Source organism: Mustela nigripes, chromosome X (assembly GCF_022355385.1).
Source record: "Mustela nigripes isolate SB6536 chromosome X, MUSNIG.SB6536, whole genome shotgun sequence".
Lineage (NCBI taxonomy): Eukaryota > Metazoa > Chordata > Mammalia > Carnivora > Mustelidae > Mustela > Mustela nigripes.
This window is the reverse complement of record NC_081575.1, coordinates 16,017,538-16,084,093: the sequence shown is the minus strand read 5'-3', so window position 1 is coordinate 16,084,093 and position 66,556 is coordinate 16,017,538. Positions and strand designations below refer to the sequence as shown.

Below are 66,556 nucleotides of genomic sequence, written 5' to 3'. Positions count from 1 at the left end.
GATCGAGCCCCACATCGGGCTCTCTGCTTGGCGAGGAGCCTGCTTCCCCCTCTCTCTCTGCCTGCCTCTCTGCCTACTTGTGATCTCTGTCTGTCAAATAAATAAATAAAAACTTTAAAAAAAAAAAAATAACCTTCATATGTAACCGCCCACAAACGTGAAGCCCACATTCACATTCACCAAGAAATCCTAAGCAGGAGATTTGGTCTAAAGTGATTCTGAAATGGTTCTGTAGAGGATATAAGGTTAAGGTTAAGCAATATGAGGGTGGCTCAGTTGATCAAGCATCTGCCTTTGGCTCCAGTAATGATCCCAGTGTTCTGGGATCGAGCCCCACATCGGGCTCCCTGCTCTCCCTCTTCTGCCTGCTGCTCCCCCTGCTTGAGCTCATTCTCTCTCATTCTTTCTCTCTAAAGTAAATAAAAATCTTTAAAAATTAAAAAAAAAAGTTGGGGCACCTAGATGGCTCAGATGGTTAAATGCCTGCCTTTGGCTCAGGTCATGATCCCAGGGTCCTGAGATCAAGCCCCATGTTGGGCTCCCGGATCAGTGGGGAGTCTGCTTCTTCCTCTCCCTCTGCCTCTCTCCCTGCTCATACTCTCTCTCTATCTCTCTGTATCAAATGAATAACTTAAAAAAAAACTTAAAAAAATAAATAAATGAAGATTAAGGGATAGGAACATTCAAATTGACTTTCCATGTCAAGGATTATCTATAATCCTCTGCTCTGGTTTGTTCTGTTTTCACAGAATCACACATATGGCCTGTTTTGGGAGCCAAAGTCGGGTACAGGTAACACCTTGACTGCTTCCATCCTTCTCAGCTCTTTCTTGTACTATCATTACTTGTATGGGAGTATCACTCCGGCTGGACCCAGAGTCCATCTCACCTCAACCACCAAGTTGTTTCCCAAGTGAGTTTAATGGATCTTCTGTGTATGTCCAGTTAGACCACTGGGTTCATCAAGGAGGATGCTCTTTGGCAACCCTAGAACCCCAGAGCACTATGGGCCATTTAAACCCACTACTGAGGGTACCTGGGTGGCTCAGTTGGTTAAGGAACTGCCTTCAGCTCAGGTCATGATCCTGGAGTCCCAGGATCGAGTCCCACAACAGGCTCCCTGCTCAGTGGGGAGTCTGCTTCTTCCTCTGACCTCTCCCCTCTCATGTTCTTTCTCTCTCATTCCTGTCTCTCTCCCAGATAAATAAATAAAATCTTCTAAAAATAAAATTAAATAAATTCATTCACTATTGAATGAATTGACATCCATACAATTTGTGTGATCAAGGCTATAAAGATGAGGAGCAAAGAATTTGCTGTGTGAGTAGCCCTAGGATCAGGACCAGCCCCATCCACTGCGCCTACAAGAAACCATGCTGATCTCTAGTACTTACAAGTACTGAGGACTCGCATGTATTGAGCTTCTACTGTGTATAAAGAAATGTTAGATGTGCCTTGTGCACTTGACTTTATTTCATTATCAACTTAAGAGGAAGTCCATGTTTCTGTATACTCTTTTAGAATAGCGAAGCTAGAAGGAGAAACAGGGATTGACAAACAAAAGAATATACTCCAGGGGTGCCTGGGTGGCTCAGTGAGTTAAGCCTCCGCCTTCGGCTCAGGTCATGATCTCAGGGTCCTGGGATCGAGCCCCACATTGAGCTCTCTGCTCAGCAGGGAGCCTGCTTCTCTCTCTCTCTCTCTCTCTCTCTCTGTGTGTGTGTGTGTGTGTGTGTGTGCACGCCTGCCTCTCTGCCTACCAGTGATTTCTCTGTCACATAAATAAATAAAATCTTTAAAAAAAAAAAGAATATACTGCACGTATTTTAAGCAGGTGTATTTGAGTACTTAGAGCAAAAAACTACAGGAAGGGCTGGAAAGCTATAGGAAGAGCTGTCATATTATTTGTCATGTATTAAGAGCATGTCATATTATTTGTCATGTATTAAGAGTATTAAAACTAGGGCCCACTGAAGCAGATGCTATTAACGTTCTGTCTCTCTCCCACTTCGAACTCTTGACCACATTCGTGTGCATCAGCTTCTCTTGTGCTTTTCCACCCAATAGCCTGTATTTGTGGCTCCTCGTCTGCCACAGGCTACCAGCATCCCCTTTGTTAGCAAGCATAGAGAGCTGGGGGCTAAGGATTTCAGTTCTCCAGAGTGCAGCCTTTAGCTAATGACCAATAGATGTGTAGTTATAAAAAACCTGAGCTCTCAATGGGCCTGAGGTGTGACCCACATGGTCTGCAGAGTTCCTCTGTTGGATTTTGTCAAGTGACCCCCTGTGGGACTTTGCTTGATACCAAGATACTGCTTTGCTTTCTTCCCTTACTCCCCATCAGTGTATTTTTTGGGGGGGACCACTTATTGATGTATCACTTTTGCATGAATTCTTGGTCAAAGTCAGCTTACAGGGAATCCAATTTAAAGGCACTGCCAAGTTGTTTCCCAAAATATTTCTTGGGGCACCTGGGAGGCTCAGTTGGTTAAGTGTCTGTCTTCGGCTTAGGTCATGATCCCAGAGTCCTGGGACCAAGCCCGGCATCAGGCTCCCTGCTCAGTGGGGACCCTGCTTTTCCCTCTGCCTCTGTCCCCACCATTAGCGCTCTCTCTATTGCACTCACTCTTACCCTTGGCCTATCTCAAATAAATAAATAAAATCTTAACAAAAATAAAGTCATCTCTACCCCCAACATGGGGCTCAATCTCACAACCCCAAGATCAAGAGTGGTGTGCCCTACCACCTGAGTCAGCCAGGCACCCCCATCTATTGTTTTTAATCTTTAAATTAAATATGTGTACTATTCCTTGTGTATATTTTGTCACATATTTACCTCTTTAAAATTTTTTAAGACTTTTTAAAAAAGATTTTATCAATTTATTTTACAGACAGAAATCACAAGTAGGCAGAGAGGCAGACAGAGAGGGGGAGGAAGCAGGCTCCCCGCTGAGCAGAGAGCCCGATGCGGGGCTCAATCCCAGGACCCTGAGATCATGACCTGAGCCAAAGGCAGCAGCTTTAACCCACTGAGCCACCCAGGTGCCCCTAAAAATTATTTTTTTAAGATTTATTTTTTTATGTTGAGAGAGAGACAGAGAGAGCACAGGTTGGGGAAGGGGTGGAGAGATGGAGGGACATGGAGAAAGAATTTCAAGCAGGCTCCACACCCGGTGCAGAGCCCGATGTAGGGCTTGATCTCATGACCCTGAGATCCTGACCAGAGCCGAAATCAACAGTTGGAGTCTTAACTGACTGAGCCAGCCAGGTGCCCCAAAAGTCATTTTTGAGTCTCTCATTTATAGAATTGCCGAGATCTTTGATTTTCCACACAGTAATCCTCTACGTGCCCAAGATGGTAGTGATACAATGGTTCTTAGGAAACTATTCTAGTTTCATTTTCTGAGACTTTTTTTCTTCGTTCGTGGGTATCAGTTCTGCAAGTTCTGATATAGGTGCTTGAGCTCTGCACACGAGCTGGCAGTGAGTCTGTCACAATGGCCACCTGGCCAGTGACAATTTATAAGACTATGACTTATTGGGGTGCCTGGGTGGCTCATTGGGTTAAGCCTCTGCGTTCAGCTTAGGTCATGATCTCAGGGTCCTGGGATTGAACCCTGCATCAGGCTCTCTGCTCAGTGGGGAGCCTGCTTCCCGCTCCCCCTCTCTCTGCCCCCGCTGCTCTGCCTACTTGTGATCTCTGTCAAATAAATAAATAAAATATTTTTTTAAAAAAAACTATGATATATTGTAATTGTAAGAAACACCCAGCTATCAGAGAGGTCAAAATGTGAAAAATTTGAGTCATAGAATTGATGAAAACAGTATTATTCTGTGGTCTTCCAGCTTCCATTTTGACTGTTCATAAATCAGCTATTGGCCTAATTTTGTGTTTCTTTGTTGGTTGTTTTGAAGATATTCTCTTTGTATTTGATGTTCTGTTTCTCTTCTGTTTATCTAAATGGGCATTCCTTTTCTCATATTTAAAAAAATTGAGATATAAATTACATCCAGTAAAGGATGAAAATTTCAAGTGTACAGCTAGATGAATTTTTACATTTGTACACATCAGGGTAACCACTGCCCACATCAATGTATACACTATTTCCGACATTCAAAAATGGTTTCTCATGCCCCCTTTCAGATGATGCCCCTCAAGGGTAAACTGTCTTCTGACTCCTATCACCAATGGTAAGTTTTACCCGTTTTCAAACTCCTCATATATAGTGTGTATTCTGTGTGTCTATGAGATTTATCTGTGCTGTGTATTTCAAGGATCTATTATTTATCAAAGTGTAGGCTGATGGTTCTATAGTGATATCTCATTGAATTTTTTATTTGCATTTATATTATTACTAATGATATTGAGTACCTCTTTTTTTAAGATTTTATTTATTTATTTGGGGGGGCACAAGCACGGGGAGCAGCAGGCAGAGGGAGAAGCAGGCTCCCTGCTGAGCAAGGAGTGCGACGGGGGACTCGATCCCAGGACTTTGGGATCATGACCTGAGCCAAAGGCAGATGCTTAACCAACTAAGCCACCCAGGCGTCCCGAAGACCTTTTTAAAAAAAAAAAAAAAAAAGATTTTAGGGCACCTGGGTGGCTCAGTTGTTAAGCGCCTGCCTTTGGCTCAGGTCATGATTTCAGAGTCCTGGGATCAAGTCCCCCATTGGACTCCTTGCTCAGCAGGGAGCCTGCTTCTCCCTCTCCCTGCTTATGCCCTCTTGCTCTCTCTCTCTATGTAAAATAAATAAATAAAATCTTAAAGAATAAAATAAAAAAATTCAAAGATTTTTTCTTATTTTTTTTTAAGGAATTCTACACCCAGTGTGGGACTCAAACTCAAAACTCGAGATCAAGAGTCACTCGCTCTACTGACTGAACCAGCCAGGTACCCCTCGAGTACCTCTTTCTATGTTTATGGGACACTTTGTTACCCTCTTTTATGAAATGTCCGTTCAAAAATTTCACCTGTTCTTTAAATTGGTTTATCTTCTCAGTGATTGATGGCAGTTCTTCATATATTTTTGAGGTTAATACTCTAGCCAAAGACCATAAGGAACACACATAATTGAACAATTTGGGTGTGTTACTCATTGCAGCAAGGGAGAACAGAAACCATAAAGAACCATGGGCTATTTCAGTAGGAAACTTACTGAATGAATTATTTTGGCTTGTGTTAAGTGATTTGGGAGAGGGTTTTTAAAAAGTGGGGGTTTGTTCTGGATTGGATGCTATCGGGAAGTGGGGGAAATTCTATGATTGAGCGTCTTAATAAATTTTTTTTTTAGATTTTATTTATTTATTTGACAGAGAGAGATCACAAGTAGGCAGAGAGGCAGGCAGAGAGAGAGAGAGGAGGAAGCAGGCTCCCTGCTGAGCAGAGAGCCCGATGCGGAACTCGATCCCAGGACCCTGAGATCATGACATGAGCCGAAGGCAGCGGCTTAACCCACTGAGCCACCCAGGCGCCCCGAGCGTCTTAATAAATTTTATCACTAGGGAGGATAGACTTGGAATTTGTGCTTTTTACATCTTATTTAAGAAATCTTTGTCAAACCTAATATCATAAAGATATTCTCCTGTATTTTCTTCTAAAACCTTAATCGTTTTAACTTTCACTTTCATATTTTGTTTATAATCCATACTGAATTAATTTTTATATGTTGGGAGGTGGGGGCCAATGATTATTTCTATAATATGGATATCTAATTGACCTAGTAACATTTCATGAGAAGACCATTCTTTCCCTACTTAATTGAGGTGGTGTCTTTGTCATAAATCTGGTGATCATTTAAGTGTGGATTTCTCTTTTTTAAATTATTTTTATTTTTGAAGATTTTATTTTTAAGTAACCCCTATACCCACCATGTGACTCGAACTCACAACCCCAAGATCAATAATCACCTGCTCCACACACTGAGCCAGCCCGGAACCCAACTTTTGTGAATTTTAAAATTATCATCTACACTTTAAAACGAAGACAAGAGGGGGGAGAAGGACCAGTGGAAATGTATATATCTGTGCATATGCGGATTCATTTAACTACTGGTAATACGTTGTTTCCAGTGTTTGGTTACTACAAACAGGGCTACTGCTTAGGGTCCTGTAGTTACTCACTTCTGCCGTGCCTCTTACCGAGCCAGTGACTGACGCTGCAGTCTAGCCCCCAACTCCGCCCATCAAGCCAAAGAATGGGACTGCGTCCGTCCGCACTCACTGAGGGCGACTCCTTTTTTTAAGCATAAAAATATTATGCGTTTGCCCCGCGGTGCACGCATGAGGCTGCTTCCACCACCAGGGGGCACCTTTTATTATTGTCCACCAAGGAGCCATGCGGCTTAGCAGAGGCCTCAATTATATACACATTTTTTTTTTTTTAATACTGCAGTCAACATCGTACTGAATTGCTGGTCACTCGGGCCTGTATGTCATAAACTTTACAAGAGATTGCCACGTTCATCGCCAATTTCGTTGCACACCGCCACAGGCATTTTATGAGAATTCTCATTGCCTCATATCCCTTCCACACTTGATGTCATTATGTTTACTTCTGCCAATCTAATAGTTTTGAAGTCGGACCCCATTTTCCCCCATTTCAGATCTGTCTGGGAGCGTCCTGGTTGGCGACCACGTGGCGATTTGGTGAGAATGGTGCGCTCTGAGAGGGCCCCTTCCCACACACCTTGCCCTCTGCGTCTCTTCCCTCTGGCTGTCCCTGAGTTATAACGTTTGACAATAAACCCGTGATGTCATGCTCAGAAAAGGCCATGTGAGAACACAGCAAGATGGTGACCCTATAGAAATCAGAGAGAGAGCCCTCAGGAGAAACTGAATCTGCCCTCCCCATGATCTGGAACTTTCAACCTCCACAACCGTGAGAAAGAAATATCTGTTGTTTAAGTTAAAACACACACACACACACACAGACACACACACACACCCTGATTACCAATGCGATTGTGCATCTTTTCAAATGTGCCTCATTTAGAACTGATTGTCCATGAATCTTTTGGCTATCCTTCCATTTGCCCTTGTCTAACTCCTCTCCCCCACCCTGCTCTGTGTCCAGTAGGCTGACCTTCTGCGACTGCATGAATGACTCCCTTGTCCTCTGGCTTCTGTTGAGGTTGTTGAGTTGTTAAATTGTTGAGGTCCTTGGGTTCTGGTTGAGTCTGGCCAACGAGAGAGCTTCGTGTCTATCAGATGGAGAGTGGGCTGTGGCTGAGTTTCTTAACCAAAGACCACAAATGCTCTCCAGCAATTCTCTTTATTTTCAAAGTATTATTTATTGTATTGAAGGACGGTTGATACACAACGTTACATTAGTTCCAGGTGTACAACATAGTGACTGGACGAGTCTATACGTTCTGCTGTGCTCCCCACAATCTGTCCCCTACAGCGCCATTACAATACCACTGACTCTGTTTCCTATGTCGTGCCTCTTGTCCCCATGACTTATTCATTCCCAGATTGGAAGCCTGTACCTCCCACTCCCCTTCACCCATGTTACCCATCCCCCACCCCTCTCTCCTCTGGCAACCATCAGTTTGATCTCTGGATTTAGGGATTTCTGCCCTTTTTTTGTTTCTTTGTTCGTTTTTTGGATTCCGCATATATGGGGGATCGTATGGTATTTGTCTTTCTCTGTCTGACTTATTTCACTCAGCATAATACCCTCCGGGTCCATCCACGTGGAGGCAGGGGTTCTCTCTAATAGTATTGTGTTCCAGTAACTACTCCTGGCACTTACTCCTTCATGCTTTGCTGGGAGGTCCCAGCTCCCCACCATTGCTAGCCCCGGGGCATCTCAAAATGTCTTGTTGGTGTCAGTTTTCGGCAGCCCATGCTCCTATAATGGTGTAATAGTCACCTGTTCTCCTTGCTCCTGTGCTCTGGGCTGTCTGGGGAGTTAGGGGGTGTGCTTGGCTCTGGGCTGCAAATTGTGTGCACATTTGCTCCCCGTGAATCACTGTGTAGTGCAGCGGGAGGGATCAGCGACTACCTGGGGTCAGGTTGTCTCGCGGCAATCGCAGGAGGGCAAGAGGACCAGCCAAACCACACAAACATGTTGATATCCTCTGTTTCGCTCAGGTCTGCTCACATCGCACTGATAAAAACAAGTGCCTGGCAAAGCCTAGGTTTGGAGGAACAGGTAGGCACACTCCTTCTGGAGAGTCGGGGCGGGGGGTAGTGCAAATTTGCAGAACAATGATACAATCACAATTTCCTCCAGCCATACCCACTGCCATCTCCCAGTCCCCTCATTTACTTCTCCGCTCTGATCCACTTGCATGTACCATGTTTCTCATTGGGACCTGGATTAACTCCCTTTCATCCTTGGAAGTTTCTGTAGGTTTTTCCAGTTTTCAGGGACATGCAATACCTCTCTCCCATTTTAGTTCAGCCTTTTTGCTTTCCTTTTTTGGGTGGGTCCTTCTCCCCTACCCTAGGCCCTACCCTATCTTTGGCACCAACCCTTTCCCACTTCTTGTGACTCACGCTAACAACTTAGCATGTTTATTGCTATAGTTTTCTTCATACCTAGCGAACTGTGTGTGTGTGTGTGCACGCGCGTGTGCATGCATATTCCAGCTTTTTTAACATACAAAAACGTTTTGCAATTTTAACAAAAGAATAATGCAATTTTCCACCTATTCTGTTCCTTACTTAAAACCTTGCAATATCTCCCCATATCAGCTGGCATAGATCTTTCCTATTCTTTAAAATGCTGAATTATGGGGCAGCTGGGTGGCTCAGTGGGTTAAAGCCTCTGCCTTTGGCTCAGGTCATGGTCCCAGGGTCCTGGGATCAAGCCCTGCATTGGGCTCTCTGCTCAGCAGAGAGCCTGCTTCCCCCCCACCTCTCTCTGCCTACTGGTGATCTCTGTCAAATAAATAAATAAATAAAATCTTTAAATAAATGCTGAATTATGCTCCATCATGCTGGCCCCATTCCCCTATTGAGGAGTGAAGTCAGTGTTACTAAGCACTGCCCAGACCGCACCTTCAAGACCAAGGTTCTCCTTCCCCCAGCTGCTAGGGACCCAGGCTGCTGAGAGCCATAGCTCAATCACTTCCCAGGAATTACTGTGGGTTGAAGGGAGCTGCCTTGCCCAGGGGTACCCTGTGGCCTTTAAGTGAGACCATATCTAATGACTAGACAGTGTGGGCATACCAAGGCCTCGGCCTCAACTACTCAACCCGTAACTTTTCTGAATGGCTCTTCCAACTTTAGATATATCCGCATAGAATCAGCCGTATCTTCTGTTTTAACAGCGGTGTCTCTTTAAATTCTCTCTCTGCTCAATCCTGCTTCCCTCCCTTCCTCACAAGTGCTATGAGATCTGTTTTTGAGGGAACTTCAAGTGTGTTTGGAGCTGGAAGTGGTCCGAAGAGCAGATTATGAAATCGGATTTGGGAGCTCGGTTACCTGCCCGCTAGGTCGGAGGCTCCATCACTGTCTATAGGTGAAGTGCTGCAAACCCACGATGTCAAAGTGATGCCACTGTCAAAAAACTGTCACTAGTGGTGACCACAGATGGGACACAGATGGAAGGAAATTAACTGGCAGGTGCAATGTCTCTCAGGGGTTGACCGATTCAGAGGAAGTAGTAACTGTTCACAATTGTGCAAAAACATGGTTGTAACAAGAGGCCGCTACAGCACTGGAGAAAGACAAGGAAGTGCTGGGGTGGTTAACACCAGTCTAATCTTGGCTCCAAAGCCAAGGGTCCCACCTGTGGGCAGAAAGCAGTCTGAGGACTGATCCTCTGTGCAATGCTGCCCGGAATCCAGTTTGTTTTCTACAAGTCAGGCCAATGCATGCACAAGCGAAGCACAGCTCTTTCCCGCTCCCTTCCCACGTTCTGGAAAAATGACCCAAGTCAGAAATAAGAGGGTTGATTCTATAAACCTTTAACATCATACCAGAGTGTGGCCTTGTAAGCCCACCTTTTCTCAGACTCTAACGGGATGCCTAACTTTTCCAGCCACAGACAAGCTAGCCGAGGCTTTTCTCAGGACTGCAGATTTCAGAGGTTAGTAGGCAGACAACAGTAGGAGGTAACCATTTTCCTTTTCTGCAGCAAAAGAGAACTTGCAGTTCTGTTGTCCTGTAGTTCATCAACCAGGTTTGTGCTAAATTAACAATCACACTTCTGCATTCCCTTCTCCTCTACTCACACAATCAAGGCTTTATAAATGTAAATGCTTTTTCTAAAGAACCTGTCATTCTGCTGAGTCCCTGAATAATGCATTAAATAAAATTTGAGGGGTGTTCAGCAACATATGTGTGGGATTCCAGATTTGTCACAGAAAGGTGTTGCGCCTTCAAGCAGCTTTTTGGAAAGGAGGAAATGTTTTCCAGAAGCCTCCCAGCTGCCTTTTCCTGATACCCCCTTGGCCAAACTCAGAGGGAGGTCCACTTCTTGAGGGGCATGGGGCTGACTGGATTGGAAGGGTCAGCACGTGGGCCCGAAAGACGGCGGATGGGGTGTGCGTCCCCAGGACCACCACACGACCCCCTGCTGTGTTTCACCACGTCAGAGTCAACCTCAGCCACAGAGCGGCAGGGGACACGCCTGCTCAACGACACCCACGGACCCCGCGCACCAGCCCGGGGAGGCAGGGGTGCCCCATTCACCGAGACTCAAATTCTTTTTAATAGCGTCTGACATTTATTGAAAAGAAGGAAAAGACGTTTGTCCAGGTAGTGTAGAAGAGCTGGGCAGAGTGCAGGGCTTAACTACTGTGTGGAACAAAAGGCACACCTCAGAGAGACAGCTGCGAACTGAGAAGAGAACTGGGTTCTGGGCAAAACGAACAGGTCCACGGGAGAAAGAAAACGAGCGGCTGGATCTGGCTGCCAGGCACCCCTGGGACCTGGCCGCCATCTGGCAGGAGCAGAAGAGGTCTCTGGGAGGAGGGGGCGACGGGTCCCGCCGCAGGTGAGAGGCCGGCCCGCCCCTCGGGGGCGGGGGACGCGGTGGGTGGCGAGCTGCTGGAGTCACTGTCCAGGGGCCGCGGCCGGCTCAGACACTTCTTGGCTGAGCCCACATCGCTGGCGCCCCAGGCCGTCGAGGGCGCGCGGTGGACCGCGGTGGATGGCGGTGGCAGCGCGGTGTCTGGGTGGCGCGCTGCAGGCCTGGCGGTCAGTCTGGCGGAGGCGGCCCGCGGCGGCCGGGCGGTGGGTGGTCTGGCGGGTGTGTAACGGGAGCCCGGCCCGCAGCTGGAGCGCGGGCCCCAGTCCAAGTGCGCACGGGAGGGGCCCGGCTGGCCGCACAGGGCGGCGGCGCGCTCCGGAGGCAGGCCCAGAGGCAGCGGCGGGGACCTGGAGCGCTATTCCTGGAACAAAGGCAAGCACTACGCGGGAGGGGACAGCAGCGCGGGGGAGAGCGCGGCCACTCGAGCGCGGCGAAGGTGGGGGGGCGGGAGGCGCGGCGGGGCGACGCCCGCGGCCATCTGGGCTGCCGCGGCGGCGGCGGCGGCGGCGGGCGCGGCGGACCCTCCCCCGAGCACCCGCCCCCAGGCCCGAGGGGCTCCCGGCCTAGAAGTCCTCGTCCTCCACCCAGCCAAACACCCGCTTCATCTCGGCCAGGAAGCCCCGGTAATCATTGAGGAGGGGGCTCTCCTTCCTGATGTAGGGGATCACCCACTGCAGGGCCGGCCCGGTCAGGCGGGTGATGAGGAACGTCACCTTCAGGGCGTCGCTGGAGAACAGGGTCTCGTCCACCAACATGTAGGCGCCCGTCTGCACGATGAACTCCGGCAGCCGGTCGGTGTCGCCGTCAAACGTCTCGGGGAAGGGAATCGGGTTCCTCCACCGCCGGGTCTGGGGCCGCAGGGGCAGGGCCAGGAGGGCCTTGATCAGCTGCACCCTGCCGTCCATCGCGCCGCGCTCGCGCTGGCTGGGCACTGCTGGGAAGGACTGGGTTGAGGTGGGCGGGGAGGCGTGGCGGGAAGTGCGTATGCGCGGAGGCGGACCCGGGATAGGGGCGTGGCCCGCGCGGTCCCCGCCCACTTGTCCTGGTGGTCGCTAGGGCGCAGGCGCAACACAGGGTGGGCGCCCCAGGTCAGCCGTGGACCGGCGAGGGTCAGATCCAATGGTTGCTCGAGGAGGCGGGGTTAGAGCCGCGGGGCGGGGCCGACAGTCCCCAGGCGGGCCAGGGGCCTGGCCTGGGGCACAGCCCAAGACGTCTGGCTCTATCTAGCTCAATCTGGATGTCTGTCCCTATTTGGTATAGGAAAGTCCTTAGGCATGTGGGCCTCAGTGGGGCCCTGTTTTGGGGGTTGAGAAGTCCTTCCTTCTCACGTTTACTGACCCTCAGGCTTAGCGTATGTTTGTGGACTCCTGCATCTGGACACTGCTTGAGGGAGGTTCCTCCAGCACAATTTCCTGCTTAACCATGCATTTCTCAGCTAGAGAGATTTTGCACAAGAGGTTGTAGATGTGGTTGCCTTGCAGTGTAATGGGAAAGCCCCAAATATTAGCAAACATCATCCAGAGCTCCGTATTCAGAGAATAATGCTCTAGGACCAGTTAATGTAAAGAGGGTTTAATGTAAAAGGGGCGCCTGGGTGGCTCAGTGGGTTACATCCTCTGCCTTCGGCTCAGGTCATGATCCTGGGGTCCTAGCATTGAGCCCCGCATGGGGCTCTCTGCTCAGCGGGGAGCCTGCTTCTTCTTCTTTCTCTGCCTGCCTCTCTGCCTACTTGAGATTTCTGTCTGTCAAATAAATAAATAAAATCTTTTTTTTAAAAAAAAGAAATCTCTTAATTTGGTGTGCTTGGATTGCTCAGTCAGTTAAGCTTCTGCCTTCGGCTCAGGTCATGATCTCAGGGTCCTGGGATTGAGCCGGAAGTCATCCTCCCTGCTCAGTGGGGAGCCTGCTTCTCCTGCTGCTCCACTTGTGCTCTCTCTATCTGCTTGTGCTCTTTCTCGCTATCTCTGTTGCTATCTCAGTCTCTCTCTCAAATAAATAAATAAAATCCTTAAAAAAACAGAAATAAGGAAATCTCTTAATTTGGTATATAGGAGATCAAAAGAGTATTATCACTATAGAAACCAAGAGACAAAACTAAGAGGTATTGAATACTTTCCAAGCATGATGTTGTACATTTCCACACTGAAAAATAAAGGAAAGGAATAACAGAGATTAATCTATTTTTAAAATTACTTTATTCATTTGAGAGAGAGAGAACAGGAGCAGGGGTGGGGAGAGGAGCCCCATGCGGGACTTGATCCCCAGACCCTGAGATCCTGACCTGAGCCAAAGGTGGCCACTCAACCATTTGAGCCACCCAGGTGCCCCAAGATTAACCTATTGAAGGAGGGGAAACTATTACAGCTTAAATCTGAATTCCTTTGTATGGCTGAGTACAAATTAATATAAATGCATCACAAGCTTTCATATATGGAGAAAATTTCAGTTAGGTAGTGTTGTGTTGATGACTCAGTTCAGAAAAAGCAATTAAAAAGAAACAGTGCTTTGGAATATGCTTGAATAATTATAAAAGCCACTTAAAGAACATTTCTAAATGCTAAGAGGTCTACAAAAGAATATTCAAGCTAAAAAGCAGGCCCAGGTCTGATGCAGAATAGTACAGCATCTTAAAGATGTTGATTTTCTCTGCATGATGAAATTTGGACTGAGGTGGCCCCCCAAGAGGTATAATTGTGGCCTCAGGAGTGTTCGAGAAGGCGGAAGAATTGACCCAGCTGGAACTAGATGAACTATAGGCCCCACTGCTGCCCCATACCAAGAAGGGGACAGCCAATTTGCCTCCATCTGCTTGAGCTGCAACAGTGCCTAGAGCCCCCATGACCTTTCAAGGGCAACATATCTGTTATGGACCTAGCTAAGCCTGAATTACCCACAAGTTTAAAAAAAAAAGCCTTTAAAATATATAAAATGACAGTTTTCTGACATTGGATGGCAAGCAGCCAGGGTAGTGTTCCCTAAGAGTGAAACACCTTGGATGAACCCTTGAATGAACCTTGGCTTCCTGTCGGGAGCAAACACCCAGGCTGCCTGTTTTATCTGTTTGTTTGTGTGTATACGTGTGTGTCTGAGGGGGACTGTTTGTTTATACCTGCTGATCCCAAATGGAAAGCAGATGTGAGAAATCCCCACGTCTCCCATAGTTTTCTCTGGCTTATTTCCCTGCAGATCTTATCTTTCTATCCAAGTCATTTAATAACACACTCCCTCCCCACTACCCCTGAGATAGGGTCTCTTTCCCCAGGCCAAGACCCGCCCATCCCCATCCAGGCCAGGACCTCTTCTAGGCACCTAGAATCTCTCTGGGGGAGTAACGGCAGGGGGATCCAATGCCAAGCACTCCCTGGTGTGTGGATTGGGACAGCTCAGAGAATCTCTAACAGCTGAGAGAAGACACTTGGCGTATGTCCACGCAAAATGAACAAACCTTCTGCAAAATTTTTAAAGAGAAACGAAAAGAATTTTATTTTAGGGGCACCTGGGTGGCTCAGTGGGTTAAAGCCTCTGCCTTCGGCTCAGGTCATGATCCCGGGGTTCTGGGATCGAGCCCCACATTGGGCTCTCTGTTCCGTGGGGAGCCTGCTTCCTCCTCTCTCTCTCTGCCTGCCTCCCTGCCTACTTGTGATCTCTGTCTGTCAAATAAATAAATAAAATCTTAAAAAAAGAATTTTATTCAAGCCCAAGTTTTAGGACACCAGCCCTTCTTCACAAAGGAAAGAGTGCTCCAGGGAAGGAACATTTGGTGCAGGGTTATATGTGTTGTTTACATAAAGAGTTACAAGTCATCAAGAGGAAGGACACGCCAGAAACTTACAGACTTTATCTTAAGGTTTTCAGTGTGCACAAGGCTGTTTGATGGAATAGCTTATGGGACCCAGGGAGGGATATTTTTGTTGTTGTTTTTCTTATCTTTATGTTTGGGGTATACTTTTTTTTTTTTTGGGGTTTTTTTGTTTTTGTTTTTTTTTTTTTTTGCTTTGTTTTTAAATGAGGCAGGCATACGATGTGTGTTCTGGGCAGAAATAGATTTTCTGAGGTTTTGCCAAGTCATTTTGACCTTGGTAAATGTTTAAGTACAGCTTCCCTGGGAGCCCAGGAGCAGGACGTGCAAACATTAAAAGTTGCAAATTTCTTTTATCACTGGACAGCCGGTGGAGCCAGGCATCCAAACCACAACTGAGTTGTGACAAAGGGTCATTACAGGATCGCCCATCACTAGCTTGGAAGGGCCATCTGTTGCCACCTGTGGCTGTGTCAGACACAAAATGGAGTCTTGTTGGTATTAATACCCTCTATGTCACTGGCCATCTGCTCACGTAACCCCTAAGTCCCTTACAAACTGCTCACCACCCGGAAGAGGCTTCCTGAGACTCTCTGGGGGAGGGGGCGCACACTATGGGGACAGGGTACTGTCAGCAGTGAGGGTGAGCGTAGCTGGGGAGGAGTGGCTCCCACGCCATGGACAACCCATTCCATGACACAGAGAGGGTAACAATGGGGATATTTATCAATCCGGTTCCAGCTGCCATGGGAGACTGGGAAGGGAGGTGCCGCTGCCCTCTGCACGCTGAGGAACCCCTCCCGCAGCACAGGAGACACTGCAGCTGGGGCCCCTCTTGATTGGACGCAAGAACACAGCTGCTCACGCCCACAGCCTGAGATCCTTATGAAATCCCAGGGAGAGCCCCGTGCCCCACTGCCCCCTGGGGGTGGGGGTGCATCTTCAGGCAGAACAGATGGCCACAGTCTTGCTCTCCCTTCCCCTGGGTGTGTGTGTGTGTGTGTGTGCACGCAGGGGGGGGGCGGGGGGCGGGAGTGAGGGTGGGATTTTAATGACAAAAGTGATAAGGCTATTTGACAAATGTTTGAATCACAGTAAGCTGCACAGAGGACATGCAATTTTAAGTTCATCGGAAATGTTATACAAGTAGTGGGGAATGTACTAATCTTTTTGAGGGACAATGCCACAGATAATTGTCACTGACCTGCCTCTCCAGATTCTGCCCTCACTAAGGCTTTCTAAGACCAGGTTGTGTAGCACAATGAGAAATATTTCATATTTTTAAGGGACCAAGATTCTAATAGAGTCTTGAGCAGGAATTAACTGCAGGCTTGCTGCCTCCAGTTTTGACTCTCATGACTTCGGGACGGTGCTTGGGCAGAGCCAGGCTAGTCACACTGCCCCTGCCTTGTTCCAGCATGAACAGAAGATGCTCCATCGCCCCACAATATCTGAACACGTACTTGCAATTTTCATCAAGTGGCCACTTTTCATAGGAACTAGGTGTCAGATTATCTACTACCTTTCTTGCCTTAAAAGGGGAGAACTTCAGGTCTGGCCTGGAGCCCCTCACCCTGCCACCAACATCCCACCACCCGGCCCCCGAGACATTAGTGTCTCAAATTACAGAGCTCAGAGCTCTGCCTGGCCTGGTATACACACTTGATGGCAGAACCACACGCTTCCTTGATCACGGTTGCGTACATTGCAAATAGTAAAAACCTACAGGTGGGAGCTTCTTCACAACAACAACAAATTTGATCAGAAGAACGCAAATGTTTTACAAAATTCAAGAAACCAAAGCAACGAACAAGTGTCACAGGACGGTGACAAGGGTAGCTTGGAAGAAATCAACCGTAGGACAGCTAGGTAAAATTCTCAAAAGAAATTGCATTGAAGAGGAACACCTGTGTGGCTCAGTGGGTTGAGCATCTGCCTTTGGCTCAGGTCATGGTCCCAGGACCCTGGAATTGAGTCCTGCATCCAGCTCCTTGCTTGGCAGGGGAGCTGCTTCTCCCTCTCCCTCTCCCTCTGCTGCTCCCCCTGCTTGTGCTCCCTTTCACTCTCTCTCTTTCTTCCTGACAAATAAATAAAAATCTTTTTAAAAACATTGTTAAAAAAAAGAAATGACATTAAAGAGACTTAGCAGGAAATCATTCAGTCTTGGGGGTCTAGTTCAATACTTTAAGATTCCGGGATGCCTGGGTGGCTCAGTGGGTTAAGCATTTGCCTTCAGCTCGGGTCATGATCCCAGGGTCCTGGATCAAGTCCCACATTGGGGGGTGGGGGTGGGCTCCTTGCTCAGCGGGGAGCCTGCTTCTCCCTCTGTCTGCTCTGCCTGTTCTGACTGCAGCTCTCCATGCTTCTGCTCTCTCTCTTTGACAAATAAACAAATAGGAATCTTTTAAAAATATTTTTTAAAATATTAATAAAATAATCTAAGATTCATGGGACAAAGACTCTGATTGCCTCAACTAGGGTGAGGCAACCAGGATCAAACCAAGTCACCCTGGTCAGGGGACACTGTCACACAACCAAGAGAAGGGTGTATTTGCAGTGGACGCCCCTCAAAGAAAAGGTGCCTGCCAGATAGTCCCATCAGCCTATGGCCATTGCCTTCACCCTATAGGATACAAATACAGGACAGATAAGTTTTGACATCTTTCCATACATAAAATTCCAAGATCTTTTGTGTAAGCACAAATGCACATATTGGTGTTTTTTTTTTTAAGATTTTATTTATTTGACAAATAGAGATAGCAAGAGAATGAGCACAAGCAGGGGGAGTGGCAGGCAGAGGGAGAGGGAGAAGCAGGTTCCCCGTGGAGCAAAGAGCCCGATGTGGGTCTTGATTTCAGGACCCAGGGATCATGACCTGAGCCAAAGGCAAATGCTTAACCCATTGAGCCACCCAGGCACCCTGAGGGTGAGATTATTTTAAGTATAATTAACATACAACTTTATATTAATTTTAGATATTTTCTTTTTCCAAGAATGTGGAGAACAAAGAGAAAAACCAAGGTAGATTTGACCATGAACTGAATCCAAGTAATGGATGTGAATATGTTCGTGTGTGTGTGTGTATGTGTGTAATGGTCCTAAGAATGGCTATATAAAAATACAAGAAAAATAAATTAAGACATTAGAAGATTAATGATAAATAATGTTTCTTTTTGTTTTTTTTTTCAATATTTTATTTATTTATTTGACAGAGACAGAGACAGCAAGAGAGGGAACACAAGCAGGGGGGGTGGGAGAGAGAGAAGCAGACTCCCCTCTGAGCAGGGAGCTTGATGCGGGGCTCCATCCCAAGACCCCAGGATCATGACCTGAGCGGAAGACAGATGCTTAACCAACTGAGCAACCGAGGCTCCGCTAACTGTGTTTCTCAAGGAGCAGTTTGTAAATTTTCAGGAAGCAAGAAGAGAGTCTTTCAGGCAGAAGAGAGTCTGCCTGAAAATTGTCGTGATGCCAGCCACTCTGCCTGATTCATCCGGCCCCGCGTATACTTGCTCATGTAATATTAGTCCCAACTATGCCATGGGAGCTGCCAATTTGGATGATTTTATATACAGCCTCAAAAACAAACTCCACGGCTGCCAAACGCAAGGGCAAACCACAGTTGTGTCTACATGACAAGTTAGAGTTCAGAAAATATCAGTAGATTCAATTTTCCAAGGCTCGTCTATGCGAGCAGAAGCAGGAATCGAAGAGGCCTCACTGGTCGGAGGGCTCTCTGGACCGGGTGGTGAACTGCGCTGCGGCGAATCAGTAGACATGACGACCTTAAGAGAGACCCAGAAAAAGGCTGCTTTGCATCAATTCAAGACAGAGAATAAAGAGATACCTGAAATCCAGGAATTTGTTGTAAAATTTAATAATGATAATAATGATACAAGTTTTAGCCATTCCAATATACACTGCTAATAATCATCTGAAGTCAAGGGTCGCCAGGGTGGCTCAGTGGGTTAAATGTCTGTTGATTTCAGCTCAGGTCATGATCTCAGGGATTGAGCCGTGCATACGGCTCATGCTGGTGGGTGTGGAGCCTGCTTAAGATTCTCTATCTTCCCTCGCCTGGATGGCTCAGTGGGTTAAAAGATTCTCTCTCTTCCACTATCCCTACTCCCCCCTTCTCTAAATAATAATAATAATAATTCAAATTTAATTTCCTCAAGATAATTAATCTCATTATGGCATTTCTAAGATTTTCTTTCTTTTTTTTTAAGATTTTTTATTTATTCATTTGACAGAGAGAGAGATCACAAGTAGGCAGAGAGGCAGGCAGAGAGAGAGACGGGGAAGTAGGCTCCCCACTGAGCAGAGAGCCCAACGTGGGGCTCCAATCCCAGCACCCTGAGAGCATGACCTGAGCCAAAAGCAGAGGCCCAGCCCACCGAGCCACCCAGGCACCCCAGATTTTTTTCTTTCTAAAGAGAATTATCTAAACTCATACTTTCATGTTCATCAGCGCAGTCTTGTATTTAATATTTTGCTCCTGGTTTATGGGTTTTTTTTTTTTAAGATTTTTACTTTTAAGTTATCTCTACACACAACCTGGGGCCCAATGTAATATTAGTTTCAAATGTACAACATATGGGTTTGACAATTCTATACATTACTTAAGGCTCATCACAAGTATAGCTACCATGTGTCATCACAAAATATGATATGATATGAAAATATGATTGACTATCCCCTATGCTGTACTTTTCACCTCTGTGACTTATTTGTTTTATAACTGGAAGTTTGTGCCTCTTAATCCCCTTCTCCACATTTGCCCATCAGCAGTTTATTCTCTGTGTTTGAGCCTGTTTGTTTGGAATGCGCTGATCTGTACGATTACTTCTCATTTACATGGTATTTAGTGCTGAGCAATGCTGGAAAGAACTGTGTTCATCTACATTGTAGGCTGCATCAACCGACAAATCAAAGTATTTGTTTAACTTTATCTGAACTTGACAATTATGTCCACACCTCAGGAAGCTCCTCTGATAATATAGCTGATAATATAATAGATAATATTATATATAATATTAATAATAATATAATATATAATAATATATATAATATATAACATATATTATATATTACATTATATATATAATATATATATAATATAGCTGATAATATAATATATACCTATCAACAATGCAACTAATTAAGAGGGGAAATAAAAACAGATGGAGTTCCCCTATGGTAACTACTGAAATTCAAATGGTGCCCTCCCCCCCACCCCCCGGCTCACTAAATATGGGGGTAAAGAAAAATATATATGCTTAGGTCTTTTAAAAAAAAGCCCTCTCATTCTCTTTTGTTTTCTTTTATTAACACAATGTTCATTTTACATTTTTTAAAGATTTTATTTATTTATTTGACAGAGATCACAAGTAGGCAGAGAGGCAGAGAGAGAGTAGGAAGCAGACTCCCTGCCAAACAGAAAGCCCAATGCTGGGCTCGATCTCAGGACCCTGGGATCATGACCTGAGTCGAAGGCTGAGGCTTAACCCACTGAGACACCCAGGCGCCCCTCATTTTACATTTAAGACCTTAGATTTATTTATAAAAGCAACTTTGTGACGAATTCTCATCAATGAGGAATCTAAGACAACTATCTAGAAGAGAGTGCGTGAGCCTGGAGGCCCCAAGAGGTGGCACTGATGTGCATGCGACCTTCTGACACTCTCCTTTAAATTGTCACTGCTAAGTTATTGCATTCTTTTCTCTTCTTTTCAAGATTTTGTTTAGTCATTCATTCATTCATTTGTTTATTTAGAGTTTGTGTGATCAGAGGGGGAGGGCAGAGGGAGAGGGAAAGAGAATCTCAAGCAGACTCCCTGCTGAGCACAGAGCCCAGATATTTATTTATTAATTTAAGAGAGAGAGAGAGAGAGGGATATCAATTGCAGGGGAGGGGCAGAGACAGAATCCTAAGCAGACTCCCTACCTAAGGCAGAGCCCAGTGTGGGGCTCGATCTCATGACCCTGAGATCACGACCTGAGCCAAAATCAAGAGTTGGTCACTCAACGAACTGAGCCATCCAGGTAGCCCTTAAGTTATTACATTTCTAAATACCTATTGCTTCCTTTTTTTTCAGTTTGTGCTAACTAAAAAATAACCCCAAAACAACTGACCCATTTCTCCCACCCCAGTCCCTTACTTCTAACAACTACAAATCTGTTCACTGTATCAATGTGTTAAGTTTTGTGTGTATGCATATACAAATATATATACAACTATATATGTTATATATGTGTATATATATGTTATATATGTTTATACATATATATGTTTAGATTCTGCATGTAAGAGAAATCACATGGTACTCGTCTTTTGCTCTTTAACTTTTTTCAGTCACCACAAAGCCCTGGATGTAGGTTCACCCATGTCGTTGCAAATGGCAGGATTTCCTTCCTTTTTATGGTTGCATAATATTTGTGTGTGTGTGTGATGATTTCTTTATCCATTCATCTGTCAGTGAACACTTAGGTTGTTTCCATATCTTGTCTATTTTATTTTATTTTTTTAATTTTTTTTTAAAGATTTTATTTATTTATTTGACAGAGAGAAATCACAAGTAGATGGAGAGGCAGGCAGAGAGAGAGAGAGAGAGGGGGAAGCAGGCTCCCTGCTGAGCAGAGAGCCCGATGCGGGACTCGATCCCAGGACCCTGAGATCATGACCTGAGCCGAAGGCAGCGGCTTAACCCACTGAGCCACCCAGGCACCCATTGTCTATTTTAAATAATGGTGCAATGAACACGGGGTTGCATATACTTTTTTCGAAGTAGTGTTTTGTTTTCCCAGAAGTGGAATTGCTAGATCATATGGTCATTCTATTTTTAATTTTTTGAGGAACCTCCGTACTGTTTTCCATAGTGGTTGCAATCTACATTCCAACTGACAGTGTGCAAGGGTTCCCTTTCTCCACATCCTAGCCAACACTTGTTATTTCTAGGCTTTTTGATGCTAGCCCTTCTAACAGGTATAAAGTTATATCTAATTGTGGTTTTGGTTTCCATTTCCCTGATGATTATATGATGGATGGTATCTTTTCATGTACCTGTTGGCGACCTATACACCTTCTTTGCAAAAACATCTATTCAGATCATCTGCCAATTTTTAAATCAGATTGTGGGGTGTTTTGTTTTGTTTTTTGCTATCGAGTTGTTTGAATTCTTTATATATATTTGGATATTCATCCCTTATGAGCCATATGATTTACAAATATTTTCTCCCATTTAGTAGGTTGCCTTTTCATTTCACTGATGGTTTCCTTTACTGTGCAGATGCTTTTTAGTTTGATGTGGTCCCACTTGTTTACTTTTGCTTTTGTTGCTTTTACTTTTGGTGTTAGATACTCCTGTCTTCTTACATGACCTCCTCTAGGACCATACTAGTCTTCCTCTTAGCAGGGTCAGTATTTAAAGACTGAGCCTCCCGCCCCCGCCTCCCTATTGAGGAGATATGGCCACAGTGGGTGGCTTTATCTGCCTTAAGCTCTGCCTTAGGCTCGGGTCATGATCTCCCGGTCCTGGGATCAAGCCCCGCATCGGGCTCCCTGCTCAGTGGAGATTCTAATTTTCCCTCTCCCTCTGCCTGCTTCTCCCCCTCGTTGTGCTCTATCTCTCTGTCAAATAAATAAATAAAATCTTAAAAAAATTAAAGATAAAAATAATCCTGTGGTAGGAGGAAAGGGAAAGGGGCATAGATCAAGCCTCATCGACTAGGGGGTGATACTTACTATACAGAAATGATGGCAAGGTGCCGTTTCTGGTATTATTTTTCAACTTTCCCATGTTTGGTCATTTCCATGACGTTTGTGCAATGCAGTCTGCCATGGAGAGCCACTGAAAATCTAGGTCCTCTTGAACGTCAAGTGCTTTACTAAGCTTGTCATTCTCTGGAGAGCAGGAAAACAAACTGAAGTGTACACTCTGTGCATTGGAAATTGGGCTCAGAGAAAAGGGATCAGAGACTCCTAAATGCTGAGATTTATTTTTTTTTTAAGATTTTATTTATCTGGGGTGTCTGGGTGGCTCAGTGGGTTAAGCCTCTGCCTTTGGCTTAGGTCATGATCCCAGGGTCCTGGGATCGAGCCCCGCATCGGGCTCCCTGCTCAGTGGGGAGCCTGCTTCCCTTCCTCTCTCTCTGCCTGCCTCTCTGCCTACTTGTGATCTCTGGCCTGTCAAATAAATAAATAAAAGATTTAAAAAAAGATTTTATTTATCTATTTGACAGAGAGAGAAAGAGAGAGAGAGATCACAAGTAGGCAGAGAGGCAGGCAGAGAGAGGAGGAAGCAGGCTCTCCGCTGAGCAGGGGCTCTGAGCCTGATGCGGGGCTCTATCCCAGGACCCTGAGATTACGACCTGAGATGAAGGCAGAGGCTTTACCCACTGAGCCCCCTAAATGCTGAGATTTCTTGAAATGTGTTTGAGAGGAGAGTGGCAAGGCCATATTTATGTTTTCCATGAATCATATTATTGGGAATGGGAATGGATTTGGCACTGGCACAGGGTGGGGCTAAAAACCTGGGAAGACATAGACAGTGACCAGAAACTTGCAGAGAAGCAACAGAAAAATAATCTGTATCTAAACCAAGGCAGGCATGATGGGGATTGGAAAGTGGGGATGGATTCCTGAAGCCACGGGGAGTCGAGTCTTGCTACCTGGATACTTGAGGTAGAAGGATATAGTTGACTCAGATCAGACATGACTCCTGATTTCTGGGTGGATAGCTGGTGATCTAGGGAGCCAAGGAAGAAAAGAAGGGCATTTTTTGAAAATACAATTGTCACTGGGAGCATTTTGAATTGGAACTTTTGAGTGTGCCATTAGCAGTTAGATCTGTGGTCCCTCCCCCCCCCCCAAAAGGTCTGTGGTCCCAGCCTGCTTGGTTACCACAACTTCAGCCTGGTCCTCGGCATTCCAGGGTAATGATCTCATTTTTACAAGAGTTAGGAGTTGAAGTAAACTGATCAGAGATTGATCTACAAACTAGCATGTCAATCGCCTTTCATGATGGAGAACTACAATGGTCGCAATAAACTACTAGCATGCATTTAGAAAGCAGAAGTTATTCTTAAAGGAAGGGGTTCCCAGGACAGGTGTATTTTAACTGAATAGTCAGGACATAAGGACCTCAGGAGCTCCAGGTCAGTCATATAGTCCTCTAAAGATATATGAGGGTGTGGGGCACCGGGGGCGGGGGCAGGGGGCTCAGTCTTTAAGCAGCTGCCTTGGGCTTGGGTAATGATCCCAGCATCCTAGGATCCAGCCCCCTATCAGGCTCCCTGATCAGCAGGGAGCCTGCTTCTTCCTCTCCCACTTCCCTTGCTTGTGTTCTCTCTCTTTCACCATCTCTGTCTGTCACAAATAAAATCTTTAAAGAAATAGTTATGTGAGGGTCCCAGAGAAAGGAATGTGGCTGACTTTGCAATTTTAATCCTATCTGCTGAAGAATTTGTTGTGCTCCTTGGAAGTCCTCCTGATGGAAAAGCATGGAGAGGGATGAGTGGAGGCTGGAGGGCAGATCAGAACAGGGAGGGATATGGCCAGGCTCTTGTGCTTCAGAGCTCCCAGAGGCACTGCTGAGAGAGACAGACAGACGGACAGCACCCAGAGTCTTGCTGCGTGGCTGCTGGGGGCCAAGCGGTCAGGCACGCTAGGACGCAGGACGTTTCCAGCAAGGCCGGGCCCAGAGGAGACCTGGGAGCTTCGGGGCCCTCCCTGCAGACGGGAGCTGCAGGACAGCCATCAGAGTCACAGGCGGCTGTCTTTCCCAGAGGGGGACCCGTGTGGACAGAGGGAGTGCCCTCTGCTTCAGGTTCTCCTTCTCTCCTTTTCCATCCCTGTTGTCCCTCCCAGTCCTCCACCCCGCAGCGCAGGGCTGGCCGAGGAGAGGGGCCAGCCGAGGTGCGGACACCGCCAAGGAAAGCCAGATTGAAAGATCGAGGGACCAGAGCGCTAGGGACGGTGCTCCCGGTGTGCAGGGCGCCCCAGCGGCTGTGACCTCCGCGGCCCGTCCCCTGCGCCCGGCACCCCCGCAGCATGGCGACATCCGGACCCCGAGACAGCCTGCCTGGAGGATGTGGCCCGTGCTCCTCTCGCCGGCCACGAAGCTGGGGCTCAGGGAGCCGCCGGGCTCTTCCCACGGCCACTGGGAAGCTGTCCCGCTGCTGGACCCAGCGACGGAGTCCATGGCCTTGACACCGACACTGGGCTTCCTTTTGGCTTCCCGGAGAAGGAGCAGCCTGTATGACCGGCTACGAGGAAGGCTCCTAGCCAATAGAGACCAGTCCTCCTTCCCCAAGACCGCTCCCACGCGCCGGGCTCCGTGCCCAGGGCTGACTCCCTGACCTGCCTGACTTCCCCGATTGCTCACAGGACCTCGGAATTACCAATCCGTGTGCCCAGGAAGAACGTGAAGGGCGGAGAGTACGAACGAGGGGCCTGGCACCCGCCTCATAGCCCGAAGAGCCGGGGTTCCAGCCCGGCGGCTCTCCGCTCCCAAGCCGGCTGGAACCGCAAGGCGCCTCCTTTCTAGACGGGACTGGCCGTCTCCGGGTGTTAATGGAGTTCTGAACAGACCTGGGGACACCGGGGGCCCCGGCTCCCCATGCTGGGTCGGAAAATCACAGTGGTAGCATGCATGTCATCGGAAGCACATGGTCCTTCCTGGGTCTTCTTCGCTCGAGATCTTGCGTCTCGGGTAACTCGAAAACCTACAAATGTCAGCCTCGTGTTTTACCCATTTACAGGAAGCGAATGCTGCCCAAGCGGGATGACCGGCTCTTTGCTCCCGGCCCGGTCTGGCTTGTGCTACGAGAGCGCCGCCACCTGCTGGCGACTCCCTTGAACTACAGCAGACAGCCTGGACGGGGCGGGTCGGCGGGCAGGGGCCCAGCCCCGCAGAGCAGGTTTGGATAAGGGGAAGGGAAGGAGGTCTTGGGGCGACTAAAGGAGGTCGGGGATGTGGGTCTCAAGGGGAGCCTGCAGGGCATCTGCTTTAGCCGGTTCACTGTGATGCCCGGGGTGATCGGGCCTGACTTTTTCTGAAATTTGACGTCAGGGAGAAGCCGCCCCGCGGTTCAGCTGAGCACCGCAGTCCCTGCAGGGGCATAAGGGGTGGTTTCCTCTCTGACACGCACGGCACGGCTTTGAGGTAAGTGCTCTCTGTGATGTGAGCTTAGGGTCAAGTTGCATTTTTACGGGCGTGTTTTTCCAGGGATGCCAGGACTTTCTTGAAAATAGGATCGTCTCTCTATTGGACTGCCTGGGTGCTTCTGTCAAAAGCCCGTCCTCCGCGCAGTTCTGAGCATATTCTGAGCTCTCGGTTCTGTCCACTGATCTCTATCTTTCCGCAGTAGCACAAGGCCTGGATGAAGGCTGTGAGTCTTGAAATCAGGTACTGAAAATCCCGAAACTCGGTTCACTTTCCAAATTGTTTGGCTCTCCTCAGCCCTCTGCATTTATGTGCAAACGTTGGAATCACCTCGGTCATCTCTTTAAGAAGCCCTGATATCACTTTTCCTTTCCAATCAGAATGCTTGTATTTGGTGGTAGTGGGGGGGGGGGGAATGAGGAACTTAGTGCACTGGCTAGGATCTCCCCTATAATGTAGAATAGAAATGGCAAAAGGGCACAGCCTGCATTGTTCCCGAGGGCAGAGAAAATATTCATTCTCTCACCATTAAGTGCTATGCGCACGGTAAGATTGGGTAGACCCTCCTTACTGGGCTGAGAAAATGCCTTTCTATATACCAATTTCGCTGAAAATGATGCTCGTGGACGGGTGTTGGATTTTGTCAAATCTTCCGGCACCTACTGTAAGGGTCAGGTTTTCCCCCTTCTTATATTAATATGGAGTAAACCGTGAATTGACTTTAAGATGAAATCAACGTTGCATTCCGGGAGAAATCCCACTTGGTCCCGGTACGTATCTCCAGGGTGTTTGGACCCAGCCTTGCCTGGTCTCTCCACCATTCACACAGCATGTGGTCCCAGTGGCTGAGAAAAGAGAATTGCATGGTTGGGGGTGAAGAGCCACCAGCATGTTCTAGGGCCGCAGCCCTGCTCGAAAGCCTTCCAGGACAGGCTCTCATCTTCCCAAGGCCCCCACCGAGGAGCCCCCCGGCCCCCTCAAGCGCACACAGGGGCACCGGCCCCAGCCCATTTCTCTACGGCCAGCATATTGGCTGTCTCAGCAGGAGCGGAGGAGACAGACCCTCCTTGCCCTCCACCTCTCAGTGGCCACGAGAGCCGGTCTGCTGCCTCGCCACTGCCTGGATGGTGGCAGGGGCGGGCCCTACAGGAGGCAGGCTTAGAGGTCTGGAGCTTGGGGCCCCTGCGACGGCAGCAGTGATCCTTGTGGGTACAGAGGCTGAGGCACAGAAGCAGGAGGCACGGGCCCTGACAGGCTGCTGTGACCACAGAACATGCACAAGGCGGAGACTGTGAGAGAGGCAGGCCTTCTGCTTTGTTTCGTGTGGCGGGCCACGCGGGTGCTGGTGACCTTGGGACCTTGCTCGGCCTTGGGACCAGGGCTGTGGCCTTCCTCCACGGGAAGGTGGACCCTCAGAGGGCGACAGCCTAAGGCAGCTCGGTGCCCTGCCATGGACTATCTCCGTCCTTCTGCGCCCACTCAAGGATCTTCTCCAGAGGGGCTCCCCTAACTCGGTCCCGGTCCCGGCTACAAGGGTGGCTCCATCTCGTGGTTATGGGGGAGGCGTGTGCCCCAGTCCCCGACAGCTGGGTCTGCATTCCCCTAAGCCTCTGATTTTCCTGTCCCACCCCAGTGCTGACAATGCTGGCAGAGAAGCCTGTGGGGGGGAGGGCTTCCCCTCCCCTGCATGTCCCCAGCATTTCCAGCAGACTCCTTCCTGAGTCCCCACATGCTGGGTCTCCCTGATTGGAGGGTGCATTTGACTTTGTTTCCCAAACACACGTGTCTTTGACGCCAAGTGGTCAAGTCCTAGGTCAGTTGCTGGAAGCAGGCTTGGGGCCACGTGGAAGGGGCTGCGCTTTGTATCCTGAAATCCTGCCCCAGAGTTGGGAACTGAAGGGGGCTGACTCAGGGGACACCAGGGCAGGCATCACTATGTCAGGGGCACCCACGAACACCGAGAAGTTTTGCTGGGGTAGACGGCAGTCCTACCCTGACACATGGATCTGATGAGCCGAGCCCGTGTCTTTGCCAAGCACCGGACTCAGGGCCGTCCAAGCATTATTGCCACACGGCCCTCAGAAAACCCTGCAGGGAGGTGGCAGTGTCATCATGTCCCCGTTACAGCCGGGAGCAGGGGACACATGCCCAGGGGTGAGGGGGCACCAAGTAGAGTCACCCAGACCCCGAGGCCCAGCAGCTGTGTGACCCTTGGACTGGGTTGGGGCCAACAGGGACTGAACAGAACCATCTGGACTAAGCAGAGGGAAGCTCAGGGTGCTGGCAGGGACCGGGCTCTGATCCTCCTGTGGTGGCAGGTGTCCCAAGGCTCTGCCTTGTCAGGGTGCTTTGGCTCCTGGTAGTTCCCAGCGGGCAGAGCACCCCCAAGGCCCTTACCCCAGGCTGTGAACCTCCGGGGACCATGACTCTGCACCCTCAGGAGCCCTCCCCCATGGGGACGGGTCGGGGGGCTTCCCTTCTTCTAGCTCAGCCCCTGGGCACCCCCTGGGGACCCTCCCCATGGCCAGGCTTCTCTGGGGACTCACTAGGCTGGGGCTCAGAAGGCACAGTTTGGGTCTCAGCCGGGGGGAAGGGCAGCAGGCTTCTGGTCCCCAAGGTTTTATCTTTTCCAAAACTGGGCACCCACCTTGCCGTTAGGGAGGCCAGGGGCACCTCGCCACCTGCTATGGCAGACGGACCCCGGGTGACCCAAAATGATGTGCAAGGAGCTTCCTTCACCCCATCACCCCAAGCCCATCCTCAAGTTTCCACTGTAGTAAGCACTTTCTGAGGCCGGGCTCTGAAACAGAGAGAACACCTAGGTCTCCGGTTATTCAAATAAAGGTTGAGAACGAGACAAATTGCCACCATCTGGCCAGGCCTGTGCAGCAGCCTTCTCCTCTGGGGCCCCTGGCCTGCAGGCGGTCCCCCAGCATCACTGGGCAGGCCCCCACCCTGCAGCCCTCCCTGGCTCTCCCTCCCCTGCTCCCAACCCTCCAGGGGACCCCACACCAGGAGAGGAGGCCTCCAATTTGACTGGATTTTATTGAACTCAGGGAGGGGTGTATCTTTTTAACTTAGAGGGACAAGATTCGACAACAGCAGGAACACGAGCGTTTCTCTGAGCAGCCCGTGCTGACCAGGACAGTGAATCACACACAGGAAAGGGACAGTCATCTTCTTCAGCCCGTGTCTCGGATTTTGCAGAAGCTCTGCTGTCTGGAACACAGACTGCAAATAAATAAAGTGCATGGAGAGCCTGTCAGGCAGCCAGGGCCCAGTGCGGGTGGGGGCGGGGGAGGGCAGCTCGATAACTACTCAAGGCCAAACCCTACTCAAGGCCAATCCTGTCCGAAGAGCAGGGGCAGGACCACAGGCCAAAGAAGTACAGCCCCTGCTGGGGCCGTGCTGAGACTTCCCGGACCCCCAGGGCAGACTGGCATGGGCTGGGGTGCCCTGCGGGGCAGGCGTCTTGTGTCAGGGCCCTGGGGCTTCCCACTCTCTCTGTGAGGAAGAGGATTCCCAGGCCCCAGGCAGCTCCAGCTGAGCCTCAAGGCCCCGGCCAGGGAGCGGATCACCCCGAGGGTGAGATGGGGCCTTGCAAGGGGGCATATCTGTGGATCGGCCCTAGAGAGGCCCTGCGGGGCTCTCACACGCTGTCCCCAGACATCTGTGGATGGAGTCGGCAGGCCGGCAGGCTCCTAGACGTGATCCTGGGTGGAGAGGATTGGGGTACAGGAGGTGCCACCTGGACCCGGGACCGCAGAACCCTTGGCACGAGGTGAGAGCCATCACACCCTGTCTGTGGGAAGCTGCAGGGCACACATGGTGGCCTCATTGGGCCTCGGTCCCCAGGGTGAGGCAGGCAGAGCTCTTCGCTCAGGACCCGTCCTCTAGAGGGCGACTAAGGAGGGCAGAAGGGTGACACAGGGCCACTCTGTCCCTGGGGCTGGACAGACTGCTTCGGTTTTCAGTCCCAGGAATTTGGAGCCTGGGGACCGAGAGCAACTGGGGACAGAGTGGCTGGGGGACTGGGGTCTTTCCTGGCCCCCTTGAGGCCATAGCTGGCCATCCCGGTGGGCCAAGGAGCCGCACATCTGGGGCCTCAGGGCCAATCCAAGCCCATCCAGAGGACGTTCTCTGGCCCAATCCCAGACTGGGGGGTGACGAGCCCGGGGACCCATCTCAGGTTTATCCCTTCACCCTCCTGGTTCCAGCCTGTGCCCAGGGGCCCTGCCACCACCCCACCCCCACTCTGCCACCCAAACCGAGAGGCCCGTGCCACCCAGCTGCCGAGGAGCTCTTGGTCCAGCCTGGCGTGGGGTGGCAGGGGAGGCCAGGCTCTGTGGGTAGAGCCCTCCGCTCTGCAAGGCATTCTAGGACTCTCCCCTGTGTCCATCTCAGCTCTGACGGTCTTCCCTGGGGCCTCCCACACCACCCCAAGAAGAGCCGGTTCCCCACATTCCCTACCCTGGACCTCGTTCTCTCCCCCTACGTCCCCCAGGGGGGCCTTGAACTCCCCTTCCCCACAGAGCCAGATTTTCTCAAAGACAGGGCGCAGATTCAGCCCCACTCCTTTGTATCTGTAGGACAAGGACACATCTCTCCCAGTCCCAGAGCCAGCTCTTCCAGTCATCAGGTGGGGAGCGCAGAACGCCCTCAAAGTGTCGTCGCTAGGAGATGCAGCGCTGAGGTGACAGGGTCACGTCCTTCCCCATGCCAGAACGGGACCACCGGCTACCCCAGCAGCCGGTGCCTCTGCCTGGAAGGTCCTTTCTCTCCTCCCGGGCTAGGCCCTTTGCCCAGCAGCTCCCCAGGCAGCACTGGGCCCAGGGGCCGCCTCTGGGCAGGGATTGCAGTCTCTCGACAAGGCCACGGAAGGGGTGGGTCACCACCTACAAACACTGGTTCCTGAAAGACAGAGAGATGGAGACTCCACAGTGGTCCCACAGAGTGTGGGGCGCCTTCCCCCAAGGGCTGCCTCCTCGCAAGCCGCTGCTCCACCCGCTCTCCGCTCCCCAGCCTGCGAGCTGCCCTGGGCTCAAGGAGACCCCCATTTCCCTGGCTCCTCTGGGCGCACAGGGACTGCTGGATGCGGCCTTCAGTGGCACCAGGAGGGCAGACCTAGGGGCAGACCTAGGGGCCGGTGGGAGGGTGGCGGCAGGGATAGGGTCGAGCGGCCTTCCCACTCCTCTGGGTCTCCAAATGGCCAAGTGCCCAGCGCCAGAGGACGCCCCCAGGACGGGAGGGGAGCCCCAGGCACAGAAGGAGCAGGCCCCCAACACAGGGCTAGAGGCAGCTGCCCAGACCCCAGGGGCCTGAGGGTTTAGAAGAGGCACCCACCAGGGCTTTGGCCAAGAACACAACCCCCCTCCCTGTCTGGCTCCCCAAGGGGCTGAAAGGTGGCAACATCTTTTCCTTCTGGAGCCTTCCCCGGCGCCTCCCCCAGCCCATTCCTCTCCATTCCCTGGGGTTCAGGTGGCAGCACCAGGGCCTCTGGGGAGAGCAGGGCGGGATGGGCTGACGCTCCGAGATGCCCTCGCCGCCCCCGCCCCACCCGTCCGGGAATGAGGACCAGAGAGTATGGGGTGCCTGTGGCCTCCCGCCTGGGCAGCTCAGGGGCTGGCTTCCTGGGGTCCCGTCCACAGTGCCCCCTGCCACCGAGACGTCATGGCAAGCGCCGCCGCCAGCCCGCGGGTCCAGCCTCTGGCCTCCTACCTTGTGGATCGGGGCCAGTCAAGTCCCTGCTGCAGAATTTTTCCTTGCGGCTTCCCGGGCTCTGGCCAACGTGAGGCAACAGGTCGGCCGCCCTCGAATCGTTTTTTGGTTTGTTTGGTTTTTTCCCCTCGAGCCCGACAGTAAGGGCCCGTTTGCAGAGTTTCTGTGCAATAGGTCACCGGCCACGCCGCGGGCGGGCGGCCGGTCGTGGCCGGGGCCCGGCCGGGTGGCTGGGCGGCCGGGTGGCCGGCGCCCCCCCGCGGAGGTCTAGGGCCCGCGGGCCCGGGCGGCCCCGCCTCCTGCCCCCGCCGCGTCCCGCCGGCCGTCCTCCATGCCGGCGCCCCTGCCCGGCGCGGCCCGGTGCGCGGGACCCTCCGGCGGGGGCTGCGGCGGCGCCCGCTCACTCGATCCGCACCTGCAGGCGGACGTTGAGCATCACCGAGGCCACCACGTAGAAGTAGGGGAAGTTCATGCGCAGCCGCCAGGCCAGGTCGAAGAAGGTGATCAGCGTGCGCGTCAGCCCCTTGCAGAAGGCGCCGTACGAGCCGCGGGCCGCCGCCGAGCGCGACAGCCGCACCGCCAGGCCCGACAGGGCCGCCGCCGCCGCCGCCGCCGACAGAGCCGCCGACGCCGCCATGGGTCCCGGCCGGCGCAGGCCCCGCCGACCCAGGGGAGAGCGTGCGGCCGGACAGGTGGACGCGAGGCCTGAGGCGCCCCGCCGGCCGCCGGTGCCCTCCCGCCCCGCCCCGCCCCCGTCACTCCTTCCCTGGCTGGGTCCGGGATGCAGCCTCCGCGGCCGCCTCCACGCCTCCGCCGCCGCCCCTCCCGAGCAGCCTAGGGCGAGCCCCGCCCCTCGCCGGCTGCCGGGGCGGCCGCCGCCAGCGTAACCCCGCCCCTCGTGTGGCCACGCCCCTTCCCGGGCTCCGCGGAGCGGCCGCCGCCGGCCCGGGACCGCCCACAGGACCTCCCCGCCAGCGAGCCCCGCCTCCTCCTGGGCGCCCAAGGGCAGAGCTCGAGGGCAGGAAGGGGTTGGAAGGTGGTATCCCCGGGGATCGCTTTTGGGGCGTGTCCTTGAGAGTAGCGGTCGGAGCCGGTGTGTGCGGCGGAGTGTCTGTACTGCCAGGCTCCTTCCTTGCAGATGGCCTCCTGTTTACTGTATCCCCCTTCCCCACTGTCTCCGCACAAAACCCGGCCAGGCAACCCATTGTACCTTTCTTTAATCCGCGTATCTCTGCTAATTCAGCGGCACTGAAGAGTTTCAGGAAAGCACGGGCGCGTTTTTTTCTTTTTGCTGGTCATGTATATAATTATCCCATTGTTCTTCTTTTACCTGTTAAGGAGGAAAACTTTCCCTGTATACTCTTGATTCTATTTGTACACACATCCTAGGTGTGTCTTTTTTTATGATTTTATTTATTTATTTGACAGAGGGAGAGCGATCTTAAGTAGGCAGAGCAGCAGACAGAGAGGGGAAGCAGGCTCCCCGCTGAGCTGAGAACCCGATATGGGGCTGGATCCCAGGATCCTGAGATCATGACCCCAGTAGAAGGCAGAAGCTTAACCCACTGAGCCACCCAGGTGCCCCCACATCCTAGGTTTTGAAAGAAATCAACAACAGGCAGATTAACTGCAGAAAAGATATACACATCTATTAATTTTTGATATTAACTGCATGGAGACATCACAGGGAAAAAATAGTGAGCACCTAGGCAGTGAGATCTGAAAGCTTATATACCATCTTAATAGGGGAAGGGGAACAGAGATGTAGGCAATTTAGGGGAGACTAAATGCCTTTAGGAAACACTAGTGGGTTTTTAGTTAGAATAGATAGGAGATATGATAGTTTGTGACAGAATCTGGATGTGGTGTGGAATTCTCATTTCCCCGCTGTGGTCAGAATCAGTTTCCCCGGTTGATGAAATTTCTAAGGAGGGGTTTTAGGACAATTGAGTTCCTTTTGGAGGATCTATCTTTAGGCCCATAAGGGGATGTTAATCTTAAAATAGTCAGTGTTTACCAGCAAAAATATGTTTATGTGGGAATAGGAGAGAATTACAACGAAGGTCAAGGAAACAAGGACTTAATTGCAGGGAAATCTGGAGAACAAAAGAAAGGAAGGTTTTTTTAAAAAAATATTTTATTTATTTATTTGAGAGATGTGAGCAAGAGAGCACAGGAGCAGGGTCAGAGGGAGAGGGAGTAGCTGACTCCCCTGCTGAACAAGGAGCTGGACTTGGGGCTGTATCCCAAGATCCTGGGATCATGACCTGAGCCGAAGGCAGATGCTTAACTCATCAAGCCTCCCAGGTGCCCCAAGAAGGCCCTTTTATAGAGGAAAGGGGGAGACTGGGATTGCTGTTGGAAAGAAAAAGTCCGTTAGAGTAAGCTCGGAGTTCCCAGTATAGTAGCTTTTCATTGCCTTAAGTTATGACTGCCTCCCATTGGCTGGGCTGCTGGGGGAGAGGGAAGGGAAGACACCTTTATTTTTTCCGCTGGGATAGTAATAGCTAATGCAGTGTCTTATTTGCAAAGTATGTCTTTTCTGTTGGCGTCTGCAATGCACAAGGAATGGTAGGACCGAAGAGCTCCCCTTTTCTGGTCTCCTGACTCTACTTAATTTTTATTTATTTCTTTATTTTTAAGATTTTATTTATGCGTTTGAGAGGGAGAGACAGAGCACCAGCAGGAAGAGCAGCAGAGGGAGAGGGAAAAGCAGGCTCCCGGCTGAGCAGGGTGTCTGACATGGGACTCAATCCCAGGACCCCAGGATCATGACCCAAGCCAAAGGTGGAGACCCAGCCACCTGAGCCACTCAGGCACCCTTCCTGACTCCACTTCAGATGAGGTTATTAATTTTCACAGGGGTTTCAGAGAAAGCCTCTCCCTGCGTTTGTTGTTTTTCAAGTGATTTTTTGGCTCGAAATAATATACCAAAGTGGCATATTTTGGCGTGGCATATCCTGAACTCCTTCAAACCACATAGTCATTTCTAAGAACTCCTCTTAACCCATTGTTGGCCCTGGACACTGTAAGGAGTCTTCTCATGTTTTCTTCGGCCTTTGTTCAAAGCATTTCTTGCTGGTGTGCTTAGAAGCACTTCTTTGGTTTCATCTAATCTTTATTCTAAGCCAAATCCAGCTCAAGTTTGATCATTTTTTAAAAAATTTTATTTATTTGACAGAGAAAGAGAGAGCACAAGCAGAAGGAGCAGCAGGCAGAAGGAGAGGGAGAAGCAGGCTCCCCACTGAGCCGGAAGCCCAGTGTGATGTGGGGCTCATTCCCAGGACCCTGGGATCATGACCCGAGTCGAAGGCAGACACTTAACCCGCTGAGCCACCCAGGGGCCCCAAGCTTGATCATTTTTAAGACCATTTAATAAATTGTGGAAATATGCAGATTTGCTTATACATACAACTTTTAAAAAGCTGTCTGCAAGAAATAGATTCCTTTAACAAGGAGAGCTGGCTTGAGTATTTAGACTCTGAAAATACCTGTTCACCACTGCACTTGAACATCTCGGGGACCTCTCTAGAACTGTTTAAGGAACTCGGCAAAGTCATGTATACTGATCTGGCAATTCCTTCCTACTCGCTCAAGGGGAAAAAGGCAAACCGGAAGCATCAAAGAAACGGAAGGAGGTGGTGATGAGCAGTACTAATCAGTGGTTCACTTTACCACCTGAACACAAATTCCATCTCTGTGCATACATCCTTCTGAAATGAAGTAGAAATAAAGCCATTCTCAGACGAAGGAAAATTAAGAGAAATTTTGACCAGTAGACATACCGTGAAAGAGTGGCTAAGAGGGGGTGCCTGGGTGGCTCAGTCAGTTGAGCGACTGACTCTTGTTTTGGCTCAGGTCAGAGTCTCGGGGTCAAGAGACCAGGAGCTGCGGATCAGGCTCCACGCTTATCAGCTAGAGATTGTTTCCCTCACCCTCTGCCTCCTGACGCTCCCCCGCTGTGGGTGCACACACTCTCTCTCAAAATAAATGCAAAAATCTTAAAAAAAAATAACAGCTGGGGCGCCTGGGTGGTTCAGTGGGTGAAGCCTCTGCCCTTGGCTCAGGTCATGGTCTCAGGGTCCTGGAATCGAGCCCTGCATCGGGCTCTCTGCTCAGCAAGGAGCCTGCTTCCTCCCCCCCCGCCCCCCCCGCCTGCCTCTCTCCCTACTTGTGATCTCTCTCTGTCAAATAAGTAAATAAAAAAAAAAATAACAGTTAAGAGGAGTTTCCTAAACAGAACGGAAGTGATCACCCAAGGAGGATGGCACTAATTTAGGAAGGAAAAAGAGTAATTGGAATGCGTAAAAATAGGAGAAAATATAATAAACCATCTTCCTCTTGAGTTTTTATAATTATTTTGATGGTTGAAGCAAAATTATGTTATCTGATGTGGATGAAGTACTTGACATTTATATTTAAAAGTTTAAAGATTGGGGTGTGTGGGTGGCTCAGTGAGTTAAGCAACGGGCTTTTTGTTTGGGCTCAGGTCATGAGATCTGGCCTTGCATTGGGCTCTGTCCTTGGCATGGAGCCTGCTTAGGATCTCTCTCTGCCACTCCCCTGTGAACGCTCTTCCAAATAAGCAAATAAATAAAATATTTTTAAAATGTGCACAGGGTCCATTTTTAATTTTTATTTTTTTAAAAGATTTTATTTATTTATTTGACAGAGAGAGAAAGATCACAAGTAGGCAGAGAGGCAGGCAGAGAGAGAAGGGGAAGCAGGCTCCCTGCTGAGCAGAGAGCCCCATGTGGGGCAGGATCCCAGGACCCTGGGATCATGACCTGAGCCGAAGGCAGAGGCTTAACCCACTGAGCCACCCAGGCGCCCCTATTTTTTATTTTTTTTAAAGATTTTATTTGACAGAGATCACAAGTTGGCAGAGAGGCAAGCAGAGAGAGAGGGGGTTAAGCAGGCTCCCCACTGAGCAAAGAGTCCAGTGTGGGGCTCAATCCCATGACCCTGGGACCATGACCTGAGCTGAAGGCAGAGGCTTTAACCCAATGAGCCACCCAGGCAACCCTGTGCACAGGTTTTTTTTAAAAAGTGAAAAGATTCAATAGACCTAAATGAAAGCAAGATTTCTATACTTCACTGGAAGTGGTTTAAATTGTCAGTGTCAGTGAGCTATGATCAGGTATTATGTGTAAAACATACCATTTTCTTACTGCTGCTTTTTACCTTATTTTCACCCTCTCATTCTTGGGAAAATAACACTCTTATCCAATCTATTGTAAAAACGGGAAAGCTTTCAGACTACTGGATCTGTTCATGGTGTCGGAGACCCCTTGGTCTTACCCATCACCAATGTGTCCTTAGTCCTAAATGCCACTTCCAATTATACCCACAGGCTTATGGATGTGACCTATCAAGTTACACTATCATGGCCTACTGTCCCCATACCTTGTCTCCATCTTTCTTCAGCCATAACTGTCCTGGTTCAGTTAAATCCCTCCATCTTTGCCAATTGTATAATCTTCACCATGTCATGCATGCCCTTTTCCTTATCTAAATGTGTCCTGTATCCCTGCAGCCAGAGGAAAAACAAATCAGCTAGTTCCTCTTTGCAGGATTTTTTGAAAGGACTCTTTGAGGATGCGACGGCCTTTCATGGGACGTCATCCCAACTCCTCTGATTCTCAGCTTGAAAGTGTCAATCAGGAAATTCTGACTCATGGATCTATCAATAACCAGACCCCAGACCCCAGCTAGAGTACTCTGAGCTCTGCCTGGTTTCATTTTTTCTGGCGGTGGATAGCATACCCCATGGGCATATAACTAGATAGTTGGGAACTGGAGGTCAATGTTTATTGGGTTGGTTAGCCATCCCTGTCCACAGCCATAATAAAGCAGAAGCTTCCCATTGGCCCATCCCATTAAACCTCCACACTTGCCTTAAGTGGACGCTTCCAAGAGATGTATGTGACTCTGGGTTCGCCTCTGTAGGGAGGGCCTTAGCTCCTTGGGTCAGAGTATGTGCCCATGAACACATGGTCAGAAATCTCTCCCTTACATTAGGAGAGGTTGTTGACTCCACAGCCAAAGCAGTAGCAGCCCAGTGACAATCACTTGACTCACTGGCTAAAGCCCTTGACCATCTACTTGTTGAACAAAGAGGTGCTTGTGCCATAGCCAATACCACCTGCTACCCTTGCAGAAATCCCTCTGCAGAAGCACAAACCCAATTGTGTAAAACGAGAGAGGAAGAATATTGGCTACAGTGAATTTCACCTTAAAATCCATGGTCCTTTGATCCCTTCAGCTGGCTACCCTCAGGCTGGGGCTCTAGGTTTAGAACCATTGCTCAATCTAGATTTGTCAAGGTGATTTAATTTTGCTCTATTTTTAAGCTTTGTATGTGAGCCTGATAAACCTTTGTAGAAACAACATGCCTAACAGGATGATGCTAGCCCAACACATTGAGACAATCTCCAATGCCTAGAAACCTGATAAAATACACACTTTAGTTTATTATTTTTTAAGATTTTATTTATTTATGTGAGAGAGAGACAGAGATATCAACAGAAAGCACAAGACAGGGAGAAGAGGGAGAAGTAGGCTTGCAGGCTTCCAGCTGAGCAGGGAGTCTTACGTGGGGCTTGATCCCAGGACCCCAAGATCATGACCTGAGCCCAAGGCAGCCACCTAACTGACTGAACTACCCAAGCTCCCCATGATAAACACTTTAGACATGAATGCCTGAGAGCTCTACCTCCTGCCCTTCCTTGTTACTAAGTGTGATCTCAATGGTTGCCCTCTGATGTTAGATATGGCAATGAAGGAAGGTCCTCCTTGTTACTGAGGGACAAAACCACTAAACGTGGCAAACCTGACTCTTGATCAGTGATGCTTTTGAGGGAAGATCTTGATCAAAGGGGAAATATAAAAATGAATAAAGGCAACCTCATTTAAGAAGAAATGGGGAAGCCCTAAACAGGGAGCCTTCACTTACTACCACTTCTCAGCAGAATTTTCGGCCACCAACAGGCAGGAGCCTGCTTTACTACCACAGCAGGAAGAAGTAAGCAGGAGGAAGCAGGAGGAGGAAGCAGGAGCAGCAGGAGGAGGGACGATTTCCTCCGGGCTCACCTACTGCCCCACCAATGAGAAACTGCCACCACTCAGCCAACCAAAGGCCATCACAACCTGGGATTCTCACTCTCCCCTAATGAGTTTCTTTCAAAACCACCCATCCCAACTTCCTCTCCTCTATCAAAGAAAGCTTTTTGTTGTACTCTGTACTGGCTTAAAGTTTGCCATGGTTCATGTGCCCTGAATTGCAACTGGTCTGCTGTTCCCAAATAAACTCATTTTGCTGTTACAGTATTTATTTTTTTTTCAACTAATATTCTTAATGTAATGTCCGCCTGGTCCCCTGCCTCGTGCTCCATCACCCGGCCCTCCTGACCCAGCCATCCTCATCTCCATATTGTACTTAAAAGTGGCTGTCAGCCCCATAGTGAGTGTTTTGGCACCGTTGGCTCCCTTCCAAGGAGAGCAAGACACAGCCTATGGCTTGAGACCCATGCAGACATGCAAGTTCGGCTTTTCCACCGTATCTGTGGTATCACTGAACACTGAACTGAAAGCCGTAGCTTAGAGTTGACCACTGACCTTCCCGTGGAATGGGTGCAGGGGTGAGGAGGTAGGGCTGATGGGGGCTGGTGGTGCAGGGGGCTTAGAGGCCAAGGAAGAGAAAATCATTCACGCAGTGAGGAATGGGGGTCCCACACCCGGGAGCCAGAGTCTGGGGGCCTGCCTCCAACTTTGGGGCAAGTTGCCTGGCCACCTTCCAAGACAGGAATCAGGCCCTCCCCGCGGCAGTGCACAGAGACCCTCTATTTTAAGAAGTGATACCTGGTGGGCCACCACATTTCCGCCCTCGCCTGTGGTGGGAGGAGCCACGAAGTCCCGCCCATCAGCTCACAGCCTCTGGGTGGCTTCCACTGAGCGCACTACGCCCCCATTGGCTGGGCGGTGGGCACGCGGCAGGTTGAGGCCCTCGGGTCTCTGCCCTCATCAAGGTTCTCGTAGACCCTCGGCTAGACGTATGGTGGTGCGGAGGGCTGGGCGCGGCGTCTGACTAGCAGCTGCGATCAAAGTGCGACCGGTGGCAGAGACTCACACAGAAGAGAGCTTGGCGCTGTCTCTGAGGGGCCTGGGCTGCCCTGACGAAGCGACCATGCTTCGGTTTATTTCCAGAGTTCTTGCCTTCTTCCGGAGGAGGGTGGACTCGTCGGAGGCCGAGAGGGAGCAGCATATGAGGCTTTTGGAAGGTATTCATTTTCGTCTTCTCCCTCTCAGAGGCCTGCACCTAAGGGTGCTCCCCTCCCCTGATTCAGAGCCTCAGGCGCTCAGAAGGGGGCTGCATGGGCGTGGCAGCGCCTCCTTGTGGGAAGAGGCATCCCGGAGTCCCTGAGCATACCCAGAACCCTCCCGTCCAAAGTGATCCATGGTGGTGTAGACAGAGAAGGCCCCTGGGGAGCCATGCCCCACCCTTGCACTCTCCGCCCCCGTGCCTTTGGAACTTAACGTTGTGCATATGTTATGTAAGGTACAACGGATTCCTTCTCATATTTCCACTAGCAGTGGATCACCCAGATTAGCGGGTGCATTCGATTTTGTTTCTTAAACACGCGCGTATTTGAAGCCAAGTGATCAAGTCCTAGGTCAGTCGCTGGAAGCAGGCCTGGGGCCACATGGAAGGGGCTGCCCTTTATATCCTGAAATCCTGCCCCAGAGTCGGGGACTGAGGGGGTGGTGACTCAGGGGACGCCAGGGCAGGCATTTCTGTGTCGGGGGGCACCCGTGAACACCGAGAATTTCGCCGGGGTTGGCGGCAGTCCTGCTCTGAAGCATGAATCCGATGGGCCGAGCCCGCGTCTCTGTCAAGCCTCAGGGCCGTCCGAGCATTACTGCCACGTGGCCCTCGGAAAACCCCGCAGGGAAGTGGGAGCATCCTCACGTCCCGGTTACAGCGGGGGGCAGGGGACACACGCCCAGGGGAGAGCGGGCACCCGGCTGGAGTCACCCAGACCCCGAGGCCCAGCAGCCATTTCCTCCTGTGGCTCCCCTCGCCCCCCGCCTCCTTCTGCAGGATGAGCACGGCGGGCTCAGGAGGGTCCCCTCTGTGGTCGGTGTCATCCCCCCCAGCAGCGCCCCGTCCTGCCAGGTGCCTGAATCTGCCGGCAGCTCCTCTCCCCCCGGAGTGTGAGAGCCGCAGAGGAGGCCGAGTCTCAGGGGAGTGGGCTGCGGAAGGCTGCTGCTTAGCTTGAGCCGGAAGCTCTCGCCGTTGCATCCGTCAGCCGCACTTATTTTAAAGATTTTATTTATTTAACAGAGAGAGGGAGAGGGAGAAGCAGGCTCCCCGCCGAGCAGGGATCCCGGCACGGGGCTCGATCCCAGGACTCCAGGATCGCGACCCCAGCAGAAGGCAGATGCCCAACCAGCTGAGCCGCTCGGGCACCCCTGTTTGCCGTATTTTTGCCCATGGGGCAATACAGAAGAGTTTCTGACATACTTTCTTGAGCCTAAGGGGCAGTTGTCAGTCCCTCTTGGCGCTTTCACTTTTCTTATGTTTTATGACTTGTCATGACGAATTTGACCCATTTTAAAAGGTTTCAGGGGGCGCCTGGGTGGCTCAGTCGGTTAAGCAGCTGACGTCAGCTCAGATCGTGAGGCCAGGGTTCTGGGATCGAGCCCCGACTTGGGTTCCATGCTCACAGAGTCTGCTTCTCCCTCTGCCTTTGCCCTTGTCCCTCATCCGTGGGCACAGTCTGTCTCAAATAAATAAAATCTTTAAATAAAAGTTCTCAGATTTTTTTTTTGGCTTCTTGAAACCATAATCAATTATAATCAGTGTTTCTCCCAGCCTCCTTGTCTGTTTCTCCCAGTCTCATTTTTGGGCAGGCACCGAAGCTATGTGGTTCGTAATGGGCTCTTCAGACTTACTCTCTAGGTTCAGATCCCAAATTATGGCTTACTAGCTGTGTTGAGGAAAAAAAAATAAATCTGAGTGTTTTGGATGTGCATTTGGGCTAGATTTAAACCCTCAGATCTCTTTATGTGCTTTTGTCTGGTGAGATGTTTGCATAATCCCCCCTGATTCTGCTGCTCTTGTTGATAAGGATAAAATTCAGTAACAATAATGGCTGTTTAAAGACGCTCTAGATGCAGAAACCATGACAACAACTAACATGTAAGCTCTAACGAGAGGGAGGGAGTCACAGTTTTAAGCTGTTGACACAGATGTGTCAGTTCCTAATTAAAACAACCCTTTCCCCCTCCATTTTATTGAGAAATAATTATGTATAACACTGTAAGTTTAAGGTGCGGGTGATGAATTGCTATCTGTATATATTGTGAAATGATTGCACAGTAAGGTTCATTAACCCATCCGTCACCTTATGTAATTATCATGTGTGTGTGCGCAATGAGAACATTTAAGATCTACTCTCCTAGGCAGACATTAGTAATGCCCTGGTTTTACAGATGAAAACAAATTCTGGGAGGTTAGGAAATGTGCCCAGGGTTACACAGATGGTAAAGGGAAGAGCTGTGTTCCCGGCCAGGCAGGCAGGTTCCAGACTCTGCCTTCTCCAGCGGAGCTCCTCTACCAAGGGCATTGGGCCACTGTGCCATACAGAGGAAATGGTGGCACCAACCTTTCAACGTGAGCGTTCTGTCTCCCAAACACTTAATCACTATGTTCTCTGTCACAGGCATCTGTATCTCAAGCTACATCCAATTTCTTTCTTGATTTAGATCGTCGTCTACCAGGACTTCCTGTGGTAGGGCTTACTTCTCATGTGTAATTCGCTTTGGACATTAACTAATGGAATGTTTTGTTTCCCCATCTCTTAGGTGGCACCAGGTTGAAAACTGTACAAGGAGTTGTGACGAATATCTATAGTGATTATGGTTTGATTGATGACTTAATCTACTTCAGTAGTGATGTCGTGACTGGTGATGTCCCTCTGAAGGTTGGACAAGAAGTCACTGCCATTGTGGGAAAAGATAAAACATATGGATTGAAAGCAATCAAAGTAAGATTAGTATGAGTTTGGGGACCGACTTTATGCCTGGGGGACTTTCAGCCTTGCTTCTAGTTATTCGGCCTCTCTGAGATGACCTGGTCTGGCGGGTAGACACTGAGATTTGAAGTCCACTTCACTGCCTTGTGTGGGATACTTGGTCTTAGCTTTGTAGTGGTTTCTGCTTACAAAAATATAAATTGTATATCTAGACTTCAGCATTTAAAAATGTGGTTAGCGATAATAACTTACTAGAGTCTATATTATTATTTTAAAAAATATTTTATTTATTTATTTGACACACAGAGAGAGATCACAAGTAGGCATAGCAGCAGGCAGAGAGGGGAAAGCAGGCTCCCTGCTGAGCAGAGTGCCCGATGTGGGCTCAGATCCCAGGACCTGAGATTATGACCCAAGCCAAAGGCAGAGGCTTAACCCACTGAGCCACCCAGGTGCCCCTAGAGTCTATATTATTCTGCTACTTCTTTTTTTCAGCCTTGTAAAGGATTGTTGATTTTGTTGAACTGTAATTGCTAGGTGAACAGACATGCATTTTAACCAATTTTTTTTTTAGATTTTATTTATGTACTTGAGAGAAAGTGTAAGAGAGCATGAGAGAGGGGAGAGGGCCAGAGGGAGAAGCAGACTCCCTGCTGAGCAGAGAGCCTGATGTGGGACTCGATCCTGGAACTCCAGGATCATGACCTAAGCTGAAGGCAGTCGCTTAACCAACTGAGCCGCCCAGGTGCCCTAACCAATTTTTTTAAACATTTTATTTACTTATTTGAGAGACAGACAGGGATAGAGAATTGGGGGGGGGGGTGCGGAGAGGGAGAAGCAGGTTCCCCACTGAGCAAGGAGCCCAAGGGGAGGTCAATGTGGGGCTCAATCCCAGGACTGTGAGATCATGACCTGAGCCAAAGGCAAATACTTACCCGACTGAGCCACTCAAGCACCCCATTTTAACCATTTTTAAAAAAGAGCAGTATTGTGCTCGCTTCGGCAGCACATATACTAAAATTGGAATGATACAGAAAAGATTAGCATGGCCCCTGTGCAAGGATGACATGCAAATTTGTGAAGCGTTCCATATTTTTTAAAAATAAAATCTTTTAAAAAATCAAAAAAAAGAGCAGTATTGAGGTACAACAGACATACCATAAGATTCTCTACTTTTAAAAATATTTTTATTTTTATTTATTTATTTATTTATTTATTTATTTATTTTGTAAATATATAAAGTATTATTAGTCCCAGGGGTACAGGTCTGTGAATCGCCAGGTTTACACACTTCACAGCACTCACCATAGCACCATACCCTCCCCAATGTCCATAACCCCACCCCCCTCTCCTTACCCCCCTCCCCCTGGCAACTCTCAGTTTGTTTTGTGAGATTAAGAGTCTCTTATGGTTTGTCTCCATCCAGATCCCATCTTGTTTCATTGATTCTTTTCCTACCCTCCAAATCCCCTGATTCTCCACTTTTTAAGTAGGCTCCCCACGGGGCTTGAACACAACCCTGATATCAAGACCTAAGCTGAGACCAAGAGTCACATGCTTAACCCCATGAGCCACCCAGGAACCCCAAGATTCTCCAATTTTAAAGGCATAGTTCCTGGACGTTTTTAGTAAATGTAGTTCCTGGACGTTTTAGTAAATGTAGTTGCATTTAGTCATGCAACTGTCACCTCAGTGACGATATTTACCATGTTTTAAAGATTTTATTTATTTATTTGTTTGACAGAGAGAGAGACAGCAACAGAGGGAACACAAGCAGGGGGAGTGGGAGAGGGAGAAGCAGGCTTCTCCCTGAGCAAGGAGCCTGATGCGGGGCTCCATCCCAGAACCCCAGGATCATACCCTGAGGCAAAGGAAGATGCTTAATCACTGAGCCACCCAGGTGCCCTGATACTTACCATTTTAATAGATACCATCATCAAATTATGCTTCAACTTTATTTTACCAATTAGCGCTGTCAACAGCAGGCTGTGGAAAATGTGCCAATATTAAGAAGGATGGAAATATTTCAATCTTTGAAATATTTGCCAATCTTGAAAAAAAAAAACAGTCTCACAATTTTATTTTGCATTTCTGTGAGAAGAAGAAAAAGAAGAAGAAGAAAAACAAAATACAAAATGAAGGCACTGTACTTCCAGGAATAAAGGTTTTGAATGCCCCCCTATTGTAGATAAATTAAGTCTTTGCATTTTAGAGCTTCTCCCTTCCCATGTTATTTTCCCAACTGTATATTTCATGTTTTGCCCTCTGGGTGCACTGATCTGGAATCTTAGTTTTCTTCCTTGCTCCTCTAATTTGGAATGTGTTGTCTCTCTCCTCCTGCCATCTTCCTACCCCTGTCCTTAACCCTGCTCCATTTGCCGGCTAAAAATCATTCTCCTCTCTCACAGCCCATGTCCGATGCCACTCTCTCCAAGACTGTGTCCTATGTTCTTTCATCTGAAATTCTCTCCTTACTGGGAATTCCCAGAAGCCTACATTGCACTTGGTTTTATCATTTGTTATAACTTACACTGAATAATTGATTTTTGTCTTTTATTCCCCCTGGATTGTGACTTGCTAGAGGGCAGGAACAGTATATCTCCTACCTTTGAATCTAGTACTATCAGGGCATTGAACTTGGTTGGTACACAAAGTATGTTTTTAGACACATTTAAAATATATATGACAGAACAGGGACGCCTGGGTGGTTCAGTCAGTTAAGCATCAGACTCTGGATTTTGGCTCAGGTCATGATTTCAGGTTCGTGAGATTGAGCCCCACATCGGGTACCATACTGGGCATGGAGATTCTCTCTCTCCCACGCACACAAAAAAAGATTCTCTCCCTCTGCCTCTGCCCCTACCCCAGCTCACTCACTCTCAAAATAAATAAAATCTTAAAAAATAAATATGACAGATAACACTAAGAGTGAACCTTCATTTAAACTATAGACTTTAGGGACGTCTGGGTGGCTCGGGGGGTTAAACATCTGCCTCAGGCTCAGGTCATGATCCCGGGGTCCTGGGATCGAGCCCCACATGGGGCTCTCTGCTCATTGGGGAGCCTGCTTCCCCCCTCTCTCTGCCTGCTGCTCCCCCTGCTTGTGCTCTCTTGTGCTCTCTCTCTCTCTGGTAAATAAATAAATAAAACCTTAAAAAAATAAACTGTGGACTTTAAAGATACGGTATCAGTATCAGTTCATCAATGACAGAGATGGACCAGTCCAACAGTGCAAGGTGCTAGTAATAGGGCACACTAAGGACAGAGGGGCAGAATGTATGGGAAATTTCAGCTCAGTATTCCTAAACTGCTCTAAAAAATAAAGTAATAAAAGATAAAAAGCTCATTCATTATTTTCATCATCTCATGCCTGTGATACATTTGTCAGGTGAACTGTTTATTATACTTGTTTCAACCACTTCTGGAATGACAGTGATTTAAGCATGTTTCTGCTTTTTCAAACTGCGTTATGTTTGCTGGAATGGTTTCCTTTTCTCACAGGTGGATGCGCTCTGTGACAGTTGCCATGGCAATGGGCCCCCGGACTCCTATGCTAGAGTTTCATTTGGCTGTGTTTCCACTGTCGTGGAAGGCGCTAACTACATTGATCACACAACCTACTTCTCTCTAGATGTCGTTTGTAAAGGTACAGTTTACATGGTTCAACATTTAAAATTCGGTTTTGCCTTTTAATTTTATCGACTGGCTTTGGAGATGGTTACCGGTACCATTTCCAGGAAATCCATTTGGCAAGAGGATTTTTGGATTTGAACTACTTCTCTAGTGTCCTTGGCTCCAATCAGAGGCTCTTTGGTACTTGAGGTGGGCCTTAGAAATCGAAAATAATGTGCAGCAAGGGAAAGCTGACATAATGTTCTTAGAAACTGAGGCTGTCATTTGTTGACATTTCATTTATTGGATGTGGTTGCTAGTTTTGTGTCATTTTCCCATTCATATAGGCACTGAATTTCTAATCTAACTGAAAAATAATACAGGTCCACAGGGATATTCTTTTTCTTTTATTTGAATTTTTTAAAGATTTATTTATTTATTTTAGAGAGAGAGCAAGTGGGGGAGAAGGAGAGAGAATCCTGAAGCAGACTCCCTACTGAGTGCGGAGCCCCATGTGGGACTCATTCCTAGGACCCTGAGATCACAACCTGAGCCAAAACCATGAGTCGGATGTCCAACCAACTGAGCCCCCCAGGCACTGCACAGGGATACTGTTTTTTAAAAATTATTTCAGGGGCGCCTGGGTGGCTCGCAGGTTAAGCCTCTGCCTTTGGCTCAGGTCATGATCTCAGTGTCCTGGGATCAAGTTCTGCATCAGGCTCTCTGCTCAGGAAGAAGCCTGCTTCCTCCTCTCTCTCTGCCTATCTCTCTGCCTACTTGGGATCTCTGTCAAATAAATAAATAAAGTCTTTTTAAAAAATTATTTCAAATGCCTTAAAACCAAGTTTGGAGTTAGTCTTATACCTTTCTGTTCATTTGCAAACTCTGCCTGCCCCTCTGCCGGGCCCCCAGCACCATACATGGAGGGCCCAGAGAGACCAGGGAAAGGGGCAGGCCACTCCTGATTGGTGGGTGGCTGGTGTAATAAGCAAGGGAACTTACAAACGAAGCTTGTCTGGGGGGGGGGGGGACACAAAAGGAGTAGATCTTTGCACCCATCTGCCAGAATATTAGAAGTTGACATAAATGCCTTAATTGAGTTCAGTCACCTATACGGTCCAGATTGTCTCTGCCACACCTTACTCTCTACAGGCTTTGACTTCCACCTGCGGGAGTTGGAGGGCTAGAACATACATTCCCAGGACAGGGCAGGGGGTGAGGAGCCCCCAAACCCCCAGGCTCCTCTTCCTGGGTCAGCTGGTGGTCACATCCTCTTGATGACCTCCCCTAGCACTTGCTCTGGGTGTGTGTGAGTGTGTGTGTACTATTGTTGAATTCTGTTTGTAATTATCAGGTCTAACAGTGTGTTGTTTCATGCCTAAAGCAATTATTTCTTAATTTGTTTATCTAGTTGAGTTTAACTCAGCTCGTGATATAGTGCTTGGTAGTGGCAAGACAAGACAAGTAAGACTTGTAAACCCTGTGTGTAAAGGGTTCATAGTCTAATTGGGAGAGATGGATGTGTAGGCACATTTTTTAAAAGATTATTTATTTATTTATTTATTTAAAGATTTGATTTATTTGCTTGTCAGAGAGAGAGAAAAAGCCAAGCATAGGGAGCACCAGGCAGAGAGAAGCAGGCTCCCTGCCAAGCAAGGAGCCTGATGTGAGGGGCACCTGGGTGGTTCAGTGGGTTAAGCCTCTGCCTTTGGCTCAGGACATGATCTCAGGGTCCTGGGATCGATCCCCGAATCTGGCTTTCTGCTCAGTGGGAGCCTGCTTCACCCCTGCCCCCAACCCTGCCTCTCTGCCTTTCTGGCTACTTGTGATCTTTCTCTGTTAAATAAGTAAAATCTTAAAAAAAAATAAAATCTTTGAAAAAAAGGAGCCCCATGTGGGACTTGATCCCAGGACCCTAGGATCATGACCTGAGCCAAAGGCAGACACTTAGCCAGCTGAGCCACACAGGTTCCCTAGGACATGTGGGTACATTGAAAGAACATGATGAAAACAACATTACTGAGCAGGGAAGACAGAATGACCACCCGCTGTGGGGAGACTTGGGGAGGGCTGCCTGGGTAAGATGCTTTCCTAGCCAGACTCTATACTTTGCCACCCTCTGCCAGGCTAGCTTTGGAAAGACAAATAGAAGTAAGACTTTGGTACCTGTTTAAACCCAACCAGTTGTTGTGTAGCTTGAATACCAAAGGGGGAAGTTGATTCAGCCATACCAGGCAGCTTTCCACTTCATTTTCCTGAGATTTAAAAGTCAGGACTTGACGGGCGCCTGGGTGGCTCAGTGGGTTAGGCCGCTGCCTTCAGCTTGGGTCATGATCTCAGGGTCCTGGGATCAAGTCCCGCATCGGGCCCTCTGCTCAGCGGGGAGCCTGCTTCCTCCTCTCTCTCTCTCTGCCTGCCTCTCTGCCTACTTGTGATCTCTCTCTATCAAATAAATAAATAAAATCTTAAAAAAAATAAAAGTCAGGACTTGGGGCACCTGGGTGGCTCAGTGGGTTAAGCCTCTGCCTTCAGCTCAGGTCATGATCTCGGGGTCCTGGGATTGAGCCCTGTGCCAGACTCTCTGCTCAGCGGGGAGCCTGCTTCCTCCTCTCTCTCTGCCTGCTGTTCTGCCTACTTGTGATCTCTCTCTCTCTGTCAAATGAATAAATAATATCTTAAAAAAAAAAAGTCAGGACTTGACTGTAGTTGGTAACCGTGGAAGTCCCCAGAGATGATTATTGGTGACAGCTGGGATTTTAAGACACGTTTAGTTAGAAATAGCTCGTTCAAGGAGAAAAGGCCCCTGGGATTGCTAAACTCTGAAGTCAATTTCCCAGTCCGTGTAACCATGCCAACAGGAGGGCGCCACCAACGGTAGCCCTCCCTAGGAGAATTCATCTCAAGATGGGAAACACTTGAAAGTGTTTTTAATGCCAAAGGTAGTGATGGAAGGTGCAGGAAAGAGTGGGAAGGACTGACGTAACCAGGGCCCTGAGGCATAAAAGAGGCGGCACCCAGAGCACAGGCGAAAGGTTTTACTGCGGCAAAATTAAATTGAGTGAATCAGCATAATAGACCTCTGGAGAGTGGAAAAGAAGAATGTATTAGAAAGGCCTGAGCACCTAATCAGTCATACTTAGCATTGTCAGAAGAGCTGATGTTAATCTGATTATGAAACCTAAGGAAAAAGACCAAAGATAAATTCCGATTTAATGTAATGGGAGGGGCTCAGTTGGTTAAGTGACTGACACCCAACTCTTTTTTTTTTTTAAAGATTTTATTTATTTATTTGACAGACAGCGATCACAAGTAGTCAGAGAGACAGGCAGAGAGAGAGGAGGAAGCAGCCTCCCTGCGGAGCAGACAGCCCGATGTGGGGCTCGATCCCAGGATCCTGGGACCACGACCTGAGCCGAAGGCAGAGGTTTTAATGCACTGAGCCACCCAGGCACCCCTGATACCCAACTCTTGATTTCGGCTCAGGTCACGATCGCAGGGTTGTGGGGGTCAAGCCCGTGTGGGGCTCCATGCTCAGTGGGGAATCTGCTTGAGATTTTCTCCCTCTCCCTCTCCCTCTGCTCCCTCCCCTACTCCCTCTCTCTAAAATAAATAAATAAATAAATCTAAAACCAAATACATAATTGGAATTGAGATGCCTGGGTGGCTCAGTCGGTTAAGGGTCCAACTCATGATTTCAGCTCAGGTCATGATCTCATGGGTCCTGAGATCAAGCCCCGACTCAGGCTTCACCGTCAGTGGGGAGTCTGCTTGGGATTCCCTCCATCTGCCCCTGCCCCCAATCTCTCTTTCTCTCTCTCTCTCAAATAAATAAAAACTTTAAAAAAAATAATGGGAATCTAAAAGATGGAAAAATTGTTAAATTTTCTCATCCCACATGGTGGGTGGGGACTCAGTGTATATTCTTTTCTTGTAGATGTTCATGCAACAGAATATTTGAGTGCTTAGCCCTGTCCCAGGTACTGTTTTCCTAATATTTGCATTCTGATGAGGTAGATCTCAGATGGGCAGCAAGTGAGTGAGTCCCCCCACCGCTGCCAAAAGAGAGAGAGTTCCAGAGTATTTTCTCCTCTCCAGGACTTGAACCAGGTACTGTGACAGTACTGGGAGTGGGGTGGGCTGGGCTGGGTGGGGTTTGCTATTGGTATCAGATTAGGGAAAGCCTCATTGAGGAAATGACTTGGACCTGAGGGAGGAGTTTGGCTGGGGAAAACACTTAAATCAGGGGAGAGTCACTGTAAAAGTCCTAGGGTGGGAAAATCCATGGCCTGTCGTAGGAACTGAAGGATGGACAGGGCAGTGTGGTGAGCTTGTGTGCTATGACCTGAACGAGGGGTGGTATGAGATGGGATTGTAAGTGCCAGGAGGATCCCTGGGGTACGATGTGGTCCTGTGTTAGGTTCGTTATTTACACTAGATTTACTCCTGCTGAGAACCTTTTGAGGTAGCCCGGATGCAGTTGGTTCTGGTAGGATGGGGTAGTGACGGAAACAGCTAAGAGTGGGTTGAGGAAGAAGTGGAAAGTGAATCTGTGGAGACCATGAGAGCCTGGAGCACGGAAGAGGGAGTAGCTGAGCCTGTGTGTTCTTCCGTTCAGAACTCAGAGGTGTTTCTATGTCAGTGGAGGTGCTCGAATGGGTGCTTCCAAGCCCAAGATCCCATTTGTGGTGACCTGCTTCACAGGATGGTGGTGACCTGCCCCATTTTGCAGACAAGGGTGAGAGGGTTTAGGTTCATGAGTGTTTGCTTGTTGGAAATGGTTAACATCAGGAATGGGTCCAAGATTATGTTTTTTCAGGTAAATAAACAGCAAATCTTAACCATTTTGATGAAGGATGCTAAAATAGAATAGAGCATTCAGCCTCAGGGCGGGGGTGCGGAGTCTACCAAGTACACAAGGCTGGAATTTCATTCTGTAGTTTTCAGGGTGCCTAACATCCTACATATGCTTATCTAACCAGTGTGTCTGAGTTAGAACCCTGGGGTCTCAAGTAAGGTTTTTCTCTTTATTTTTCAGAATATACTGGCTTGAGGGTCACCTGGGAGGATCAGTCGGTTAAGTACGTGACTTTGGTGCAGGTTGAGATCAAGCCCTGAGTCAGGCTTCCTGCTCAGCGGGGAGCCTGCTTCAGATTCTTTGTCCCTCTCCTACTCACACTCTTTCCCGTAAATAGGTAACACTTTTGTTTTTTAAAGAATATATTGACTTGTGTGCCCATTTGAAAGAATAAAAGGAAATCCCATGTAACATTTTAAGACTTTATTTTTACTTATCAAAGAGAGAGCTCGAGCATAAGCAGGGGGTGCAGAAGGCAGAGGGAGAAGCAGGCTCCTCAGAGACATTTGACAGACAAATCACAAGTAGGTGGAGAGGCAGGCAGAGAGAGAGAGGAGGAAGCAGGCTCCCCACTGAGCAGAGAGCCTGATGCGGGGCTCGATCCCAGGACCCTGAGATCATGACCTGAGCCGAAGGCAGAGGCTTTAACCCACTGAGCCACCCAGGTTCCCCCAGCTGCTAACATTCTTATGATTGGATTTGGGAGACTAGGGTAGACTGGGAGATGTTGGAGTGTTTATTCCTCTAGATACCTCATTGCTAGGCTGCACATTGGCAATGACTTTATACATCTACCAAAGGCCATAGCTTGTGTAGGGCACCCCGCTCCTAGAGCTATAGCTATAGGGGGTGACCATATCCTCTCTTGTCCAATCTGAGTCATTCTGGGGCTAAAAAACGGTGTTACACTTGCTTAAAGTTAAATCGACTTTAGAAATTATTATGTGTGACTAACAAATTGGTTTTCTAAGTTTGGGCATTTACAATAGTCAATATATTTTTTCTTTTTTTAAGTTTTATTTATTTGAAAGGGAGACAGACAGCACAGCAGGGGGAAGGGCAGAGGAGCCCAACATGGGGCTCAATCCTAGGGCTCTGGGATCATGACCTGAGCCAAAGGCAGATGCTTAACCAGCTTATGGAGTCCTCACATGACATTTCCTTAGTGTGTGTGAGGGGGAGAGAGAGAGAGAGAGCACAAAACCCTCAGTGCCCCTTCTTACAAGGACACTAATCCTATCAGATTAGGTTCCCTTTCTTTGTTTTTTTATGTTTACACCCAACATGGGACTTGAACTCATGACCCCAAGATCAAGAGTCATGGGCTCTATTGACTGAGCCGGCCAGGTGCCCCTTCTTAGGAGCTCATTTAATCTTAGTTACTTCCTTAGAGGCCCCATCTCTGATTACAGTCACCCTGGAGGTCAGGGCTTTGACACAGGAATTTTAGGGGGACACATTCAGTCCATAGCCCAGAGGAATCATATAATTCGTGTATTCATCAACTTTCCTGGAAAATTATTTCATGACTCATTTTCCCTAAACATGCATTCATGCTTCTGCTCATTGCTGCCAAAAGGGTTTAGTGAAAACTAAAAACGGGGGGGTTACCACATTATTAAACAAGTAAGTAGTTATAGGTTTACATTATGGCAAGGACATTCAGACTAATCTCTACCCTGCATGACAAGACATCGGAGTTGAGTTTGCCTATAAATGTATTAGGTAAAGCTAACCTGGAGTTTCTTGCATTTCCCAGCGATCCTCCTGACTTGATAGCCCGGCAGAATCTTGCCAGTTTTAGGCTGTGGAGTGTATTTGGGGCTGACTATGTGCCAGGCACTGTTCTGTGAGTTTTATATGCACTGATTAATTCTCCCATCAACTCTCTGTGCTAAGTCCTACAGTTATGCTTCTCATTTTATAGATGAATGAATCAAAGCACAAAGAGGTTTAAGAAACTTGCCCAAGGTTGCAGGTCGAGTAGTTGGAAGCTAGGCAGCCAGACTGACACATGTGCCCTGACTTACACACTTCTCTGCGTCTCCAGAGTGGTTGCAAACTTGAACAGTGGTTTAATAAATTCCGTGCTGCTCTCAAAGAGCTTGGCCTGGGATGCCCAACAGACTTAGTTAAACCAGAGAGAGAATCGATGTCTAGAGGATTACAGACATCCTTCCTTTTTTTAAGATTTTATTTATTTGACAGACAGAGATCACAGGTAGGCAGAGAGGCAGGCAGAGAGAGAGGAAGGGAAGCAGGCTCCCCACTGAGCAGAAAGCCCAATTCGGGGCTTGATCCCAGGACCCTGGGATCATGACCTGAGCCGAAGGCAGAGGCTTAACCCACTGAGCCACCCAGGTGCCCCTACAGACGTCCTTTCTGACAGGAAGACTTCCAAGGTTCCCTGTTTTAAAAGGTTCAAAATGTACTCTCGATGTAATTGAAATTATTTTAGGGTCTCATAATGTCAAGGTGACTGTGAAACTGAACATAACCAAGACTGAGAGATCCTTTCAACTCAGTTTCTCTCCATGGCTGTTTTAGGTTTCGAGCCTTACCAGGGGGACCGAGTAGAAGTTGAGTTTTGCACCCCGTCGGACACACTGAGCAGAAGAGCCCTGTCGGTGAAGCCTCAGAGACATAAGCATGTGCATGAGGTAGTCCGTTGGCGTGTAGCTCTTGTTATTGGGTTCTGCTTCTCCTTCCTTGAGTGACCTTTGCTGCTTCCCGGGATTCCATGTGATGTGTTGGCAAAACCATTCTTTGCCAAGGAAGAGTCTCTTTCCTTATTGAACAGACTGTGCTTCTAAATGGACACAATCTGAAGATACTATACAACACACGTATAATTAAGATCTAAATTAGGCAGTCTACTTGGGAGGTATTAAAATACCCTGAGAGCAACCAGAACAGAAAATAAATCTTGTTGAGGGAATTGTGGGGGGAAGAAGGGGACCAGAGCTTGCGGTAAATGCTGAGTGTGACTTAGGTATTGGAGAGTGGAAATGAATGGAAAAGTTGGTCTGCACAAAGGGACAGATGGTGCTTGGGATGTGACCCCGGAAATGGAGAAATGGCCTTCTGTTGGCCACCACATTCCTTTCTCGCTCTATCCCTTTCACTCCCTCAGCGGTCGCTGGAGAGGTTAATGGACATTATGTGGTATATCTAGTGCAAAGTTTCTAATCCTCGACTGGGGCTAGGTCTGCAGGGCTTCTGATTTAGCGGCTGTGAGGTAGAGGTCGCCATGGGTAGTTTTACAAAGTGTTCCCGGTGTTTCCAACATGGCGGCCAGGCTGGGAACAGAGTGACCTACAGATTAAAGTGAGATCGAGGAGATGCAGGCCGGGTTACAGCGGACGGTGCTTTTGCATCAACAGTTCTATTTGTAATTACAGGTCTGCATTACTAGCCTCCATGGAAGAAATGGGGTGATAGATGATAGCATCTTTTTCACCTTGGAATCTCTGAAGCTGCCTGCTGGATACACACCTCAAGTATCCGATGTTGTTAACGCTGTCGTGGTGGAGAGCATCCAGTCCTGCTATACTTGGAGAGCGATTTCTATGACTCCAGTGAAAAGGTGCTAATAAGAGAATAGCATTTGTGTTCCCTGGGTGTCTTCTCTTTTCTTATTAGCAAAAGGCCTGGTTTAAATGTGTTTTGTGAAAAAGAGCTTAGTAAGCCTAAGTTAATTCAAGCTAAATTAACTAAACAGTTAATTCAAGCACAGCCTTTCAAGTTCCATGTGGGCTGGTTAAATGGAGTGTACCTTCTGGAGAGTGGCCAGCATTTTTCATTATTGATTAAAGACATTTTTAACATAATCCTTTGTTTATCTTTTTAAAGACTTTATTTATTTGAGAAAGAGAGAGAATGAGTAGGGGGTGGGGAGGGGCAGAGGGAGAGGGATATGGAGACTCCTTGCTAAGCAGAGGGCCTGATGCAGGGTTGATCCCATAACCCTGAGATCATGATCTGAGCTAAAGCCAGATTTATTTATTTATTTATTTTAAAGATTTTATTTATTTATTTGACAGAGAGAGAGAGAGCAGAGGCAGGCAGACTGGCAGGCAGAGGGAGAGAGAGAAGCAAGGCTCCTTGCTGAGCAAGGAGCCCAATGCCGGACTCGATCCCAGGATGCTAGGATCAAGATCTAAGCCGAAGGCAGCCAGCCACCTAACGGACTGAACCACCCAGGCATCCCTGAAGCCAGATTTATTTGAGAGAGTGGAAGAGAGAGAGTGCAGTAGCAGGCATGTGGGGTAGGGGCAGAGGGAGAGGGAGAAGCAGACTCCCCGATGAGCAAGGAGCCTAACTCAGGGCTCAATCCCAGGACCCCAGGATCATGACCTGAGATGAAAGCATACATGTAACCAACTGAGCTACCCAGGCACCCCTACGAACCTTTACCTTTTTTTTTTTTTTAAAGGTTTTTATTTATTTATTTATTAATTTATTTGACAGATCACAAGTAGGCAAAGAAGCAAGCAGCGGGGGGCGGGGGGTGGAAGCCCGATTTGGGGCTTAATCCCAGGTGAGCTGAAGGCAGAGGCTTAACCCAATGACCTGCCCAGGCGCCTCCTCCAAGAACCTTTATTTTTAAAATGTGGTGTTCACCATAAGTTTTTTTTTTTTAAAGATTTTATTTATTTATTTATTTGACAGACAGAGATCACAAGTAGGCAGAGAGGCAAGAAGAGAGAGAGGAGGAAGCAGACTCCTCGCAGAGAAGAGTGCCCGATGCAGGGCTCTATCCTAGGACCCTGGGATCATGACCTGAGCCAAAGGCAGAGGCTCTAACCCACTGATCCACCCAGGCATCCCAAGTCTTTTTTGTTAATCTGAGTTTGCATTACAGGTCCATGAGATGACCCAGCCATGTTCTGGTTAGTTCCCCCATGTTATGCTCAGTAGGTGGAGTCAGTGTCTTCTAGATTTTAGGTATCACTCATTGATTCACTCTAGAAATAGTGTTTGCCTTCTATGTGTCAGCTCCTAGGGTTACAGCCTTGAATGCAAAGGCCCAAACCCTTTGCCCTGATTGAGCTTGCCTTCTGTTCATGCCTTCTGTTCATGTTCAGGCTTCCTGAGCCATGGAGTCACGGGACAGGATGGGGCAAGTGGGACACGGTCAGCTCCAGATCCCCCTGAAACTCATCCTGCTGAAGCAGCACCAGCCCCATGGGAACCCCAGAGAAGCCCACCACTGAACAGGAGAGATTCAGGGGCCATGGATTCTCCCACCTCACCTCCCAACCCCCATACTCTCCCACCGGGTACCTGTGGGGAGGGTGATCTTGAGACGGATGGTGGCTCACCACTGTCCTTGACCATCTATCTCGCCCCCGGCAGGGCATCACCCTGGCCTCCCTGAATGGATGATGTCATGGTGCCAGGACCAGGGGGCAGGAAGGATCCGTCTGGGCTGTGTTAGCAATGAGGTTTTAATAAGTCGCCTGAAAGCTCAGGGACCCAACACCCCGTTTCTGGGCCCGGGAGTTCTGCAGTAGAGCTTCCCAACAGGTGTGGGGGGGGGGCGGTGTGGTCCCAGGATCTCCCGGGCTTTTTGTGGCGATTGACATGAAGGTCTCAAGATCGATCGTGGTGGTGAGGCAGGGAGTGTTGGGTGTAAGGCAAAGGTGGGAGTACTTGCCAGGAACATACAGAGTTCTTGGGTGTCCTGCTCACTGTCTCAGGGGCAGAGCAGACCTTCTCTGGACAGAGTCAGTCTTGGGGGGCTCCTACTTCAGTTTCCCCTCGGCTCCCAAGAATGGGTTCGCAAGGGATTCAAACACATGAGCCCGGTGAAAACGGGAACTGTGCCTTTTTATCTTTTTCACCAGCATTAGCTGAGCATGTAACAATACTGCTTTAAAAAGTTAACAGATGAGGGGCACCTGGCTGGCTCAGTCAGTGAAGCATGCGACTCTTGATCTCAGGGTTGTGAGTTCAAGCCTCATGTTGAGTGTGGAGATTACTTACAAATAAAATCTTTTAAAAAATATTTTGTTTATTTGAGAGGAGGAGTGAGAGAGAGAGAGAGAGAGAGAGCACCAGAGGGGGGAGGGTCAGACAGAGGAGACTCCCTGCTGAGCAAGAAGCCTGACATGGGGCTTGGTCCTTAAAAACAAAACCTTAATTCAAAAAGCACCAGGGGCCTGGGTGGCTCAGTCAGTTAAGCGGTTAAGCGGCTGCCTTTGGCTCAGGTCAGGATCCCAGAGTCCTGGGATCCACTCCCACATCAGGCTCCCTCCTCATCAAGGAGTGGGCTTCTTCCTCTGCCTGCCGCTCCCCCTGCTTGTGCTCTCTCTCTTGCTCTCCTACTGTCAAATAAATAAATAAAATCTTTTTTTTTTAAAGGGTCATAAAGACTCCTTAACCTTGACCATGATTTTGAGGATTAAATGAGATAGTGGATCCAAGTTGCTAGTCCAACATGATGATACTGGGCAGTCAAAATTCATGACCATTTTTCTCTCTATTTTGCTGAAAGCAGAGGCCCAGTACCATTCTCATAGCAAATAGCCAGCATTCCTAGAGCCTTCGTCCTACTTACTTTCTGGTTGATGCAGTGCAAATAGTGCTTTTCAATACTATAGGAAAACAATATACCATATGGAGCTTGGAACTAATGCACACTTACTTCCCTAATGTATATTCTGGTTAAGCCTCTGTTGCACATTTAGGTTTGCCTCTGGCCTGAAATGGGATTTTTACAGGCACCAGTGGAATTGTAAAGAATATAGAGATGAAATTCTAGAAAATAGTGAACAGCATTGACAACAGTAAAGCACAAGGAAAGCAGCAGACATGTTGCAAGAGTAGTTCATGTCCTTTTGGATGAAGGTAGCTGGTCCTAGTGACTAGGACATGGAATATAGCAAGTGCGAGGTATAGTTCCAGACACGGATGGTGAACAGTGGTCTTATGACACTTGAGTTTGGGCTCGAGACAGATTGCAGTAGGCAAATGGCAGGACTCTATATATCCTCTTTTCTAAATCCATCTTCTAAATGCCTCAACTCCTGTAACCCTTCCACTGTGTTCTCTTCCACTGTGTTTATAGAAAGACTAAGAAGTTAATTTCAAAGATGTTTATTCTTTTTCTTTTTAAATATTTTATTTACTCATCTGACAGAGATCACAAGTAGTAGGCAGAGGCAGACAGAGAGAGAGGAGGAAGCAGGCTCCCTGCGGAGCAGAGAGCCTGATGTGTGGCTTGATCCCAGGACCCTGGGATCATGACCTGAGCTGAAGGCAGAGGCTTCAAAGATGTTTATTAAGGAACACATGGAAGAAAGGACCTTGAAGTACAGGTAGGAGTTTCATGGTGGGGCATGGAGGTCAAGTGCTTTCCACACAACGGGAATACAGTGGCTGTATCTTGGGATAGTGAATGCATACACCCAAGTGTATAATTTGTATATTAGCATCAAGGATGGACTCAACAGTTTTAACCATATTCAAAATGTATGAAAAGCTAATTGATATGTGTATTATTATACCCACCTCAGAAATAGTATCGGGTGCCTGGCTGGCTCAGTGGGTTAGGCCTCTGCCTTTGGCTCAGGTCATGGTCTCGGGGTCCTGGGATCGAGGCCCACATCAGGCTCTCTGCTTGGCAGGGACCCTGCTTCCCCCTCTCTCTCTCTGTCTGGTGCTCTGCCTACTTGTGATCTCTCTCTCTGTCTAATAAATAAATAAAAATCTTTAAAAAAAAAAAAGATAGAGGGGTGCCTGGATGGCTCAGTGGGTTAAAGCCTCCACCTTTGGCTCGGGTCATGATCCCAGGGTCCTGGGATCGAGCCCCGAATCAGGCTTTCTGCTCGGTGGGAGGCCTGCCTCCCCCTCTCTCTCTGCCTGCCTCTCTGCCTACTTGTGATCTCTGTCAAATCAATCAATCAATAAAATCTTTTAAAAAATTTTAAAAAGAAAGAGAGTATCAATGAATGAAACTGTGTAAAGCAACATAAGGAAGCCTACAGATCCTGGCGCAAGAGCATTTCCGAGCATTCATAGGGGGTGGGCAGTGGGCAGTTAGAAGATCTTAGTGCAGCTTGCACACGTCCCTTCAGTGATCACTCAATTCAGCCTGTACCTGCTGTGTCTGTGGGGAGGGCACACCATGTCATGACTCCTTCAAATCAAGTATACAAACAAGGTAAGGATATCCTTATATGCTCAATGCAAGCTGCAAGCCTGTGTTTCTTTGCATATTCTGTTCCATCAAAACCAAATTATGACTATAAACTCTTTCCTTCTATGATATCGTATTTAGTTTTAGGAATAGTGTCCTCAATTGAAAGGTCAGTTGCATCTGTCCCCAGATGTCACAGGTGACTTATGTTTTTGTTGTTTTTAAATGGTTTTATTTGGGGCACCTGGGTGGTGTAGCCACTTAAGGCTCTGCCTTCGGCTCAGGTCATGATCCCAGGATCCTGGGATTGAGCCCCACATTGGGGGGGGGGGTCTCTGTTCAGTGGGGAGCCTGCTTCTCCCTCGCCCTCTGCCACTTCCCCAACTTGTGCTCTTTCTCTCTCTCTCTGTCAAATAAATAAGTAAAATATTTTTAAATTACTTTATTTTATTAATTATGGCAGCATCTACACAATATAAAAAAGGTCCATTTGTATGCAAGCCATGTTGAGTTTTCATTCTACGTACAATACTTGGTGCGTGTGCGGGTTCGTTCCTGTAGATGAATTTATTGAGTTTCCATATATTGCTTTACAGTCTTGCTTTCAGCTTTTATTTTGGACAAATTTCACGAACCGTCAGCCAGGTGGTTATAAGCTTTCAAAAAAGAAATAAATGAATCTTCATTGGGGATTCAAATGGCACAAACAGGTGCCCTCAGATATTGTTTTATTCAAAAGACACAGTTCTCTGTAGCTTTAACCTCACACAAAGACAGAATCAGGCATAACAGTGAGAACACAATGTGCGTCCACTTAAGCTCCAGGCTAACCACAGAGTGCTGAGGGGGCCCATGGGTTTTACAATTAGATTCAACATTATTTTCCTTTCTATTTATACATGTCTGTACTCTCCTTACTAAGGCCTTTGTATGTGCCTTGTGATGATTATGGAATGAATAAGGATATTACAATACCTAGGAGATAGAAAAAAAAGCTAAAACTAAGTAAAACCTCGGTTTCTGATCCCTGATATTGGGAAAGGAAGCCATTCGGAGGGTAGTACAGTAGGGAAATCACTCAGAAAGGAAAAACATGCATGAATTAATTATATCAGAGCAATGTTTACATTTTTAAAAAAGATTTTACTTGATTTTTTTCCCAGAGTGTATTTTTTTTTTTTAGATTTTATTTTATTTCTCATAGAGGGAGAGAGCAGGGAGGAGGGGCAGAGGGAGAGGGAGCAGACCCCCCTGCTGAGGAGGGAGCAGGAGGCTGGGGGAGGTGGGGGGGGGTGTCTCTCCATCCATGACCTGAGCTGAGGGCAGACGTTGAACCCAGTGAGCCACCCAGGAGCCCCAAGATTTTATCTTTCTTTTAAAGTAAGCTTGGGGCGCCTGGGTGGCTCAGTGGGTTAAAGCCTCTGCCTTCGGCTCAGGTCATGATCCCAGGGTCCTGGGATTGAGCCCTGCATCCGGCTCTCTGCTCAGCAGAGAGCCTGTTTCCTCCTCTCTCTCTCTCTCTGCCTGCCTCTCTGCCTCCTTGTGATTTCTGCCTGTCAAATAAATAAATAAATCTTTAAAAAAAATTAAAAAAAATAAGCTCTACATCCCACGTGGGGCTTGAATTTGCAACCCTGAGATCAACACTCACATGCTCTACTGACTGAGCCAGCCAGGTGCCCCCTTAATGTTCACATTTCTAAAAAGATATATTTATTCATTTTAGAGCTAGAGAGAAGGGGAGAGAGTGGGGAAAGGGGCAGAGGGAGGGAGAATATCCAAGCAGACTCCTGCTGAGCATGGAGCCCAACGTGGGGCTGGAAATCAGAAACCATGGGATCAGGACATGAGCCAAAACCAAGAGTATGAGGCTCAACCAACTGAGCCACCAGGGCGCTCCGATGTTTACATTTAAATGACTATACTATTACCTCATCCTGAAGGTGATGTGAAAATTAATAAAAGGAAATCTCATTTAGAATGGAGTCTGGAAGTCTGCAGGGAGAGGGCTCTTAAGCCCTGTCACCGGTCAGTCACAGACCCAGCGTGAAGAAAAGAACCTTGGAGGAAGTCTTCCTCCCTTCTGCTGGGATAGTGAAGCAGTCACTATCCCAGCAGAAGGGAGGAAGACTTCCTCTTCCCCCTGGCAACAGCTCAGCCAATGAGAAGCCACTATACTTAGAACTCCCACTTTACTCCAATGGACTTCTAGTTTACAAGAGCCCTGCCCACTGGCCCCCTTTATTAAAGAGTCTTCCCCTCCTTCTGTCTCTAGACTTACTTATGGTTTTGCTGTGACTTAGATCACAATTCTCTTCTATTCTTGAATAAACCTATTTTTGCGGAGAGTCTAATTGGTAGTTTTATTTTTAAGGTTGACAATGGTTATCACAGTAAAGATAAAAGAGCAAAAGTAACATTCGGTTTATTATCAACATATTCCAGAAATTAAAACACGTTCTTGATCACTGTTTGTAAATTTTGCATAGAATAGGATAACTATATAGGGTACAAGCAGATTCTCCCCTCCTGCACTTCACCTCCAAATTTCCTTAAACCTTCTCTGGGTCCAAACTGGGTACCCACTCCTTAGGTGATGATGATGATTACTATTATTATTTTGCTGAATTTTAGATAGTAAAAAGTTATAAGGTCACTATTTATCATAAACATAAGATAATTTCAGTAATTAACTGTCCAGTCTCAGCACGCCTGGGTGACTCAGTCAGTTAAGCATCTGCCTTCAGCTCAGGTCATGATCTCAGGGTCCTAGGATCGAGCCCCACGTCAAGCTCCATGCTCAGTGGGGTGCCTGCTTCTCCCTCTGCCTCTGCTTTTCTCTCCACTCATGCTCTTTCTCTCTCTCTCAAATAAATAAATAAAATCTTAAAAAATAAAAGAGAGAACTATTGGGACATCTGGCTGTCTCAGTTAGTTAAGCATCTGCCTTCAGCTTAGGTAATGATCCCAGGGTTGTGTGATGGAGTCCCACATCAGGCTCCTGCTTCTCCCTCCACCTGCTGATCCCCCTGCTTATTCTTGTGCTCTCTGATAAATAAATAAATAAATAAATAAAATCTTTAAAATAAAATACCCAGTCTCTTTTAACAGTCAAAATCCCAAACTACTGTAGGGGCCAAAGGTGGGATTCCCCAAAATGTGCCACTTTAACATATTATTTAAAACAAAAGTTGCTTAAGGGGCACCTGGGTGGCTCAGTGGGTTAAAGCCGGCTCAGGTCATGGCCTCAGGGTCCTGGGATGGAGCCCCATCTCCCGCTCTCTGCTCAGCGGGGAACCTCCTTCCCTTCCTCTCTCTCTGCCTGCCTCTCTACCCACTTGTGATCTCTATCAAATAAATAAATAAAATCTTTAGATAAAAAAGCTGCTTAAGAGAAAGCCTATGAACAGAGGCCACCCAGAACCTCCTGTGTCCCCCTAAAAGCAAGAAATAAATTCCCATCTGAAAGGTGCCCTTCCAGGACCAAGAAATAAAGAGATATCCTTATTTTTTTTAATGATTTTATTTATTTATTTGAGAGAGAGAGAGCATGAGAGGAGAGAGATCAGTGGGAGAAGCAGACTCCCTGCTGAGCAGGGAGTCCGATGTGGGACTCCATCCCAGGACCCCAGGATCATGACCTGAGCCAAAGGCAGTTGCTTAACCAACTGAGCCACCCAGGCACCCCAGAGACATCCTTATTGACAGAGGTGGGGGAATTCAGAGCAGAGAAGCCTGTAGAAACAATCTTGGTTACTTTGCCCAAATCTGTTTAGAATTCCTTCCTCACTGAAACTCACAAAGGGTTTTTTTTTTTTTTTTTTTTTGGTCCTGTCAATTCCTTGCAGATTTATTATTTCCTTGTCTAAAAGGAAGACTTGGTCATTTTTGGGGGTCTCAAATTCAATATTGGGTCTCCATGTGCACATAATGGGTTTTTTCTTTGTTAATCTGTCTCATACAAATTTAACTCTTTTTTAAAGTTTTATTTATTTAAGTCATCTCTACACCCACTGTGGGGTGTGGAACCTGGGCAACACCTCTCCTCTGTTCCTCCCATAAGACACCCCCCCCCCCCCTCCCCGCCTCTTTTGCTAAAGCTTTTTGGACTCCTGGCAGTTCTCTTGGTTGGGGTCCTTTCCCAAATGACCCAGTAAGGCTTTCACTCAGAGTCCACATTTGGCCCGGGCAGGGGGACATTCCTCTTTTCACCCTGCAGTCCCAAATGCAGGGCAATTGTTTTCTTCTTGTGGCCCCCGACTCCGCTGCGATGAACCCCTTTCTCCAGGTGCTTGTCTGGAGGTCTGGTGGAGGCTTGAGTCAGTGTATAAACCAGTGAAATACCGCTGTGAAAAGAGAGTTTATCCTTTTATGAAGACTAGATTGAAAGTCTTCGGAAAGTCTGTTTACTATGCTGGAACTAAAAATTTAAAAAAAAAAGAAATACTAACAAAACAAAGTCTTTGGAAATTCGTTATTTAAAATCGTTGAATTCTGATGACAAAGAAAATGGCAAAAGATTGAAAGGCTTCTGAAAAAAATCAAGAAGATCTCAGTATTTGAGCTGCTTCACAGGGGACTCTAAGGTCTGCTTCCCTTCAAGGAGACACAGACTGGGGCACCCAGCTGGCTCAGTCGGTAGAGCATGAGACTCTGGGTCTCAGGGTTGTGAGTTCAAGCCACACATTGGGTGTAGGGATTACATAAAAAAGAAATCTTTCCAAAAATCAAATAAAGAGACCCAAACTGGGAGGGGTGGGGGGGAGACTGCATACGAAGAAATGCAACTGGCAGGCCTTTGTGCAAAGAAAAGGCCTTGGCTGCATAGCAAAAAGTTGCTAAGTAAATGAATATTTACAGGTTTCATATTAAAATAAGATGCTTAATGTATGCAGGTATCATTATCAATATGATTTTGCATTTGAATCTGCATTTTCAATTATCTGATCATCTACCTATCAATTCTGATTTTGTAAGAACAAAGTGCTTCAATTTTGTAAAGAATCCCCTTCCCTCAGGCTCTAGAATCAGGGAAACACCTGTGAGGCAGAAAGCCGAAGACAAAACCTTCTCTTCAATTTTGGCGTCTCCCTTAGGCCATCCTCTTGTATCTGTTTTTCTTTTCGTGCTCAAAATTCTGAAGTACAGTTGAGCCTTGAACAATTTGGATTTGAATGGTGCGGGCCCACTTATGTGGATATTGTTTTTCAATAACTACAGGGCAGTATTGTAAATGTATCTTCTCTTTATTGTGGTTTTCTTAATAACATGCTCTTTTCTCTAGCTTACTTTATTGCGAGAACACAGTATATAATACATCTAACATACAAAATATGTGTTGACTGTTTATGTTATCAGTAAGTCAACAGTTGGCTATTCGTAGTTACGTTCTGGGGAAGCAAAAGTTATAGATGGATTTTCCATTTCACAGAGGGATGGGAGCTCCTAACTCCCATGTTGTTCATGACTTAACTGTGTATTGGTTTACATATACCTTCGCATTTGTCCTTCACATTCTCTTAAAAAGTCTCAAGAGGCCAGTTGCTGAGAAGATCATTAATTACACCCAAAACTGTAAGACTTAACAGTTCCTCTCAATCTTCTTTCATTGAAGTATTTTCTGGAGCACTTGACAGTGTTGGCCACTCTTTCCTTAGTTCACTTGCCACTTGGATTGAGTTTTCTTCCACTTTCTCTGACTACTTATTTTTACCTCCTCATCTTCTTTTGTAAATAATGTTTGTTTTTAAAAAGATTTCATTTACTTTAAGAGAGAGGTGGGGGGAAGCAGAAGGAGGGGCAGAGGGAGAGGGACAAGCCAACGCTGAGCTGAGTGCAGAGCCTGATGCAGGGCTCGATTTCAGGACCCGGATCATGACCTGAGCCGAAACCAAGAGTCAGTCGCTTAATAGACTCAGCCATCGAGATGCCCCTAATTTTCCCTCTTCTTGAGTGTTGTCTACTCATGAGCCCAACCCAGGATTCTTTTCTTTTTTTTTTTTTTTAAAGGTTTTTATTTATTTATTTGACAGACAGAGATCACAAGTAGGCAGAGAGGCAGGCAGAGAGAGAGGGAAGCAGGCTCCCCACTGAACAGAGAACCCGATGCCAGGCTCGATCCCAGGGCCCTGAGATCATGACCTGAGCCGAAGGCAGAGGCCTTAACCCACTAAGCCACCCCGCCGCTCCTCAACCCGGGATTGGGATTCTTAACTTTAGCTTCTTCTCTTCCTATTGCTCATACTCCTTTATTCAAGTCTATTATTTCCATTTTCACTTTGAGGACCATGCCAATGGCTTTTCTGTGCTTGAAACTCAGAGCACTGTACTCAGACCTTGGCAGGAGCTCAATAAAGGCTTGTGGAATAAACTTCCAAATGTACTGTGTTAGCCCTGATTTCTCTCCCAAGCTCCAAATCTTACATATTAGGGAGCTAATACAGGGTGGTGGCCAATAGAGTGGGCCATACTGTAAGATTGCTTCAGTTTCAATCTTGGTTCAGTTACTAGCAAGTATGTGGCTTAGAGAAAGTTATGTAACTTTTCTAAGGCTCATTTTCTTGGTCCCTAAGAGATGATAAGAAAATCTTTCTCATAAGGCTAACATAAGTTTTAAGCAATGCAGTGCGTGTCAAGGGCTTCGCAAAATGCCTGACACACAGTGAACCCTCTATAAATAGTAGCTTTTGTTTAACTGCTTGGTAAACAATTCCTCACTGATGTCTCCCAAATACCTTATCTGTCTAAAATTTAATCCATTACCTTAAACTCAAAAATTGTTTCTCCTCTTCTGTGCCCTATTTCAGTTAACAAAATTTCAACTGTTTTAGCCAGTGAGGTTGAATTGATTTCCAAGTCTTTATCTACATCCTTCTAAGCCTTCACATCTAATGAATTACTAAGGCTTGTCAAAAAAAATTGAAAAATTAAATCTTCAAACTGAGCTGGGCACAGTCTTCAACCTAATTTCGGTCCTTACCATCTTTCACCTGGACCATTCTGATAGGCTCCAAACTGGGATACTTGGGAAATGCGGATTTCTTCAGAGAATGGTAGCCCATGATAGTTTCCCCTTAATAAAGATATCCTTTGTTAACTTTAAAAATAAAACTGCCAAATACTTTACCAGCAAAAATGGGTTTATTCAAGAATAGCAGAGAATTGCAATCTGGGAGAAGTTAGCTGCGACAAAACCATAGGCAAATCTAGAGAACAAAGGAGAGGAAGGCTCTTGTGGGGGAAA

General features: G+C 48.0%; 2 protein-coding genes and 1 non-coding gene across 3 annotated transcripts; 2 read left to right on the top strand and 1 right to left on the bottom strand.

Moving 5' to 3' along the window:
• Nucleotides 1-28,975: 28,975 nt before the first annotated feature.
• SMIM10L2B (small integral membrane protein 10 like 2B) lies at nt 28,976-32,486 on the bottom strand. Its single transcript, XM_059385488.1, has 2 exons — nt 31,668-32,486; nt 28,976-30,860 (listed from the first exon to the last, which is right to left on the bottom strand). Exon 1 carries the CDS (start codon nt 32,302-32,304, stop codon nt 32,068-32,070), a length of 237 nt encoding a protein of 78 aa, XP_059241471.1. The 5' UTR covers nt 32,305-32,486; the 3' UTR covers nt 28,976-30,860; nt 31,668-32,067.
• A 7,366-nt stretch (nt 32,487-39,852) lies between these two features.
• On the top strand, nt 39,853-54,895 carry CT55 (cancer/testis antigen 55). Its single transcript, XM_059385166.1, has 5 exons — nt 39,853-39,946; nt 42,534-42,715; nt 46,205-46,349; nt 53,718-53,830; nt 54,572-54,895. The coding sequence occupies exons 1-5, from the start codon at nt 39,853-39,855 to the stop codon at nt 54,761-54,763; spliced, it is 726 nt and encodes a 241-aa protein (XP_059241149.1). The 3' UTR covers nt 54,764-54,895.
• Nucleotides 43,694-43,800, top strand: LOC132007890 (U6 spliceosomal RNA). The gene has a single exon (XR_009401446.1). It is a non-coding gene; the product is annotated as a U6 spliceosomal RNA (small nuclear RNA).
• Nucleotides 54,896-66,556: the final 11,661 nt, after the last annotated feature.

Excerpts from the sequence above, each read along its gene's own strand:
- SMIM10L2B (XM_059385488.1), bottom strand. The coding sequence starts at position 32,304 with ATGGCGGCGTCGGCGGCTCTGTCGGCGGCGGCGGCGGCGGCGGCCCTG.
- CT55 (XM_059385166.1), top strand. The coding sequence starts at position 39,853 with ATGCTTCGGTTTATTTCCAGAGTTCTTGCCTTCTTCCGGAGGAGGGTG. Across the intron at positions 42,716-46,204 it reads ATGGATTGAAAGCAATCAAA|GTGGATGCGCTCTGTGACAG; the intron begins GTAAGATTAGTA and ends CTTTTCTCACAG. Across the intron at positions 46,350-53,717 it reads TCTAGATGTCGTTTGTAAAG|GTTTCGAGCCTTACCAGGGG; the intron begins GTACAGTTTACA and ends TGGCTGTTTTAG.